Source organism: Pseudorasbora parva, chromosome 18, assembly GCF_024679245.1.
Source record: "Pseudorasbora parva isolate DD20220531a chromosome 18, ASM2467924v1, whole genome shotgun sequence".
NCBI lineage: Eukaryota > Metazoa > Chordata > Actinopteri > Cypriniformes > Gobionidae > Pseudorasbora > Pseudorasbora parva.
Window position 1 is genome coordinate 19892560 of NC_090189.1, and position 71679 is coordinate 19964238.

At 41.2% G+C, this 71679-nt stretch overlaps 6 protein-coding genes across 7 annotated transcripts in view; 2 read left to right on the plus strand and 4 right to left on the minus strand.

The window, feature by feature from the left end:
• Window positions 1-509, minus strand: part of LOC137046901 (odorant receptor 131-2-like) — a 948-nt gene extending 439 nt beyond the window's left edge. The window contains exon 1 of the mRNA XM_067424357.1: window positions 1-509. This exon is cut by the window's left edge and continues 439 nt beyond it. Within this exon, the coding sequence (XP_067280458.1) occupies window positions 1-509 (509 nt within the window).
• Window positions 510-15451: 14942 nt separating this feature from the next.
• Window positions 15452-16399, minus strand: LOC137046919 (odorant receptor 131-2-like). Its single transcript, XM_067424390.1, has one exon. It carries the CDS (start codon window positions 16397-16399, stop codon window positions 15452-15454), a length of 948 nt encoding a protein of 315 aa, XP_067280491.1.
• A 7221-nt stretch (window positions 16400-23620) lies between these two features.
• On the plus strand, window positions 23621-26350 carry b9d2 (B9 domain containing 2). The gene is made up of 4 exons (XM_067423890.1): window positions 23621-23762; window positions 24254-24348; window positions 24551-24676; window positions 25644-26350. The coding sequence occupies exons 2-4, from the start codon at window positions 24261-24263 to the stop codon at window positions 25955-25957; spliced, it is 528 nt and encodes a 175-aa protein (XP_067279991.1). The 5' UTR covers window positions 23621-23762; window positions 24254-24260; the 3' UTR covers window positions 25958-26350.
• Window positions 26351-28682: 2332 nt separating this feature from the next.
• On the plus strand, window positions 28683-33865 carry tgfb1b (transforming growth factor, beta 1b). 2 transcript variants are annotated; one of them, XM_067423889.1, is made up of 8 exons: window positions 28683-28916; window positions 28995-29505; window positions 30452-30715; window positions 32028-32090; window positions 32169-32313; window positions 32431-32581; window positions 32663-32773; window positions 32851-33865. In XM_067423889.1, the coding sequence occupies exons 2-8, from the start codon at window positions 29163-29165 to the stop codon at window positions 32896-32898; spliced, it is 1125 nt and encodes a 374-aa protein (XP_067279990.1). In that variant the 5' UTR covers window positions 28683-28916; window positions 28995-29162; the 3' UTR covers window positions 32899-33865. The 2 variants fall into 2 exon arrangements, with proteins under 2 accessions (XP_067279990.1, XP_067279989.1); XM_067423888.1 differs by having other exon boundaries at window positions 28683-29505.
• A 1398-nt stretch (window positions 33866-35263) lies between these two features.
• On the minus strand, window positions 35264-56763 carry cbr1l (carbonyl reductase 1-like). Its single transcript, XM_067424069.1, has 4 exons — window positions 56315-56763; window positions 38178-38358; window positions 37967-38090; window positions 35264-35879 (listed from the first exon to the last, which is right to left on the minus strand). The coding sequence occupies exons 1-4, from the start codon at window positions 56601-56603 to the stop codon at window positions 35640-35642; spliced, it is 834 nt and encodes a 277-aa protein (XP_067280170.1). The 5' UTR covers window positions 56604-56763; the 3' UTR covers window positions 35264-35639.
• Window positions 56764-58607: 1844 nt separating this feature from the next.
• LOC137046005 (olfactory receptor 52Z1P-like) lies at window positions 58608-59552 on the minus strand. The gene has a single exon (XM_067423063.1). It carries the CDS (start codon window positions 59550-59552, stop codon window positions 58608-58610), a length of 945 nt encoding a protein of 314 aa, XP_067279164.1.
• Window positions 59553-71679: the final 12127 nt, after the last annotated feature.

Genomic DNA, 71679 nt, shown 5'->3' on the forward strand with positions numbered 1-71679 from the left:
GAATGCATTGCTGTGTTTGTATCAACAGAATAAAAGATAATAATCTCAGACACAGACTGAATCCAGCTTAACGCCCAAACAACACCTATTGCCATGTTAGTTCTTCCGCAGGTGGTGATTTCTGCGTGTCTGAGAGGGATGCAGATGGCCACATATCTCTCCAGTGACATCAAAGCCAGATTTAATGTAGAGACCTGATAGAGAGCTGTTGCAGCAACAAGAAGGATAAGACAGGCGATTTTCATGACAAAAAGCCTACAAACAGCACACACAAACAACACTACACTCATAACAAGATTAAGCGTATCGACCCAAAGCATGTGACCAAACAAAATGTAGCGGGATGCCTCCTGAAAAACAGTCTTTTTCCTCAAAGTGAAGATCATGACCCCATTGACATAAAAGAAAATAACACATGAGGACACAGACAAAACTGTTTTCAAATCTCGATCCACCACATATGATATAGTCTGAGTGATGTTAGATATAGAATAATTTAAATTAGACATATTCAGAAGCATAAAAAATATTTTTTTTAAAGTTGATATAAAACAAATAATATCCTAATACTGTGATCTATAAAGTCTTGTGTAACCAGGCGTGTGCAACCTCTGCTGTTGAAGATACAGAGAATGATCAGGGAGCATCCCACTTTAAATATCAATGAGAGCATCTGTCATGAACTACGTATAGAATCCCAGTGGCTGGTTTGTGTGTCAAAATGAAAACAAACAAACAAACAACAATAGCAGCAACCCTTGGTGTGTATTTCACCAAGTCCCAGTGGTTTATGTTTCCTTGTACGTTCGTAAAGAAATATGTCTTTAATTCTTTAACCATAGACATTGAGGGGGACAAGTTCCCCAGAACAATTAGAAATAGCCAAACTGTCCGCCCAATATTTGATATTCTTGATGCTGGCCTGCTGTACTCCATTACGCACCACTCTGTTGCAGGAAGACAAAAGTAAAATGTTTTTTGGCTGGTCTGCCTCAGTGGACTGTACTCCTAAATTCCAGTTGGAGTAACCCATCGGGTGAGCGATTAGATGTCTTACCCATGGCACAAACTGAACACGCCAAAACAAATTCCCGAATGTCACGAGCCCTACCAGGTCACCAGAATCGTTGTTTGGCCAAAAATGTGGTTCTGTTAACTCCTGGGTGACAAGCTACATTGGAACTATGACCCCATCGAATCACGTCGGACCTTATCCCCTCAGGCACATATAATCGACTCGGTGGTCCGCCGGGCGGAGGCGTTACCCCTTCTAAGGCCGTTCTGACCTTCGATTCGACCTCCCATGTGAGTGTAGAGATGATAAGTCTCTCAGGAAAAATGCACTCAGGAGTAGACGGGCGTTCGGAGCGGTCAAAAACGTGAGACAAAGCATCAGGTTTGATGTTTTTAGAACCCGGACGATAAGAAAGCGAAAAATCAAAACGTCCGGAAAAAAGGGCCCACCGAGCCTGCCTAGAGTTGAGTCTTTTGGCCGATCTGATGTACTACAGATTCTTATGTTCGGTCCAAATGATAAAGGGAACCCCCGACCCCTCTAACCAATGGTGCCATTCTTCCAATGCGAGTTTGACTGCCAACAACTCTCAGTTACCAATGTCGTAGTTTCGCTCGGCTGTCGACAATCGATGGGAAAATAAACGCGCAAGGATGCATCTTGTCGTCCGAGGAAGAGCACTGGGAAAGCACCACGCCTACCCCCACCTCTGAAGCGTCCACCTCCACCATGAACTGACGTGATGGATCAGGGGCGACAAGAATGGGAGCCGAAACGAAGTCTTCAGTTTGGAAAATGTAGCCTCGGCTACACCGGACCACCTGAACGTCGTCTTGGAGGAGGTCAACGCTGTCAGAGGTGTGGCTAGTTGGCTGAAGTTACGAATAAAACGTCGGTAAAAATTGGCAAACCGCAGAAACCTCTGCAGGGCTTTATGGGAATCTGGACTTGGCCAATCTACCACAGCATTAACTTTATCGGGATCCATGCGCATTCCCTCGGACGAGATGATTTAAGCTAAGAACGGGACAGACTGTGCATGAAAAACTTATTTCTCCGCCTTGACAAAAAGCCCATTCTCTAGCAACCTCTGGAGCACTAGCCTGACGTGCTGAACATGCTCCTGGAGAGAGGAAGAAAAAATCAATATGTCATCCAGGTAAACATAAATGAACTGATCCACCATATCTCGCAGCACGTCATTGACCAGTGCTTGGAAGACTGCGGGGGAGTTGGACAACCCAAAGGGCATGACCAAATATTCAAAATGTCCCCTGGGGGTATTAAACGCAGTCTTCCACTCATTTACATTTACATTTAATCATTTAGCAGACGCTTTTATCCAAAGCGACTTACAAAAAAGGGTAGAGCAATAGAAGCAACGAAACAAACAAGCCAACAACCTGTAAGAGCTGTAAGAAAATCTCAATTAATTAGCACAGTACACAACATTTTTTTTAAATTTTTATTTGTATTTTTTTTATAGCCAGCTACAACAAATACTCACGTACGGAAAATACAGAACACTGGATTTTGATAGCTATGATAACAACCCATTACGACTAAGGCTGATGCCCCAACTGTTGTCGTTAATGCGGATTCAGTGGCCCAATGGGTTGGTTTTGTATGGCATTCTAGCTAAACGTGCAGCAATAGCCATCGACAGTAAAAAACTCATGTACGCAAAATACAGAACACTGGATTTTGGTAGCTATGATAACTATGTAACATACCCGCCTGAAGGCACAAATCCGGATGAGAGACGTAGATATGAACCAGGAGTGTGCGCTTTTTGGTCGTTGCTGTGGTGATCAGTAAGTGCTATTCTGTATTGGTCAAGTGCAATAGGAAAAGTGCAATTGGAAAAGATGTGTCTTAAGATGTTTTTTAAAAATGGCTACAGACTCGGCAGCACGAATTGAGATCGGCAGGTCATTCCACCAGGTGGGAACGGTCCAGGAAAATGTCTGTGAGAGCGATTTCATGCCTCTTTGGGATGGAACCACGAGGCGCCGCTCATTCGCAGAACGCAGGCGTCTGGAGGGTGTGTAAGTCTGAACAAGTGAGTTTAGGTATATTGGTGCAGAGCCAGTGGTTGTTTTGTAGGCGAGAACTAGTGCCTTGAATTTGATGCGCATTGATGGAGTTATGGTCGATGAACCAAGCTGAATGGAGAAATTTTGATGAAGTGCTGGGTTGGTTGAGAAAACAAGTAATTCTGTCTTTGCAAGATTGAGTTTAAGATGATGCTCTTTCATCCAGTCAGAAATGTCTGTCAGACAGGCAGCGATACGAACACTGACTGTAGGATCATCTGGTTGAAATGAGAAGTAGAGTTGAGTGTCATCAGCATAGCAGTGATAGGAAAAGCCATGTTTCTGAATGACGGAACCTAATGATGACATGTAGATGGAGAAAAGAAGTGGTCCAAGGACTGAGCCCTGGGTAACCCCAGTAGCTAGATGATGTGACTTAGACACTACACCTCTCCATGACACCCTGTAGGACCTACCAGAGAGGTAAGACCTGAACCACTGGAGGGCAGTTCCTGAGATCCCTGTCTTCTTAAGTGTTGACAGGAAGATCTGGTGGTTAACTGTGTCAAAAGCAGCAGACAGATCCAGCAGAATGAGCACCGAGGATTTGGAAGCTGCTTTTGCCAGTCTCAGTGCCTCAGTTACCGAGAGCAAGGCAGTCTCAGTCGAATGGCCGCTTTTGAAGCCGGATTGGTTGTTGTCTAGGAGGTTGTCCCTTTCAAGAAAACTCATCCCCCTCCCTGATACGCACCAAATGATAAGCATTAAGTAAATCCAACTTAGTGAATATGGATGCTCCCTGCAACCTCTCGAGGGCTGAAGACATCAACGGCAAAGGATAAGTATTCTTTACCGTGATGTTATTCAGTCCTCAGCAATCAATGCAAGGTTGCAGAGAGCCGTCCTTCTCACCCACAAAGAAGAACCCCGCCCCCGCACCCGCTGGAGAAGAGGAAAGGCGGATGAACCCGGAAGCAAGAGAATCGGAAGCGGAGAAATATATTTCTCCATGGCCTCCCTCTCAGGATTGGAAAGTGAGTATAACTTGCCTTTAGGCAGAGACGTACCTGGCATAAGATCTATAGCCCAGTCATAGGGACGATGCGGAGGAAGAGACTTACTGAACACTTCCTTCAGGTCGAGGTACTCCCTGGGCACGTTAGACAAATTCTGCTTGCACAAGGAAAAGTTTGCTCCCCTGGTTCTGGAGGGTTCCACCACAGCTATCATTCTAGGGCTTCCCTGGGTTGTTCAACATCATCCTGAGGTTTTGTGGCACAATGGAAACATCTCAAGATGGTGCCCGAACTGCTGTCATTCAGTCGTTTTCCTCGACTTCCTTGACCTGCACATAGACCTGGAACTGGGTGAGTTATTAACCTGCAGATATGTGTACCCACTTTTAATTCCCGGAACAGAAGGTCACGGAAGAGTACATAGAGGAGGCTCTCAAGCAAGGCTACATTCGTCTATCCACTTCTCCTGCTGCTTCCAGCTTCTTCTTTATGGCAAAAAAGGACGGAGGCTTGCGGCCTTGCATTGATTACCAGGCTCTAAACAAAATCACCACATTCTGTTATCCACTTTCCCTCATGCCAGCGGCTCTGGAACAACTGCGTGGAGCATCCATCTTCTTCAAATCAGACCTCATAAGTGTGTTCAATCTAATCCGAATCTGTGCCTGAGATGAATGGGAGATAGCCTTTATCACTCCATCAGTACTATTAGTATAGAGAGTATCTATAATGCTGTACAGCCTGATTAATGCCCACACCATTTTCCAAGATATTATGAATGAGGTTGTTGTCTATATAAATCATATCCTCATATTCTCTAGGAACCAGGTTCAGTTCTTGTGATATAATAATAATAACACAAGGAGTCACAATGGACAAGGGGAAGATAACTGCTATCACTTCATGGTCCACTCCCGCTACAGTTAAAGAGCTTCAAAGATTCCTGGGGTTTGCAAATTTCTACTGTCACTTTAATCAGAACTATAACATCTTGACCTCTTTACTTACCTCACTGTTGAAAGGCAAGCCCAAGTCTCTGTCCTGGAACAAAGAGGTCGACAAAGCAATGAAAGCCCTGAAAAATGCCTTCACTATTGCTCCACTCCTGTGCCATCCTGATCCTGACAAGGCCTTCCTGGTAGAAGTTGATGTGTCCATTACATGAGTAGGGGCTATATTATCTTAGCAACAGGAGAAATCAGCTAAACCTCTTCCATGTGCCTTCTTTTCCAAGAAATTGTCTCCATCAGAGCAACACTACGACATTGGTAAAAGAGAGTTACTCGCCATCAAACTTGCTTTCGATGAGTGGAGACACTGACTAGAGGGAGCTTGTCACTCTTTTGTAGTCTTTACTGACCATAAGAACTTGCAATATCTCAAAGAAGTAAAGAGATTGAATTCTCGACAAACCAGGTGGGCATTATTATTCACTTGTTTCCAGTTCAGGATCTCCTATCGTCTTGGTTCTAAGAATCTGTGTGCTGAAGTCCTATCAACGACTTCAAGCTCCCTCAGACCCCAATTAAACTCCCGAGCCAGTGCTTCCCTCCAATCTCTTTGTCAGCCCCATTCATTGGGATTTGGACAGCCAGCTACTCGAAGCATCTTGCCAAGAACTTGACTGTACTGACCTTATAAAAAACTGACTGTATTTTTGTTCCAAAGAATAACCGCATCCCTCTCATCAAGTCAGCTCATTCTTCTGTGAGTACTGGCCCCACACGGACCACTCCTTCTTGCTCCTACAACAGCGATACTGGTGGCCTGGCATGGCCAAAGACATCAGGCAGTTCTTCCAGGGATGACAACTTTACACCGTCTCCAAGGTTTCACACCACTTACCATCTGGCAAGCTTCTTCCGCTCCCAATGCCTTGATGGCCATGGTCACACCTAGGAGTTGAATGTATCCTGGTAGTTGCGGATAGATTCTCGAAAGCCTGCAAACCAATACCCTTAACAGGACCTTCATCCGATCGAGTTCTGAGGGCAGCCTAAATGTATCCTTCGCTGCCTTTGTTATCCCACATCCTGTGCATTCCATTCTGCGACAGTTGAGCTTGAAAAAAAAGATGGCATCCAAAATGCATTTTTGACCAACATTTTCCACTTCTGATGTAACCCCTTATTAAAAATTACTACTGTAGTATTTAGATATTTGTTTAGTTCTCACCAAAGCTTGTTCTATTTTGCTGAAGATCATTAAACTGCTATAGAAGTTTCGTGAGGTGCCTTCATGCACAAACAATACCTTACGAGTCATTAGCTGTGTCCCAATGTGAAGGCTGCACGCTTGGCCTATGAATGGGCCTTGGAAGTGCACAAAGGCAAACTGAGGGACATGTTTGCAATACCAAACCACTCCAATTGCTGATCAAAAGTAGTGGAATCACGGCCAAAATGCAGGTGGTAGAAATATTGCTAAAGTAAAGAAAACTTAAACCTGTGCAACTGACAGCGGACGTTTGTGAGGGGATTTTAAAAAGAAATGGCAGAAAAGGTTTTTTTTTTTTGCTTTTTATGTTTTTCTATTTTCAAGTCAGCTGCCTATTGCCGAGTTTAGACTGCACTGCATAATTTTCAAACTGGTCGGATAACTGCTCTTTTCACACTGCATGACTATATATAATCTATTAAAGCCACTGCATTGACAGATTAAACTACCGCCGTATCCGGTCGGCAAAACTCCAATCACATCTTCCCTTTTTAAGAATGACTTCAGTGCCGTTCTTTGTTCTTTTCTCAAAGAAAAGCTTAACTCCAAATCTTCCAGAGTCGCGGCAAAGCTGAATAGAAAGGCCGCCGTTCGCCAGCTTCTTTGTTTACTAGTAGCACTATGTTAAGCCCCGCCCACCAACTCTATACACGACGTGATTGGCCTGACCAGAGTTTGGTTTTTACAGCTGGTTTTTCAGAACTGTATTGAGAGTTGCTAGACGACACTCGCCGCAGATTAGATTTGCTGCCGCTAGGTTGCGTCTAGATTTCTAGTCTACGAGACTGGAATTGTTATTAAAAATATAGACTGCAGAAACCTGCGAAACCGATGTGCTTTTTTCTGTTCTATATAATTGTAAATATATCTATTAAAATGCTGTTCCCTTTCGAAAGGGAACTCGCGCTGCGTCAGCTGACGCTACGGGGAACGCCTTCAGCGTGACAGGTGTCTGAAATCGCTATCAAATCACAATCCTACTGACCGTCGGCAGCTGGTGATGTCATCACCGTGCGACCAGGAAGTATAAAAAGGCACCGTGCCAACATGACAACATCCTTTCGTCTTCAGGGACTGTTTTGTCTGGTTCGCTGGAAAGTCAGAATGAAGTGCACACGCAAAGTGAAGGGAGCGTACAGGAAGTGCGCTGATCCGTGTCCCAGGTTTCTTACGCCTGAGGACACACACACCCTTTGTGTGCTCTGCCTGGGGGAAGAGCACGGGCGGGAGGTTCTCGAGGGGGCCTCCTGCGCGAACTGCGAGCGTTTTCCGTTGAGGACGCTCCGCTCTCGCCTGGCCTTCTTCTCGAGGGAAGAAGAGCCAGCATCTGGGAGCGGTCCCGCTCAAGCTGAGGCTGAGCGGCACCGTCTGTCCTGGGGCTCCCAGATGGACCTGGCTCATCGTCTGGAAAGTACAGTTCTCGCGGATGATCAGCCAGGTCGCGAGAGCAGGCTGACGGAGGAGGAGTCGGATGGAGACTCCTCCTCGTCGTCAGCCCATGCTCTTCCGGTCGATCAGAGGATGGCTGTGGATGAGGGGGAAAATGAAGCTGAGGCTGAATCCTCCCAGCCATCCTGCCCCGTGTATGGGGAGCTGTACGATGTGATGGGGCGCGCAGCGCTGAGACTTCAGCTGCCGTGGCAGAGAGCCAGGGGAGAGGCCGCCCGCCCTGACAGATTGGGCGATCGGTTTCTCCCCACGACCATAGCCGCCCAGCTCCCGGGAGCCTTCCATTCCTCCCCGACCTTCACGAGCAGGTCGTGGGGGCATGGAAGAAACCCTACTCGGCGTGAATCCATCGGCATCAGCGGTTTAACTTCGCTGATGTCGAGGGATTGGCCGAGGCAGGGTATGTGTCGATGCCGCCCATCGATGAGACGTTCGCGAACTATCTCGCGTCCGGGCGGCCATCGACACTAAGAGCTCCAGCCCTGCCGTCTAAACCATTAAAGACGACCTCGCGTCTTAACCGCAGGGCATACACGTCGGCGGGTCAGGCGGCGGCGGCCTTGCACACAATGGCAGTGTTGCAGGCCTATCAGGCCGATCTGCTGAGGGACCTCGATCAGGGGGAGGGCCTACCCCCTGATGCGATGGCTGAGTTGCGCCGCACCACGGATCTCTCTCTCCGGGCGGCCAAACACACAGCAGTCGCCATCGGACGGTCGATGGCGGCTATGGTCGCCACGGAGAGGCATCTGTGGCTGAACCTGGCGGACATCGGGGGGAAAGAAAAGGCTTTTCTCCTTGATGCCCCGGTCTCGCCCTCTGAGCTTTTCGGCACCTCCGTCGAGGCGGTGGTGGGAAAGTTCAGAGAGGCGAGGGCGCGCTCAGCGACATATAGAACGTGTATTCCGCTGAGGTCCGGGGCGGCGCCCAGGCAGGGGGGTGTCCCTGGCCCGTCGAGGTCCGAGGATCATCGATTGGGCCAACGCAGCAGCGTAGCCTCTCGGGCGCCCCCTCCGTGGAGGAGTAGGACGCAGAAGAGGCGGGACACCCGCAACAGGAGGAGGGACATCGGGGAGAAGAGCCGCTTCCAGCGCCGGAAGCGGGGTGGTGAGTCTCCGCCCCCGAGGGCGCGGAAGTGATGTAAATGTGTCCCCTCCTTTGTTTTTCTGTTATGTTCTTTTCTCTCCCCGGGCGCGCTTCACACCAGGCCGCGCGGGCCGATGATGAGCGGATGTGAGACTCTGACGGCCTGCCAGGCCGGTGTGTGCTCTGCCCGCACACAGTGCATCGTCTCTGGGAATAGCGGGATTTCGCGGCCGCCTCCAAAATTGGCCTTGTTTGAGAATGAAGCGCCCCACCCTCAGGTTAGTGCGCCGAAGCATGCATGTTACATGAAGCGATGAGGCACTGAAGACAGCGGGTGAGTCCCCTTTTAGGGCAAACATTCTTCTTTTTAATGCCGTATGTTTGGACTCTATGCTTCCCTGAGGGATATTTTGTCTACAAAAGATGAAGAAAAGTGTAACAGTGGGCCTGTAGTTCCCCGGTAAAGGTGGCCAGAACGATGTTTTGTATAAACACAGTGTGTTTATGTAGGCTGTATGTTTGCTAGTGTAGCAACAGTAGTTTATAAGGCTGTTTCTCTTCTGGATATGTGTAATATGAGCAGTTGAGGCCACCGCACATGCCGCGGGCATGTAGCGGCGATATAAACTGACGTATGTTCTCCTGGCGAACGTTTTTAGCTGTAGCCACCTCTGGGTAGCGTTGGCACCTCTGCTAGTGAAATATCTAGATGAATTTGTGAGGTTAGGCTAGCGCATGAACTACAGTAAGGTCTGTCCCAGCCCTGTTTAGGGCCGTTGTGTGTGGGATTATCAGACCGATGCTAGTGCATCAAGTTGGCCTAGGCTGTTGATGGGATGACGGTGGCGTCTCGCGGTGGCATATCGCCCTGGCAGTTGCCCCGGGCTCCTGTCGGTAGTCCCGCAGGAGCTTTATATCCCTACCCGGCCTCCCCGCAGTAGGGTCGTCCGGCCAATGCCCACCCCCCCTTCTGCATTTGGGGGTTATTATTAATGCATAAAGATGTGTAGCAGAATGAATCGCGACTCAGCCAGTGGTCGTGGGGACGGGGTAGGCGTCTCTTCGCGGTGCGCAGTTAGACTGGTTTTGCTAGCCCCGCCCCCCAGAGCTAGTGCGGCCGCCACTTCTGGGCGGCCCCCCGGCTTGGTTCAGGAAATGGCCGGTTATGTGTGTGTGTGTTCAATATCTTTCACTTTTTGCTCTGTGTCTTCTGCTTCACCTTTTAGGCTCAGGTCGAGCTGTACTTCGCAACCATCTGAAAGCATCGGTTGGTAGGATGCTCCCCTGGAGTCGAAACACTGTCACGGCTGATGCCCTTGCGCGGACGGCGGACCGCTGGCCGACCAGACGGCCGCCCTGGAGTCAGGTGGCGTAAGTTGTACTCCCCTCGCTTTAGAGGGTTCAAGGCGCTTTATGCTGAGTGCACTGCTGTGGGCATTGTGTTTTAGGTCCACGCTGGTAGGCACTGCCTGAGAGACTGCGCCGTCGCAGAAGGCTGCTATGGGCCGCTGGGGCGGACCGACTATAGAAGGCTGGCTGGCGGGAGACGCCAGCCGAGGCAGTCCGGGCAGTTAACTCTGGGTCAGGTGGTAGGCCTCAGTAGGCCTCCCTGCGGGTGAGTTCCGACGTCGTGGCCCATGTGAGCGGGGAGGGTTCTCCCCAACGATGTCGGTTGCAGTAGAAACCTTGTCATAAGTAGGCCCCTAACGGCCTCCCTGGGGATGAGTCCCCAGGTAGTGACTGGATACCCAGTCCCCATCAGCCAGCAGACAGCCACTGTCAGCCCGACTCTAAGGGCTCGCTGAGTTTCAGCACGCCTCACATGGCGTCCCCTGAGGGGGTGACCTAGGGTTCCGACCATTGGTTGACAGGATCTAGGCCGCTTGAGGCCGCCTGTAGGGTGAGCCCCGGTTCCCAGGTCTTGCAACAGTGTGCGCGGGTGCTAGCCAGGCGGCTAGCATAGTCTGCTATCAGGGACGGGCCGCTTCAGGCCGTCCTATAGTCGTTTCCCGGCCCTGCGGGGTTTCCGGTGGGATTTGCCATCGGATAAGCACCGTATGTCACCAATCTAATAGGGAACTGCCATTCGGCAATAGGCCTCTCCGGGCCGCCCTAAAAAGACCGGACTGTACGTAGGCATCAAACAGGCCTCCCTGGAGGCGAGCCCCGGGAACACAACAGCTCCCAACAGTTTGCACGTTGGCTGACAGGAAGTAGGCCGCTCTAGGCCGCCTGGGGGTGAGCCCCCGAGCTGGGACGCTCGGTAGGCCAGTGTATTATGCTGTCAGGCCTCTTTTGGCCTTTTTGGGAGGGATTCCCGGACCAGGTCTCGGTGATAAGCTAGCTATTAGCATGGGTGGCTTCTGGCGCTATAGCCTCATGAGCCCCCTGAGGAACCAGTAAAGCCACCTGCCTGCAGGCCGCCTGAGGGTGAGCCCCGAGCTGGGACGCTCGTTAGGCCAGTGTATTATGCTGTCAGGCCTCTTTGGGCCTTCTTGGGAGAGGATTCCCGGACCAAGGTCTTGGTGACACGCTAGCCATTAGCGTGGGTGGCTTCTGGCGTTATAGCCTCATGAGCCCCCTGAGGAACCAGTGAAGCCACCTTCCTGCGGCTTTTAACAGCAAACAGCTAACACTAACGGTGCTGGGTGGAGGCGCCTCATGGCCTCCCTGGAGGGGAAACGGTTCCTTGGAACAGGAACGTATAACTGGCTTTGGGCTGACAGCTAGCGGCTGCCCGCCGGTGGGTCCCGGCCTGCGCCGGTATAACTCGAGGGCGGGCTTATGCCCTAGCACAACGAGACTCCGTTTCTGCTGCGCAGTCCCTTCAGGACAGGGACTGGCTAGCCTACAGCATGGGTTACCTACCAAGCTGGCTTAAGAGCTCCCCTCATTGAGGGTCGTCTGCGAGCTTACGGCCGCTTGAGTCTGATCAGACGGGCAGGCCCCCCTGGGGGCCTCCCGGGTAGATCAGTCCATAGGCCTTTTTTAGGCCTCCTGAGCACCCCTGTAATAAATGTGCTCAGTAGATCCTAGGATCGAGCAGAAGAGACTCCCCTCGATGGCAAGGGTAAGAAGCACTAAGCTGAGTACTGCTCTCCAGGATTCCCGTCTCCGAGTTCCGGTCTGAGGAGGACACTGCCACTTTGCAGTCCCTCAGTCTGGATGCTCATAAGTAGAGCGATGTCCGGAGGCTCTGTTTTGACAGACAGGATTGGCCAAGCTGGGGTGTCCCACAGAAGTGATGCCAGGTGAGGCCTCCCTGGTGGCATTCGGTGAAGGGTTTCCCGAAATTGGTGACGGCTGGTGGCGCCCTCGGGTCCCCTAGCCACATTCCCTTAAGGGACTCCTTCCTTCGAAAGTAGTAGGTCCCAGGCCCTCGAGCAAGCCGAGAGTAGGAAACCTCAGTTAAAACTTGTTTAGGTTCTCTCTTAGGCATATAGCTTGGGCTATGACCGTAGGGAATGATGTCACTGGCAGCCTGTGTGGCTAGAGGGGGAGTGGTTCAGACTTTCCGCGAACACTCGTCCAGGCAGTTCTCACTGCCAGTAAGGGGCGTGCACTCCCCTCAGCATGGCGGCGTGGGTATATCGTTCCCCGTAGCATCAGCTGACGCAGCGCGAGTTCCCTTTCGAAAGGGAACGTCCCTGGTTACGTATGTAACCTTAGTTCCCTGAGAACAGGGAACTGGACGCTGCGTCACATGGCCATGCTTCAAGGTGTGCCTGCCCACAGTCCCTTCAGACGAAGCGGATGTCATGTTGGCACGGTGCCTTTTTATACTTCCTGGTCGCACGGTGATGACATCACCAGCTGCCGACGGTCAGTAGGATTGTGATTTGATAGCGATTTCAGACACCTGTCACGCTGAAGGCGTTCCCCGTAGCGTCAGCTGATGCAGCGTCTCGTTCCCTGTTCTCAGGGAACTAAGGTTACATACGTAACCAGGGACGATATTCTGGTCCATAACCCTTCTTTCCGAATTTCCCACTGCCAGATATCTCACTCTCTCATTGGCTGTTGGTAATCACCAATGTCATTTTTAATCAGAACACACTTCATACAGCAGAATTTTGAATCACCAACAGGTCCTGATATTTAACATATCAAATATCTAACGGGTGTCGGCGACTCATCTACGATTCTCTATGATCGTGTCTTTGATCATTCACACTGTGTGAATATCATTCACGTGCATGAGTTGCCGATTTGCCTATGTTTTCGGGAATTTGTCAGCGATTTCACAAAACTTGTGGGTTAACTGTTTGAAAACCGCAAGAAATAATTAGTTTTGCCCTGGTTATTCTTTAAAATACAATAAACCACGTGTCACAACGAGTAAGGCAAGGTGAAAAGCAGTGGATTGATTTGCAGCAATACAATTTCATAACAAAAACAAAGAAGGTATCCATAGTGAAGGAACCGTGAAAGCTTTGAAACACAAAGATAGAACCATACTGAGAGTATTAATACACAAGATAATGAGGACTGAACAAGAAACAGGTGGCGAACATAATCAGTAACCAAGGGAACAAATGGAAATAATAGAAATAATTACAAGACATGACAACCAAGGAAACAGGAATAAAACAGGAAAAGGGAAAATGTAATTAAATAAACTTCAAACAAAGAGTCTCTAAACTAGTTCTCCAAGAAACAGCCTCCTTGGCTGTAACAAGACAGACAAAGAGTTACAAATAGACCACCAGACCTACTCCCATCAGACTCTGGAACACCGTACTTGGAAACACTGATACCACTGGACTTGGGGACGCTGACAACATTTTCACAGCCCCATGTTCTGACAATTTTGGAGGATCCATCACCTTTAACATTTTACAAGAAAACATATTTGTCAGCGATGCTTAGGATCTGTTAAGTAATTTCTCCGTACTATCTTCATGCGTTAAGTGAAATCTGATGTACTGTAATGTAACCGACTATACAGCAGCAAACCATGTCCCTTTAGGGGCTACGTTAAATGGATTTATCCATGTTCCATAATTTTCCAAATTCAGATCTAGGCCTCGGGCACATCCCTAGTGATGCATCTCAGTGAAATGGCTTCTGAAACACGTAAAATATGGGACAGGACTTGAAGTTGGCATTCAGGAATTGATTGGATTGTTGTAATTTGCAAATTGCTGCATGAGTAACTGGTTACTGAAAGGGAGGGATCATTGTCCCACCTTTACGCCAATACACAAATCCACAGAAAAGAGGCTTTAAGGAGCACAGTCAGCACTGTCAGAACTAATGCAATCTTTAGAACCGGCTGTGGCTGCTTTTGTGCTTTGGTTTGGGGAAGTAGTGACTCAGTAGTTGATGACCAACAGTGTTGAGGATAATGCATTACAAGTAACTTGAGCTACACAATCAGATAACTTTTTTCAGGTAACTAGTAAAGTAGCGCATTCCTTTTCAATTTACAACAACATATCTGAGTTTTTTTTTAATATAAGTAACAAAAATAAAAGGAAATCCTTCACACTATCAATGCTCCTTCATCAAGCATATACATATTACTCAGACTTTTATCACCTATAGGTATGAATGATGGGTATGATTTATTTATTTTTCCATATGTTATTTATTTATAATTGTTTATGTAACTTTGTGTTTGCATGTATATTTTATATTGTTTATATGTGGTGCTAATGATTTTACAAATGAAATATTCAGTCATTAAGCGTAAATACTAATGAATGGATCCCTGTAATAATAATTGGTCATGTTATCTTTTTTTAAAATGTGATGGAGTTTGAGTAATATGTATATTCCTGATGAAGGTCTTGAGACTGAAACATTGCTAATAAAAGGTTTTTGATATTTTCTGCAAGCAGTGATAGTGTGCGGGATTTCCTTTTATTTTTGAGATTTTTGGATTTGTTTATACTCTTTTCTACGCATCTATTACCAACAGGTGTGCGGCTGTAACTGTGTATTAATTTAATATAAGTAACACAGGTTACTTATTTATTGACTGACAGCTCTCCTGTCCCTTTGCTGAGAGAAAGCATAAGTGTTTGCTTGCCACATCACTTGCATGCATCACATGAATCAGTTTACATTACTGTTTATGATCAAATTATATACATATGTTATATATATAATTTACATAATCATGTTTAGCAACAAAGAAGTGCTTGATTAAGTAGTCAGTACTCATTGACACCAAATTTTATTTTGGTTTCATTTTCAAAAATGCAGTTACTCATTTCCAGCACATATTAATGTCACACATGTTCCATGAGACAGTATATGACTAAAGAAAAGGAACCTCAGTGGTAACTGTAATTATTTTTATGCTATATGACTGGAAAGAGAGCAAAACATGGGCAAATAAAACAAACCTTACAAAACACATTGTCATATCCGCGGTCCTTTCACTGTCAAACATTGTAATAAAGGGTAAATGTTTGTTAAATAAGTTACATGTTTTGCCAAAGACAAGCTTGTGTGGTTTATCGCCAATATCTCATTGTAGAAATACACAAGTTCATATTTTGCAGTTTAAGAGAAATTTCCTGTTGTATCTTAATAACGAAAGAACATAATCTATTAAAGCCTTTTCAATAATATTTTAATACTATGACTTTTATATTATCTAGTATTTTTCAGCCTCCTCCTGCTTAATGTATCTCTGTATTACAACTGTTTTTCCTTTTGAGACCAAATGTGAAGTAGTATTTAAATAAAGAGCTGAAGGCCTGATCTCTCATGCCATATATTAGAGGACTTAGACATCTTGGAAAAATCATAAACGTTACAAAGCAAAAATACATCACACTCAATGAAGTCATTAAGTCAGTATAAACATAAATGACTTCTTGGATAACTCCAACTAAAATGGATGCAGCACAGAGACCCAGCTGTATTAGATGCAACAGAACAGTCTTGTTGGCTTTTTTGGCAGACATTTTATCACCGGAGGCTGTTTTAGCCACAGCTGCTATAGAAGCATAAGTAAAGATAATAATAAAACAAACAGATATAAAAAATACACAAGTGAAAGCTATATCAAGTTGCTTATAGACCTGCAGCCTAAAGAGGGTAGTTTTTGAGCAGAAAAAATACATTGCTGTGTTTGTATCAACAGAATAAAAGATAATAATCTCAGACACAGACTGAATCCAGCTTAACGCCCAAACAACACCTATTGCCATGTTAGTTCTTCCGCAGGTGGTGATTTCTGCGTGTCTGAGAGGGATGCAGATGGCCACATATCTCTCCAGTGACATCAAAGCCAGATTTAATATTGAGGCCTGAAAGAGAGATGTTGCAGCAACAAGAAGGATGAGACAGGCGATTTTCATGACAAAAAGCCTACAAACAGCACACACAAACAACACTACACTCATAAAAAGATTAAGCGTATCGACCCAAAGCATGTGACCAAACAAAATGTAGCGGGATGTCTCCTGAAAAACAGTCTTTTTCCTCAAAGTGAAGATCATGACCCCATTGACATAAAGGAAAATAACACATGAGGACACAGACAAAACTATTTTCAAATCTCGATCCACCACATATGATATAGTTTGATTGATGTTAGATATAGAATAATTTAAATTAGACATATTCAGGAGTATAAAAAATATTTTTTAAAAAGCTGATATAAAACAAATAATATCCTAATACTGTGATCTATAAAGTCTTGTGTAACCAGGCGTGTGCAACCTCTGCTGTTGAAGATACAGAGAATGATCAGGGAGCATCACACTTTAAATATCAATGACAGTAACTGTCATGAACTACGTATAGAATCCCAGTGGCTGGTTTGTGTGTCAAAATGAAAACAAACAAACAAACAAACAACAACAGCAACCCTTGGTGTGTATTTCACCAATAAGTGCCTGACTACTAGAGCACCAAGTATAGAAAGTCCCAGTGGTTTATGTTTCCTTGTGCGTTCGTAAAGAAATATGTCTTTAATTCTTTAACCATAGACATTGAGGGGGACAAGTTCCCCAGAACAATTAGAAATAGCCAAATTGTCCCCCCAATATTTGATATTCTTGATGCTGGCCTGCTGTATTAAGAATTGATTCAAGGCCTGCTCCATTACGCACCACTCTGTTGCAGGAAGACAAAAGTAAAATGTTTTTTGGCTGGTCTGCCTCAGTGGTCTAAGAGCCAACAATGAGATGGACAATCAAATCAAAGAAGAGGACGAATTCCAATGTCACACACTTTAGTTACAGGAGTAAAAGAGTCCATGCGTCATAAGATGCAAGTAGCTAAATGTTTAATATTTGACAACTGTTTTACGATAAAAGCATTTAACGACCGTCAATAACAAGTGATGCAAACTTCTTGGCACTGAAAATAATTTATTTCTTTTAAATAAAGCAATAAAATATGCCCCCTGCCCATGCATAAAAAAAGGGGAAAAAAAGAAGAAAAAAAAAGAAAAAGCATTGGTCCACCTCAATGTCTACCCCGTTACAGCTCTAAGGCATGGTTACGGCCTTGTAGTCTGTGCATTTACCTCAGACTCTGTCTGTCAGTTAATAAACAAATATATTTAATTTATCCTTCAATTTGTGTATTAATAGAGTTTTAATGGAGTGTTTTAATAATAATTTGTTATTACATAGCTCTTTATTTGGTCTATCATGAAAGGCAGTGGTGTCAGAGTTTTTAAAGAGTGCACATGTGCGTATGTAAGAACGAGCCTATAACTGAATCTGGAAAAAATAATTCCAAGGCTAATTTATAGCAAAGTGGAACACGTTTACTGCTTTACTAGTTATAGCACAAAATAAACATGAATGAACATTAGAAGGTATGCTGTTTCAACTGCGGAAAGACATCAAGACACACCATTCTTTTTTCAAGTTCACGTCCACTAATGTTAATCTACTAACTCTGCTGTGTGGTTTGTTTGTCAGACAAAATATTGGTGGATAGCAACAAGGTTATCCACAATAATATTGGCCATATGACTGGTAAGGTCGCCTGTTAATCAAACTTCCGGCAAAGAGCTAATTTTGTCATCACAGTGTGTAATAATGATCCATGCAACGATGTAGACAGGTACGTTCACTCCATTTTGGAATTACGGTAAGTGCAAGATTTTGACGTATAAAAAGCGTCTATTTCTTTGTAAACTTTGAATTTTCTAAAAGAAAAGAGTTCCACATCCACATCACAGGTTCATTCTGTTAACTGAAACTGGCACTATATTTTCATGTTTCTTGCACTGAACTCGTTTGCTCGTTTCATACAAATTTAGCTGGCGCCATCTTGGATCTCATTTATCATCTTATCATCATAGTGAAAACAACTTCAAAGGGTTATTGTGCTGTATTAATATTAAGTAACATTGTCGCATTGCTAGTTTTGTTGCTTGGCCAATTTTTTATTTTTACATTTATAGTGTATAAGTAAAACACAATATATAGATAAAATCATTTTGGTTTACTTCTTTACTTTCATACGAAAGAATCTCTAATGACTATATCCTACTATTAGAATTAGTAGTAGTACGTAGCAGTAGAAGTAAACAAAGTGGATTCCCACCTGCTATGTGAAAGAAAAGAAAAAAATCCCTTATTTTTATTTTATTTATGTGCATTAAAATAAGTTTTGCACTTACTGTTTTTATCTGAACTCTCATAACCCCATAATGTCAATCTTGAAGGTTACATCAGAATCTACTTCCATACAGTCCCTTGTGTTTCCATTATTAATCACATTAAATATTTAGTATTTGTCTGTGTGTTTGTACAAAGTAGTCTACTGGGGTATGAAATGTGGTGATGATGTCTACCTGAGGTGATTACTTGGGGCCACAGGGAGAAGAAACCCTTATGTTTGGCACATGCTGTCCTCTAGATGTGTGCCCTTATTAATGAGTGTGCTATGAAAACATTAAAGTATAAAATAAACATGGCATCTTTAGGGGACATTCTAAGAAGTGACAGGCATGATGATGAAACCTACTTCACTTTTGATCTGTGTAAGAAAACACAAATGAGCGATAAAGGCTAATTACAAAGTTTCCAAAAACATCATAGTTGAAATATTAAAATCAAGACTCTTCTTATATATATATACTATAAAAATATACTATATTTTTATATTACTATAAAAAAAACAAGGGTTGTTATTGAAAAGAAGCTACAGCTCTGGAAAAAATGAAGAGACCAATGCTAAATTATTCGTTTCTCTGGTTTTACTAGTTAGAGGTATACTGTTTTTGGGTAAAATTATTTTTTTTGTTTTGTTCTATAAACTACTGACAACATTTTTCCCAATAAAAATATTGCAATTTAGAGCATTTATTTGCAGAAAGCAACAACTGGTCAAAATCACAAAAGATGTGGTGTTGTCAGACCTCAAATAATGGAAATAAAATAAGTTTAATTTTTAAACAACACAATACTAATGTTTTAAGTTAGGAAGAATTCAGAAATCAACATTTGGAATAACCCTGATTTTGAATCACAGCTTTCATGCGTCTTGGCATGCTCTCCACCAGTCTCCCATTGATGTTGGGTGACTTTATGCTACTCCTGGTGCAAAAATTCACACAGCTCGGATTTGTTTGATGGCTTGTGACCATCCATCTTCCTCTTGATCACATTCAAGAGGTTTCAATAGGGTTCAGGTCTGGAGATTGGGCTGGCCATGACAGGGCCTCTCCAGGCTTCCGTCTAACCATTAAGCTTGGAACACACTCTGCAAGAACAAAGAAATTTGTTTGTTTTCTCGAGGTGGCAAGAACAAGAACAAAGTTCATTCTTGCCAGTACATTTCATACTTCACGAGAAAAGCAGGTGCCGATCATCTGCGTTTCTCCACATTAACCATGCCTAATTTAAATGTATGACCAATCACACAATAGTTCTCGGAAACCCAAAAGAAAAAAGTTCTGCTCAGATGATGTGTCGAGAACAAGCTGTGAGAACTCTCAAACCAGGGCTGCGAGAACAAAATTACGTCATTTTGTTCTCGCAGCTCTGGGAGCGAGAACTTTTTTCTCTGTTCTTGAGGAGTATGTTGCAGCCTTTAGACAACCAGGTGTTGGACTAAGCTGAAAACTGATCTCATCAGAGAAGATGACCTTACTACAGTTCTCCACAATCCAATCCTTATGGTCTCTTGCACACCCTTAGCCTGGCTCTTCTTTTCTCCTCATTGATGAAGAGCTTTTTTCTAGCTTTGCACGACTTCAGCTCTGCCCGAACCGTTTCGAACCGTCCTCTCAGTGCACTTCACCTCAGCTGCCTTTTGCCATTCTTTTTGTAGGTCACTTGATGTCACCCTACAGTTGTTGAGTGACATTCAAATGAGTTGGCGCTCATTCTAATCAGTGGAGAATCTTTTTCTTGTTCTTATGAACCACCGTCTTTAAAATTTTAAGGATAGCAACCCAACGCTCACTGTATCCCTCTGCCAGTAAAGCCAGAATTGAACCCTTCTTTTCCTCACTCAAAACTTTCCTTTTCAACTTTTGTGGCATGGTCAATAGTTATTTTTTGATTCCAATTACTCTTGAGGTACTACTAGCACTGTTTTTGTCACCCAGCTGGTCCTACTGCAAGATGATAGTGATGACCACAGAAGTGTTTTTTTTATACTTTTCCTTGTTAAATAAGATTTGGTTCAGGTGATCACCTAATCAGCACATCATTCAGTAGAATGAGGTGTGCCTGTGTTGGAAATCAACAGATATTGGAATGGAATGGCTTCCATACTTGTAGAGATGCTGATTTAAGAAAAAAAAATGCAGTGTTCTGAGAGGTGGAGAAAATATAGAGAGGAAGGAAGGGGAAAAAAAATATTAGAATTAACTGAAAGAAAGAAGACAGCACAGAGAACAACTTACTTTAAAGGAACACGCCGACTTTTGGGGACTTTAGCTTATTCAGCGTATTCCCCCAGAGTTAGATAAGTCCATACAAACCATTCTCATCTCAGTGCGTGCCATAACTCTGTCTGACGCACCCACCGCTAGCTTAGCTTAGCACAAAGACTGGAGGTAAATGGCCCCAACTAGCCTACTGCTCAATAAGTGACAAAATAATGCCAACATTTCCCTATTTACTGTGATACTGTGATGTCATGTTTATCGTTACATCGTGTACTAAGACGTGTACAGAAAATGAAAAGTTGTGATTTTCTAGATATCTGGGAACTACTCTCATTGCTGCTTAAAGCTACACTGTGTAACTTTTTTAGTTTATTCTTAGCTAAAATCACTTAGTTCTTTCAAAAATATATGTGCTCATTAATGTATATTTACTTCTTTCAAGTAATAATGTATTCTCGTAAACGGGTGAGGGTTCGGATGGCGGTCGCCATGTTGCTCCTCCATCTTAAGTACATTTGCCAAAGAGGGACATACCCGTAAATTCAAGCTTCGCTTTTCGCGTTTTTACACTCGATGGCACTCGAATGTGAAGAGGAGGATTGCTTGAGGCTGCTATATGATGGAGGATCACTCTTAAGCCCCTTTCACACTGCACGTCGGACCCGTAATATTCCCGGAACATTGCCGGGTCGCCTTTTGTGTGAAAGCAACCACGTCCCGGAACTGATTACCGAATTCGACCCGGATCGGGGACCTAGTAACATTGCGGGATATGTATCAGAGTCGCCAAGGAAGCGGAAAAGAGAATTAAGACAGCAACGCAACAGGCAAATCAACAAGACAAAAGTGAATATTGGAGTGGCCTTTCGAAGATGGAAAGAGCTCATGAAGAGCAACGATTTTAAAAAGAACGCCGACGTTGCCTGCTTTCTTCTCGACAGGTAATATTAATTCAGCCTATTTGTGTATATTGGAAGTTTTATTGTTGCTTGGCTAATTATATCATGGTGTGCGGTGCTCAACACTAGAATGACATAGGATAGTTTTCCTCGCGTCAATGATGAAAAAGTATTGTTTACCTTATAACATAAATCTGTGTTCTATGACGGATAACATGAGATCAATATTTTAATTGCATTACAATTACTTAGATTAGCTTGCATTCGTCTGGGAACCTGATAGCTGATGTTAGCAAAATGAAATGGTAAAAAATAACGAAAACGTAAAGCTATTATTCATTTTACATAGATTAATTTGATCATAGATCATTTGGCAAATTAAATAACTGCAAATTATAATAGTTTTCAAAAGTAACCTCATCACTTGAAGCAACACTCACCGAAGAGGTCGAACTGGAAGCCATGACTAAATCGGCCACCGTAGGAGTTGAAACGAAATCGAAATTGAGAGGAACAGTAATTATTATTCACTGGATGGTCATATACCTTTTCACCACTAGATGGGGGAAAGCCATAGACTGTAAAAAAATATGGACGTAGTGTCCGTGACGTCACCCATAGGATTCCGATAGGCCGTTCTGAAGCTTAAAGTATGGGCGAGCTGGGCGTTGCCATCTTGTGAGCGAGTCATCGCGTGTCACTCCCAGATAACGAAAAATGGTCAAAAAGACGGGATGTGCGCGGAGCTGAGGTGACGCAATGACTATAGACGGCAGATAAATGACTACCACTTGTAACCACGCCCTTAATTATGCAGAACTTTAAGGCTTTTTATAACGTAAACGAATGAGCAATAAAAAAATTCACCCCCCTCACAGTTGTCATGAAGATCAAAGTTAGCTTTATAAGCCAAAACCACAATTGTACCAGGCTGTAAACATGTTTTTTTTTTCTGCTTTAAAGTTGAGAATTTTAACATGGGGCTCAATGAGATTCTGCTCCCTACTGGAGCCTGTCCCTAGTGGCCAGTTAAGGAATTGCAGTTTACATTACTTCCGTATTGGCTTCAAGAGAGATCGCGGGAGGTTGCCGCTTGGGGAAAATATCACAGTGTAGCTTTAATAATCTAGGAACTTTGCTGCCATACCATGGGTGCAGCGGCGCAATGATACTTGAGCAGCGCCTGAAAAAAGTTCCCTGCACGCTTTCTGTGGAACCAGGTTGTCATGACCATAGATATACATAAAAATGGATGGTTAACAACACCAAGAAGAAGATTGTTGTTGCAGAAAACAATAACTGAACACATTAGAAATGATTTTATTTTCTTTCATGACTCAGTTGTTCAGTTGTGTGATGTCCACACTAGTTATCCTGTTTACCCCATTTCCCCTCTGTCCACTCTGTTACCTGTTTTTTCATGTTAATAAAATAAGTTCAATAAATGTTATGCATGTCTTTGTGATTCATTTTACATTTCATTATAAGGGAAATTCGACTGAAATTAAGAGGAATGTGTTAAAATTATAAAACTTTTTTTCATGATAATCATGAACACTTTTATGGTAATGTTAAAATAATGTAAACATTACAATAACTCTGTGGGTGGACATTTATTTGACCTTTGCTTGTGTGAAGAATTTGGTCAAAATTATTAAAGAATATTCTGAGCTCGACCAAATTGTGGTAAGCCCTTCTTCAGGTTACCAAACTGAAATGGTATAATAGGTCCTATATGACCCTATCATATATTATTTTACTATTTGTTTAAACTGTTGTAACATTTGGAAAGTAAAACCAATTTAAAAAGTAGAAAAAGCAATTTTAAGAGTTATAAAGCAACAAAATAACAAACAAAACAAATTAAATAGAGATGAAATTAGCCTCTTATGAAATATTGTTTGTAAAAAGGGAAGAAAAGATGTTTAAGTTTGTGAAAGACAAGCGTATTGCATACGATGTATTAGGACATACACACTGTTGAATTTGTCATTGTCTCCTCTTGCTTGCAATGTAACGCAAGTTCATGTCGCCAGATGGCAGTAAGTAACCAACCTTGTCAAACCAAAACACAGAACATGAGGAAGTGGGTTGCTAAGGAAATCAAGCCTGGAGGCGCTGTAAACAGTGAACAAATGCTTACTGGATTAACATTATTGCTCGCTTCACAATCTTGCCAGCATTGCTGACCAATGAATGAGTGTGGTGATTGTGTAAATCGTGGTACGCGTGTTAATTGTAACTATTCTGCTTTGTTTATGGCGTTGTAAAACCTGAAAAGGAGTGTAGACGTAGATGGTCAGGTCGTGAATTACCGTTAGCTAGCGTTAGCTCTTCTGCTAGTTTTGATTTACCCTAGTTACAAGATCGAGTTTGATATCTGTAACTAAAAAGTAATCATTTTATATAAACTAGTTTTAGTACACCTGAACAACATGTCACAAGTATGGAAGTTTATAGCCGATATTATTAAAGATGTTTATGAAGCTAATTGTATCAATACAAACAACAATGTTGAAGAAAAAAATAAGCTGAAATATATAAGCTGAAATAGTGAATATATGTTGGAGCAAAAACTAACAATTGAATAGAAAATATTATTCTAAAAAAACAAATATAATAGTTGGATATGCTAATACAGTGCATGACATTGGTTTTATGGTAATTTAAACTGATGAATGTGATAACTAACAAACTACATAATGTGATTTAAGGACTTTTATGGCAGAATTGCATATAATTGGGCAGATCATCGGGGCCACCGGCTTCCCACAGAACAGCCTCTTCTGCAAATGGGGTGTACACACAGGTGCCTTGTTTGTTTTATTGTTTTCTATTTTATATTTTGTTAAAAACTGACAACAAAAGCTGTGCAAAATCCCTGATCTTATTGAGAATTATTGTGTTTTCCTTACATTTGAATGATGTGAGATTGATTTAATGCTAATTTGATGTCCCAAAGTTTGCATAAATATAAACTACAAAACCTTTTTTCACTTTGTGTCATTCAGGAGGAGCATGGAGGCATCTTTCTGGTCTGAAGGAAGGTCAAACTCAAGTGGACATGCCTCAAACAGGCGACATGGCATACTGGAGCCATCCCATTGATTTGCACTACACTACTAAGGGCCTACAAGGTATTTGTATTAGAGGTCGACTGATAGAGGTACCGATACCATTAACTAGGTTGGACTTGCCGATAACTATTAACCAATAGTTTTTATCCATATATTTATACCATAAATGTACCATACATTTTAAATGGAATAAAATTATACATATTATTATTAATTATACATATAATATGAGTATACAGTATGTATGTATGTATGTATGAATGCTTCTATTTTTGAACATTTGCTGATTATCTAATCAAAACAACAAAATATGGCGGTCGAAAACACGTGAGGAGTGTAGCGTTGTGTCACAGCTAGGACCACTCACATATGTGTTGTCACATAATTAACAAACATGGTAATTACCATACATGCAAAAAAAAAAATTCAAGAATACACAAAGTGGGCTAGAGTAGTTTAAAGTTACTGATTTGTAGTGTTTTTTTCTGATTTGTTTATATTTCTGTCAGCCTCATGAACATATCAATGTTACATATCATATCAATTTGCTACCAAACATATCAATTTTCTTTTTCCACATCACTAGCATTGAATATGTAACTTCGCTGGCTAAGGAATGTATAAAAGTGACCAGCTTTACACATAAACTAATGCAAATAGATGGTAACTATCATGACATCAAAAACATTTGGGTCTTTGTGTATTTTTTTAAATTGTTTTAACTGTTTGATTTGCTGCTAATGTTAGCATCCTCTGAAGCCTCGACGGCAAACATACTGCTGTTCTCAACTAATGTAGCATCTAGTCAACAAATTAATTACTTTATAATGAGTCACTCTAATCGCAGTCCCTCCAACAATGGACGCAACCCAGAAAAAAACATCATTATGGATTTTTGCCGGTAACGATTGTTCCAGCTATTGGCGCCAATTAATCTGCAAAATCTTGTATTATGTTTCAGGTCTTAGAAAGAGTTTACAACCACTTAAACATGATTTAATATATAGGATGTGTTTTCTATCTCTAGGATGGCCAAAGCTTCACCTCCAAGTGTGGCATCAGGACTCTTTTGGACGATGCCAGCTCTATGGTTATGGTTACATCCACGTACCATCAAGCCCAGGACAGCATCGCCTGCAATGCGTGACATGGCGGCCGCTGGGATCCTGGCAGGATCAGCTTGCCGAGATGTTTGTCGGAGGAGGCCCACAGCTGCGCTCGCCAGATCTCATTTACAGTGGCGCAGACCGATACAGACTCCATACGGTTGCCATGGGCACAGTTGAACTAGAACTGTGTGTTATTCTACGCCACTTTGACCGATATGGTGTGGAGAGCTGAGAACGGACTGCAGACTGTCACACATTTCAGATCAGAGATGTATGGAGTGAAAAGAAGGTAAAATATTTTGTTATATTGGACAGGAGGTTCTCATATAAGGTGTGTGTGAATGTAAAGATGAATAGTTAAGTATGTAATACAATGAGTTGAGTGAAATAGTGATGGATTTACGTCTATGGACTGATAATGTGTTTTTTGATCTCAAACAAAACTTAATTTCATTTTTCTACATTTTTTGTACACTTTGTATGTTTTATAGAAATTTATTTTGTTTTGATGCAATTACATTTGGCAGTTTTTAAAGGTGAATCATTTCTGAATCAAACATTTTAAATCACTCATCATCAAAGCTTGATGGGAAGGACCTTTCAATAAAAAAAGGCATTTCTTTCAGTTGTATGAGTGTAAATTTCTTAGTTCATAGTTCTTTATATAACAGGCCTTTTGTAGTAGGCTCTGTGCTTTGTAGATAGTGAGATACAGCTGTCACATTTTGCTCATTTCCTGTGTGGAGTTTCTAACTGTTTTAGTGAGACTTAAAAAGACAAAAGAGCTAGTACGATCACAGCTTTTTTTGTGTAAAGTATGTTTCATGTAACATCGAGTAACTCAATGCAACTCAATGTCTTAAAAGACTCTACTTAGTCCTCTGAATGGGTGAGGAAGAAATTATTAAAAAAATTGTTGACACCATCCTGTTTCAGAAATGGAAACTTTGGCTGTAAGAAGTATTTTAATGCGCTGTTTCACGTCCTGCTTGTACTGAAGTTCATCAGTTCCTCTCTAAAATCCGTTTCTTTATTTAGACAGAGCTGGGGGGGTTTTTAACGTTCAGTTGTCATCATTTGGTGGCTCTGCTAATTCGCTGTTAAAATGTGTCTGCTTTCTACTAAGAGTTCTCAAGTTTGAAAGTAGGATACCCTCTGTGGGAATTGCGTCTGCATTCTGTAAACACAAGCTGTGGAAGATTTTTCAACAGATAAACTGCTGTTCTAGCATACTTTCTGTGGTGTGTCATTTAACTGTTTCCCTTAACATACCCAGCTAACTTATTTAAAAGTTTAAATAATTATTATTTAAATAATTATTATTTATTGTTTAATTATCAAAAAAGATTTACATGTAAATAAAGGAATAATACTTTTGAAAATTTTATTTAAAATCATGATTACACACAAGATATCGGTACCCTAAAGGCCACGATAACTCGTATCAAAGTTCAGTACAACACCACACCATTTTTCCACGTGAAAGATGGTGGAGCCCCAGAGTACACCCAACTTTTATGCAATTATCATGGACCAATTGCAGTTCAATGTAAAGTTTTCCAGAAAGTTTGCGCTGGTGAGCACCTTTGTTTTGGCCAAATTGTGTTCATAGTGTTAAAAAAAAGAGATTTAAAAAAAAAAAAAGTATTTCAGGATTATTATTTTTTTTACATGAAGAGGGTCGCCATGTGTTTTGAGATCACCTGATCAGGTAAACTCTACTCACTTTATCCTGGTTACCTCCATTAGCATTCAACACTTTTGCTCACCTAATTAATGGCTGACTGAGTTGCTTTTTTGTGTGATGCTACCTAAGTGCAGCCAGACTATTGAAGCCTGTTCTCACAAATGTGAATAAAATTAAAAATCATTGTAATTCTATGAAAATAGGAAAGTCAGCACCACATCTATAACGATAATGACAGAGAAATAATATTATTTGAATGGACTCACTTTCAGAATAATTTTTTTCCAGTTGTTGAGTGATAAAAACAGGGACCACCAATCAGAATCCACATGATTTTTAGGAACTTCAGTGTTTAGACATTTACATTTATGCATTTAGCAGACACTTTTATCCAAAGGGACTTACAAGTCAGGAGTACAGGAAGCGATCCGTCAAGAAGAGGCAAAGAAACGCAAAAAGTGCCCTAAATACCAAGATTTGTGTACTACTCAGAGTAGCAAAAAACAGAAAAAGGGAAGAAGAAAAGAGAAATAGAGGAGGTAGAGTTTTATTTTTATTTTAATTTTTAATGATAAGATTAAGTGCTCATGGAAGAGATGAGTTTTTACCTGTCTTTTGAATGAAGCGAGTGATTCTATAGACGTCCGATAAATGTGATAACTGCAGCATGCACTTCTGATAAACAAAGTTATCATATGTTGGAGGAGTGGATGCTAATATAGTTAGTTTTATAGTTGGGCCTCAAAGTTTAAATCTATAGGAATAGGAAAGTCTACACCAGCTAAAGATAATGGCACAGAGTAATGATATCATTGGAATCACTTTCAGTATTTTTTTTTTAGTTGATGAATAATGAAAACATTAACACCCAATCAGGATCCACCTGACTTTTAAGAGCTTGAGCATGTAAAGTGGTAGTTGTCAAAACTGCATAATATAAAGTTATTGTGTGTTGGTGCGGATACTTACATAGTTATTGTTATAGATATTTTTGTTATCTTTCTTGGTGTGAACAAGTGGGTTGTTGAGGATTCTTTCCTGAATTCTTTGTTAATTAGTTACAGAATTCATAACATCTTGTTTCATTCTAAATGTTTAATTCTTTGTTGAGTGGATAGGAATAACCAGCTGACTCCAGGCATGTGAATGCCATCATGATTTGAAACACTTTGCCTCACATATTGTCTACAGTGTGGGTTAAATCTTCAGGGGGAAACTACTGTGCTGCAAAGGAAGTGTTGTGTCATTTGCTTAAACTGTGCTGCTTCCTTTTCCTCTTTTGTCATTCCTTGAGTTGAGAGCAAACGGTTCAGAGCAAGAGGATGGCACGCGAAAATAACTGATATTACTTTGAACCTCAACACGTGTATTTGTTTTTTTCTGTTGAGCGGGACGCAAGAAGCCGTTAAGGTTATCGAGTGGAAACTATGTGCTGTAAATGAAGCTTGGTTGCTTGTAAGGACATCTATTGCGGCGTACGTTCATTGGACCTCTGACTTCATTGGTGAGTTTTTTGCCCCCAGATCCATTGAGGCTGTTGTGCCAGCATCCATATCTCAGTGATGTTTGGTTTCTGATTCAGGCCATTGGGTTTGAAGTGAAGAAGACAACACCAGCTTATGCTTTAGCCTGTAGCAATGCTAAAGAGAGGCCAGCATTATATCTAGAAGTTTCTCAAGACCGTCTAACCAGCCGGTAACCATCCATTGCCACACTCAAAGGCTGAAGATAGATTCCAGCAACGCTGACCATGAGAGCGGAGAGCTTATTACTGGTATTGCAATGCCTGTTGGGATTTGTGCATTATAGCAAAGCATTGTCAACGTGCAATCCTTTAGACCTGGAACTGATAAAGAGAAAGCGCGTTGAAGCCATTCGTGGACAGATTCTCAGCAAGCTACGACTGCCTAAGGAGCCAGAAGTAGATGAGGAAAAGGAGTTAGAAAACATCCCACTAGAACTGATCTCAGTGTACAACAGCACTGTCGAGCTAAATCAGGAGCAGGCGGCAGATCCTGTACATCAGGCTATAGAAGATCCTAATGAGGAGGAATACTATGCTAAAGAGGTTCACAAGTTCATAATGAAACAAAGTGAGTGCATCTATCCTTTATCTATTGTCTAGCCTGTTGATTATTGAATGATTACAGTGCCTTTCTTAGTGTTAGAGCCTAGGATGCCATGTGCCTGCCGATTTCCTCAGAGAACTGAGGGTGTGTGCAAATTATCTGACCACAAACAGGAAGGAAGGCTGTTAAGAGAATGCTAATGAAGTGACTCAGATCCTGGATTCTGTGTTCCTTGGTAAATTAGTTACGCTATCACTCATCTCCAAACATCCCTTGATCTATTATTGCCTCTTAAACCCATATTTGGACTAATATAAGACAACACTGGTTTGGAGATGTTTTAGTGTTGGTTGTAAAGACGATGATGACAGTCACTCACTTTAACGTTTCCCATGACTTTCAAAAACATGAACATTAAAATATATATGCACAGTACCATTCAACATTTTTTAACCCTGTTCTTTTCTTTTCATTAAAGAATCCTGAATTTTTTTTTTATCACTTGTATTCCACAAGCGACAAACACTTTTCAACACTGATAATAATTTTGTAAAGAATTAATTAGTTAGGATTATGTAATCTATTATTTACTCTTAATGATTAATGATATATTATTGTCTATTAAAACTAGCCTATGTATGAGTTTGTTTATATGATTCTGATAAATTTGAGTCATCATTGAAGTGTTACCTTTAGATTGCTTTTTTAAAAATGATTACTTTAATAAAGCACCAATATATTGTTGCAGGATGACTATTTTATTCTCATAGGCCTATAAAGCACATCTTTTGTTCTCCACTTCTTCATTCTTTTGGTGCTCCGTTCATACAAATTTATATATATATATATATATATATATATATATATATATATATATATATATATATATATATATATATATATATAAAATTATAGAATATATAATATAAAAACATACATGCTTATTTTCCATTTTGTCTCTTATCACCAGTGACAGAACAAACAAAACACCACATATTGTTCAACATGACAGATATAAAGCACATATTGGGTTCAAGCCTGATCTCCCAGGCGGAGCTACGTTTGCGCATAAAGGAAACTAACATGCCTAATGCAGAGCAGAGACTGGAGCTGTACCAGAACACTGGGAACAAGATGCGCTACCTGTATTCACGTTTCATTTCCAATCAATTGGTGGGCAAGTGGGTGACGTTTGATGTGACGTCGACCTTAAAGGACTGGCTGCAGAAGACGGGTGAGAATCAGTGCCGCTTGCCAAAGGCTACACATTACACATTATTGTATTTTAGAGCTATAAATCCTATCAAAACTATTATCTAACACCATACCATCATAAAATGAACCTAGCACATATATATATATATATATATATATATATATATATATATATATATATATATATATATATATATATATATATATATACATACACACACACTCACCTTAAGGATTATTAGAAACACCTGTTCAATTTCCCATGAATGCGATTATCTAAAAAACCAATCAGATGGCAGTTGCTTCGATGCATTTAGGGGTGTGGTCCTGGTCAAGACAATCTCCTGAACTCCAAACTGAATGTCAGAATGGGAAAGAATGGTGATTTAATACATTTTGAGCGGGGCATGGTTGTTGGTGCCAGACGGGCCGGCCTGAGTATTTCACAATCTGCTCAGTTACTGGGATTTTCACGCACAACCATTTCTAGGGTTTACAAAGAATGGTGTGAAAAGGGGAAAACATTCAGTATGCGGCAGTCCTGTGGGCGAAAATGATGCTTGATGCTAGAGGTCAGAGGAGAGTGGGACAACTGATTCAAGCTGATAGAAGAGCAACTTTGACTGAAATAACCACTCGTTACAATCGAGGTATGCAGCAAAGCATTTGTGAATCCACAACACGCACAACCTTGAGGCGGATGGGCTACAACAACAGAAGACCCCATGGAATGTGGTGGAACGGGAGCTTTATGCCCTGGATGTGCATCCCTCAAATCTTCATCAACTGCAAGATGCTATCCTATCAATATGGACCAAAATTTCTAAAGAATGCTGTCTGCACCTTGTTGAATCAATGCCACGTAGAATTAAGGCAATTCTGAAGGAGAAAGGGGGTCAAACACAGTATTAGTATGGTGTTCCTAATAATCCTTTAGGTGTGTATGTATGTATGTATGTATGTATGTATGTATGTATGTATATATATATATATATATATATAGCTACTAAAATGACAGAAGAACAACATTACTGAAATTAAAATTAAATTGTGAACTGAATATAAAAATAAAAGCTAATTTAAATATTTCATAAGTACATAAATTATCAGAAAAGAACACTTCTTCAAACCAAATTTTGCAAACCTGTCACATTGTAAATCTGTTGTGTAGTTCTTTTTGCATTTACATTTTTATTTGTTGTTGACAATGTTTATTTCTTATTACTAAAAACACTGACACTGTGTTTAATCAGTTTTTAAAGCAGTGTTAATTACATTACAATTAAATTTATGTATAATAAATTCAACTTTCTCTAAAATGTGATTCCTAGAGCCGGAGCAAGGATTTCAGTTGAAGGTGCCCTGTAATGAGACCTTTGAATTCAAAATAACAGGTTTGTGAAGTAAGATTCCAATCCTCCATGTCTTGAGGTTGATGAAATAAGCTAATATTGCTATATTTGTGGATGCAGGTTTAACTACATCAAAAAGAGGTGATAAAGCCCCTTTAGCAGATAAAGAGCCAAGGCCCCACCTTTTGGTAATGTCACTTTCTGCGGACGGCCAGAGCCCATTAAAATCTCGCCGGAAACGGCAAATTGATGCAGTTTGTACCGAGTAAGCCTTTTATGATTCAACATAAAGGAAAACATGACATTCCTTTTATATACAGTATATGATGTTTATGTACGGTATCAAAAGCCTCACAGTTTGCCACCTTCATGCCTAATGCAGAAAGTCTGAGGGCTGCTGCGTGAGGAGCCTGTACATTGACTTCCGCAAAGACCTGGGCTGGAAGTGGATACATGAACCTTCTGGTTACAATGCCAACTATTGCACTGGCTCTTGCTCTTATTTCTGGGGTTCAGAAAACAAGTACTCACAGGTAGGCTAGCGATCAAGATTAACAGAAGTTTCATAACGGGACTGTTTAGAAATGATGTTGTCCGATGTTGTTTACCGACAGGTTCTTGCACTGTATAGACATCACAATCCTGGTGCATCTGCTCAACCCTGCTGCGTACCTCAGGTTCTAGAGCCACTGACCATCCTTTACTATGTGGGGCGACAACATAAGGTCAGAATTGCTTTTTTCCCCCACTTAGTGCGCTACAGAAAGTGAATCTAATCAATGCTCCTTGTATCTTTTCTCAGGTAGAACAGCTGTCAAATATGATTGTGAAGACCTGCAAGTGTTGCTGAAAGTGGCGTTTCCGTTTGGTCAAATCAAGAGAGGAACATCTCGAGGCTCTGCATTTTCTGAGGGGAACTATTTTATTCCTTTGTTTGTTTTGTTTTTTGTCAACTTGACCTTTTTGGTTTACTTGACTCCACTCCCATGTATCACATTTAGATATTGTATATTAGATATTGCATGTTTTGTACTGTACATTTATGTTGTCAAATGTCAATAAAACTCTACATATGCTGTACATGTTTTCATAGAAGTGGAACATATTCATTGTTTGAAATAAAGGTGCCCAAAGTGTTTAATATTATTTAGCAGGTACAACATTTTCAACACAGTTGAGGTGTAGATTTTTTTTTAAATTTTAAATTAGCACATCTGTATAAAATGATCCAAATGAAAATTGTTGGACTTGTGTTTACCGTAGATATGAACAAAGTAAAAAATAATGTATCTCTGTTTTCAGAAGATTCTGTACTTGCAGGTCAAGAATAAAAGCATTGCTTTAACATTGCTTTTAATAATTGTTCTGATGCCGAGACTCAATTTATGCGTAATTATGCTGTTGGCAGCGGGGAAAAAAGTTTTTATTTTATTTTATTTGTGCTTGCTAAATGTTTATTTTTTGTTTTAATTAATTATTCTTAAAACGAAGAATACACTGCTTTAATATCATAATGTATCAGCTCCAAAACTAAGCAATGTTGCTACAATTTATATAAAACATTTTTTTTTTTTTAAGTCAGAGCCGTTGGTGTTATTGCTGTGTAATTGTGATCACCCTTAAATGTTTTTATGTTGAGTTGTTTTTCCCGTCTCCACATTTGTTACAGGTGTTCAGGAAAGACAATTTCCTGCCAGCTATGTTGTTGTGGCTTCAGAGCTGGCAAGGCTTTTGTTGTTTGATTTTATAAAGGAAGTGATTTAAAACTGGTATTTGTATGGTTTATATATATATACACGCTGGTATGTTTGCACACTGCATTTTATTTAATGATCTTACTGAAAATATAATATAATAATAGTTACAATGAAAGATCTTGATGTACCTGTTTGTTAGGTGAGAAAACTATAATATATATATATATATATATATATGTGTGTGTGTGTGTATACACACACACACACACACACACACACACACACACACACACACACACACACACACACACACACACACACACACACACACACACACACACACGCTGTACGGTACCCAAAGCAATGTGTGGAGGGGATTTTTGTTTTTAATGACCATACATTTTGAATAAATCATTAAAATATGAGAAAATATTATATATGTTTTAATTATAAGGGAAGAACAAAACACTAAACTTGGTTAAGGTATTTTTCTGACAATATTATTTGGCAAAAAAATGTGGATAAATGCATATATATATATATATATATATATATATATAAAATAATTCTTTAAAACGTTAAATAGACGTCAAACATGGTAACATCATACTTTAATTAAACTTTAAAATTTACTTTAATTATAAAACCATGTGCATCCTATGCTGCCCCCTAGTGAACGAACTGGGCTGAAGATAAATTAGGATTACTTGGACTTTTCACAAATGAATAAAAACTTAATACTTATATATTTTTTGGGACAAGTAATCTAAAGTGATTAGATTTTTGTTGATGAAAGGTGTTTTGACATTCTGAGTTTTCAGTATGAAATTTAAGTTCCAATTATAAGGCTGGCAAGCGATTCTGTTGCAGGCTTTTCCAGCCCTCGTAAATAAAGAGAATGTAAATCTATGGCGCTCTCTGCTGGTTACACATCTACCATACTTTCTCAACGATTCAGGATTGTTGACAGGGTGTGACAAAGTTAATACTTAAAGAAACATTTATCTGTTTATTTAAAACCAAAGTAGTGAATGAAATAATGTATTGTTGCTTTTGCTTAGCTTCTGTGGTGTAATATTATGACCATGATCCAAACAATATGGTTTCCTGTTTAATGACACTGAGGTGTTTTATCACTTGACAGCCAAATAATTATTTGCTTTCTGTTGGCCAATAAGGTTAAGATACCTCCAAATATTATCAGTTTATAAGTTGGATTGTTTTACAGATTGTTTTATGATGGCTTTGATTTCTTAAGAGTGGAGTCTTGGGCAACAAAAGCTTGCATAACATCAGTGCTGTTTTACTTCATAAACGTACCCTGGGTGGTGAGGCCGGTATGATTGTGTGTAAATTGCAGGGAACAAAAGCCATCTTGTATACAGTAAATATTTCTCTAAATAATGCTTCAAGTTAACCTAAAACAAGTATGATGTAAGCAGAAATAACCTTTGAGCATGAAGAATGAGAATGCAGTCAACGAATCGTTTTAACGGTTACGTTACAATTTAAGATTACAAGTTCACAAATATTTGGCAAACTATTTATTTAGATTCATAAAACAGGAATGTATACAGAGATTTCAGTTGGTTCAGATAGTAAAATTTGTTCTGTGGACAAGGAATTTGAGGCCAAAATCTGTTTATCTTCTTTTTATCTTAGTGAGATAAACAAAATGACCCAAGAAACTGAGAAGATACTGAACATCTGATATGGAGAACTCATAAACCATACAATTACTTTCAAGAAAATGTGCCAAGTCAAGTTAAATTTTACAGTATGCCTCTCATAATGTCAACATGTCAGTATATTTTGGAAAAGTCAGTTCGTTCTAGATGTAATCATGACATTATTGTTTAGATGGAATGGACTGATGATGCCTGTTTTCTCCACTCTACCATTCCTGTACAGTCTTGTCCCACACTAGCTGCCCATGCGGCTCTTTGGCACCTTCAGGCAGCATGGCCAGATAAACAGGAGTTTCTGCTCCTTCCTCTGGACTCTTGGTAGCATTTGGTCCAGCCATATCAGTCCGCACCCATCCTGGACAGCAAGCATTCAGAAGGATACCATCACCTGGCCTGGCCTCGCTGAGAACTCGAGCCTGGATCTTTGATAGCACAGTCACACCAATCTAAAAAATGACAGAAAACAAATACGGTTCAGTGACAACCAATTCCTTTCCTGACAGATTTTGTCTGGGCCTGCTTATTGCTAAGATACACGGCCTAGCAAATCATTTGAATGTTAGGGGATGCATTCGAAAACTTAGGCAGCTGACTTGTTAGGAAGCTGCATTAACTTGATCAGCAGGAATCAGGAACACGTGCCCTGGTGTATTGGTTACATCCTAAAAAGAATAGCATCTACGCTAATATTAATCTCTCTGTTTATCCCAAGGTTTACAGTAGTCTGGCGTAACCAGGCCATATCCAGATCACTATGACGACCACAATGCCGCCCTAAAGTGTCAGCAGAGACTATGTCAACTAGAAGGCCTCCTTCACTCCACTTTCCTTCTGTACAGATGAAAATGTTATCAAAATGATTGGAAACGACTAAAAACGCTGTATTATGCACACTACTGTATTAAAGGTGCACTATGTTGTTTTTTTGCAGTAAAATATCCAAAAACCACTAGGCCAGTGTTATACATTTTGTTCAGTTGAGTACTTACAATATCCCAAATGTTTTCAACTATTTGTAAATTGTGAGGAAATTGATATTTTAACTAAGGACCGGGATGTTTCAGCATAGTCTGAGGAAGTCGCCTGTCAATTACGTCATATCTGCGCTACCCTCAGTTTGGGGTTTTATTTGGCAGAAGCGCTTTACTCTTAGCAGTGTGAACAAGTGAACGCAACGTCATAACATCATTTTCAACACACTTAAATGTATCTAATATGATCAACAGAGCTGCATTACCTCATAATCAAAACCAGAAGAGCGGAAATACTGCAGGCACCCGGTGAATGTGTCCTGTCCCATCATAATAAAAGCCCCAGTGTTCGCGAGGCAGGTATTTTTGTAACAAACGCTCCAGCGGCCGTGCTCAGCTCCACAACACTCGGTCCTGCTCTGCTTCACACTACAGTAATGTTAATAACCGCATGCATGAACATGATTTCTGCCCGAGTCCTATTTTCCACCAGCTGTGAGTTGAAGACCACATGTCCCAAGATACTGCACTCAAACTTTGTGTCATCAAACTACGCATTTGTTTTGAATAGGCGACCTCTAGTGGACGGAAAATTGCATAGTGCACCTTTAAGTATTTTAGCGGTCATTTTGTACAGAAAAACTACGAACCTGCGCACATACGTATTCAAACGCGTTTGCTTATGGACTTATATGCTTAAGTGCATGTCATCACAGTTCTCGTGGATTCACGGTTTTTTGAAGTCTACACGAAGATGAAAACTGTATCGTTTTGAAACTGTTTCAAAACCTCTTTCAAGGTTTGCGTTCTCTAGTCGTCGGCACTGTTGCCATCCGGATTATTCGGCAGGAACAAATTGTGAGTTTTCTATTTTGGTTGAAAATGCTGTCGTGTAATTGCCCCCAAAGTAAATAACTAGTGATTTTTTACAGTGGAAATTAATTAATCAAAACTTACTTTAGCTGGACAATACATTTTTCTAGAGCTAATGTACAGCCTTAACATTAAGCCATTAATTTCCTTTTATCACTGTAAAGCTGCATCAGATGGTAAAAATAACGCTATATAAATGAAGTTGGCTTGACTTGACTTGACTTGTCTTACTGCCCTATGAGGCAATGACATTGCAGGCTACGTTTGCGCATGAAGGGACCACACAAAACTGATTTTGGACAGAATTCTGAGGCATCACAACGGTTTAATGATCTACAACAAAATAAAGGGAGTTTTGGTGATAACTTAATGAATTTTTAATTACTACATTACTTATTTCTGGTTGGTAAAGGTTGGTAAAAACATTTATACACAAACTGACCAGCAACTGCTTACAGGTACCAGTTATCGTATCTATATCGTGGACAATTTAATGTCCAGGATTGTGGGATATCATAGACAGCGAATGATACATTTATGCTACCTTCAAAAATCAATCAGATGAAGGTACCTCAGTAGACATGATGTAATATGATCATTAGATTCAGACGTGCCTTATATGCTGCCTGCTGAGGCAGTGTTTTCTCTGATTTTGGATGCAGCCAGGGAAAAATAAGGAAGTGTGTTACCTTGCTGGTACCATAGGCAGTGTTCGGCCAGCCCTGAGCTGTATGATCTCCTGTCTGTGCAGCATGAACAAACTCTCCCATCAGCAAACACAAGTCCTCCTCTGCCAAATCTTTATTTCTGAATCTGTCCAGAGGTAAACATAAAACAAAAAAATACTAGCTATACTGTTTACTTTACCTTATGAATTATTATACAAATTGATTCACACACTTTGCCTGTAGTTCGGGACTGCACTGGTCAAGCGATTTCTTGCTAACAAAGCTGGACACATTGACCACTCGAGCATTGGGTCGAAGTATCGGAAGAAGAGCATGACACACCCACAGTGTTCCCCAGAAGTTTGTGCGCATGGTCACCTCAGCCTGTTCTCCAAACGGCTCTGTCGCGGAATCTAGAAGAAGAAGAAGAGAATTTTGAATGGATGTATTTGCAGAATGTGTTTTTTTTTTATATAAATCTTTTTAATGAGGTATTAAAAAAAAGTAAGGTTTAGAGAAATTATATTGAAAAGTGTCATACTAATATAATATAATATGATCAGTGTTTGGTGTAATGCATTATTAGTTACTGTAATTTAATTTATTTCCCTTGAAATAGTAAAGTAAGGGATTACTCTTAAATTTTCTGTAATTTAACTAGTTACTTCTGATGTAATTTTATTAAATAGTATACTGTTTCTATGAATACAATAGTACATTCAATAGCAAACTTTAATGTTTAAATGTATGTTTTGAATGCAACCTCCCTTTAATTATTTAATTTCAAGAGCAGTTTTAAGTCAATTTTTGAATTTTTCAACGGGTCAGCATGGGATTATGCAGATATGAGATTTAGAAAGTAGTTAGTAGGCTAATAAGTAATGCAATACTTTTTAGAAATAGTGGCTACTTGCAGTAATCTAATTCATTGCTGAGGAAGTAATTAGTAGCTAGTTAATTACTTTTTATAGTAACTTGTCCGACATTGGCCTAATAATATAATATTTATAAAAAATAATATTTGTAAAAAAAAGGCCTATATATATATATATATATATATATATATATATATATATATATATATATATATATATATATATATACAGTCCCTGACAAAAGTCTTGTCGCTTGTGTACAAATTGACCTAAAGTGCCGCTGAAATATATTTCTAATCAAGATTTTTTTTACAAGAAATGGCTCATTTTAATCCCACCAGCTTTTGTGATCATGTTTCAGTGAAAAACTAAACTTTCAAAAAGAATTCTAATATTCACAGCTTGGTAAAGCCCATTGAGTCAATTTTTGCAAAGACATAAGTGTTGTCGCCTTGTCATATGAGCTTCACCTTTGACTAATAATGGATCAATTTGGTCTCAAGTGTGTATAAAAAGAACCCAGTACACTAGACCTTCACATCAACTGCAACTAGACCTCTGCAAACATGCCTAAGATTCACCCAGAGACTAAAGTTTTGATTATCAAGAGGCTGAAGACCAGATCCACTGCTGATGTGGCAGACACCTACAATGTGTCTCAGCGTCAAGTACAGAGGATAAAAAAAAGATTTGAAGAGACTGGAGACGTTTTTGACAAGCCCAGGTCAGGCAGACCCGGCAAGACAACTGCTCGAGAGGACCGTTTGTTGGCTCGAAAATCCAAGGCCAGCCCATTTTCCACTGCAGCAGAGCTCCACGAGACCTGGTCACCTGAAGTCCCTGTGTCAACCAGAACAGTTTGTCGGATTCTGTCTCGAAATGGCCTCCATGGTCGAATCAGTGCCCAGAAGCCAGCACTAAACAAAAGACAATTGAAAAACCGTGTGGCGTTTGCCAAGGCCCACAGCCTGCTAAAAGGATGGACGCTGGAAAAGTGGCTGAAGGTGGATTTTTCAGATGAATCTTTTGTTGAATTACACCACAGTCGCCGCAAATATTGCAGGAGACCTACTGGAGCCAGAATGGATCCGAGATTCACCCAGAAAACAGTGAAGTTTGGTGGCGGAAAAATCATGGTCTGGGGTTACATCCAGAATGGGGGTGTGCGAGAGATCTGCAGGATGGAAGGCAACATCAATAGTCTAAAATAACAAGAAATCTTAGCTACCTCTTATATTCCCAACCATAAAAGAGGCCAAATTCTGCAGTAGGACGGTGCTCCATCGCATACTTCCATCTCCACATCAAAGTTCCTCAAGGCGAAGAAGATCACGATGCTCCAGGATTGGCCAGCCCAGTCACCAGACATGAACATCATTGAGCATATGTGGGGTAGGATGAAAGAGGACGCATGGAAGACGAAACCAAAGAATATTGATGAACTCTGGGAGGCATGCAAGACTGCTTTCTTAGCTATTCCTGATGACTTCATCAATAAATTGTATGAATCCTTGCCAAACCGCATGGATGCAGTCCTTCAAGCTCATGGAAGTCATACTACAAGATATTAAATTTGGATCTCACAGCACCACAACTTAATTTGCAGACATATTTTTGTATTTGCTGTAAATTTGTTCAATTTCTGTATAGGCGACAAAACTTTTGTCTTGCCAAAATTTGACCTTTCCGTCTTGATTAAATGATAAATATTTTTTCTGTGAACATTATTTATTTCAGTGCATTAAACATCATTTGGGAGGGTTTTAGCTTTTCATATGAGCTATTTCTAACACCAATTGATTAACAAGCAGCCATTATCGGGGCCAAGCGCAAAGAAGAAGACAAGACATGCCAGCATGGCTGGAAGTCTCAAGCCAACTGCAACAATGAGCCATTAAGGACCTATTAAGTTGATTTTAGGCAAAATAGCAGTCAAATTTTAAATACAGTCAATAATAATGGTTTAATGGTTTATCACTTTCGACCAATAGGTGTCACTGTTACGAAACTGATGTGGTTTAGTCAGATTGAGATGACAATGACACATGCAAAGTTTGGTGTCAATATGTCAAAGCATTGCAGAGATACAGCCTCAAGAGTAATTTTTGCATCATGGCTCAACTCTGTTGCAGTGGTATATGAAAACTGTTTTGTCTATCAATCCGAAATCCATAACTATTTGTCAGCATGGTCTGAAGACGATACGGATCAATTTTGGTGAAAATCGGACAAACGGTCTAGGATGAGTTTGAAAAAGTAGGTTTTTAACAAATAACAAGACGGAGGACAGATAGGTTTGCAAAATATGGCACAATTGGTATCCATGTTCTCGGCATGAGCCATTGACTGTATTATGACCAGTTTCATTACAATGGGTTAATTTAATCAAAAGTTATTCGCATTTCTGTACATTTTATTACAACTTTTGACCACAAGGTGGCGCTACCCCGAAACTTTTTGAGTATCTTCAGGACATGGAGCGGAAGACACATACCGAGTTTTGTAACGATACGCTAATGCATTCTTAAATTATAGCATTAGCATTTTAAACCATAATACTGCATTGAAGTCAATGGGAATTTCATGTTTTGTTTTATTATAGCGCCACCAAGAGGCACAATCCCACCAATTTTTTTATGTGTCCTCATAGTGAGCCCATACATATGTGTGTCAAGTTTGGTGAAAATATCTCATTTTGTTTTGGAGTTATAGACATTTATATGAAAAAACACGTAAAAAAGGACTGACACCTGACTTTGATTGGATTTTACTACCCCTTACTATCAATATTTTGAGATTTGGGCATTAGCGTATAGCTATCGACCTATGTTTCCGAACTTCTGAGGCTGGTTTCGTCTCGATCGGACTAGCGGTTTCGAAGATATCAGCAAATGTTTTTTAAGCACTAAATTACAACTCTGCGCAAACCATATGCCGAAACCTGGCAAGTCTGGTATCGTTGGAGTCGGCAAGGATTCAGGAGACCAAAAAACACACTCCCATCAAAATATGTCAACCACACCCAAAGTTATAAGCGTTTGAAAAAAAAAATTCTCCACTAGGTGGCGCTGTTTCGAAACTTCTCAGGCTACTTCAGGGCATCGTGGTGATGACCCATACCAAGTTTCATAACAATCTGTTCATGCGTTCATAAAATACAGCATTTTTGCACATAATTCAAAATGGCCGACATCCAAAATGGCCGACATGGTAAAATTGGATATCAGTCGACTCGGCATGACGCCCTGAATCTAATGAGACCAATTTTATGATTTTTGGATAAACGGTTCAGAAGTTATAAGCCAAAATAGGCATTTTTCGTATCTCCGGACAGGTAGGTGGCGCTGCGCCGAAACGCTGCATGTTGCTTCAAGTCATGCTTGTGATGACATGTACCAAGGTTGGTTTGAATACGATAAAGCGTTGCGGAGATATAGCCTTTAGTGTGTTTTTGCAACCTCCACGTAAAATTTGTTTGTGCGTTTATTGAAAACGATTGGACGAATCAACTTGAATTCCATAACTTTTTGTCAACATGCTCTGAAGATGATCTGTTTCAATTTTCGTGAAAATCGGAGCAACAGCCTAGGAGGAGTTCGAAAAAGTAGGTTTTTCAGAAAATTCAAAATGGCGGGAAAATTTGCATACCGGAAAATGACATCATAGGGTGAAATCGAATCGGCTTGAGCCAAGGAATCCGATGAAAAAAGAATTTTGTTTCTAGCCCTTAGGGGTCAAAAGTTATAAGCATAAATATGAGTGAAACTTTGGACAGGTGGTGGCGCTAGAGGGATTGAGTTAGAGGCACCAAATTTGCTATATTGACAGCTCAGACTGGCCTCTATGAGTGTGCCAAATTTCACAACTTTTTACCATACGGTTCTATGGGCTGCCAGAGACTCCTATGGCGGAAAAAGAAGAAGAATAATAAATATAGCTGCAAGCAGCCATTATCGGGGCCAAGCGCAAAGAAGAAGACAAGACATGCCAGCATGGCTGGAAGTCTCAAGCCAACTGCAACAATGAGCCATTAAGGACCTATTAAGTTGATTTTAGGCAAAATAGCAGTCAAATTTTAAATACAGTCAATAATAATGGTTTAATGGTTTATCACTTTCGACCAATAGGTGTCACTGTTACGAAACTGATGTGGTTTAGTCAGATTGAGATGACAATGACACATGCAAAGTTTGGTGTCAATATGTCAAAGCATTGCAGAGATACAGCCTCAAGAGTAATTTTTGCATCATGGCTCAACTCTGTTGCAGTGGTATATGAAAACTGTTTTGTCTATCAATCCGAAATCCATAAGTATTTGTCAGCATGGTCTGAAGACGATACGGATCAATTTTGGTGAAAATCGGACAAACGGTCTAGGATGAGTTTGAAAAAGTAGATTTTTAACAAATAACAAGATGGAGCACAGATATGTTTGCAAAATATGGCAAAATTGGTATCTATCTTCTCGGCATGAGCCAATGAATGTATTATGACCAGTCTCATTACAATAGGCTAATTTAATCAAAAGTTATTAGCATTTTTGTACATTTTATTACAACTTTTGACCACAAGGTGGCGCTGCCCCGAAACTTTTTGAATATCTTCGGGACATAGAGCGGAAGACACATACCGAGTTTTGTAATGATACACTAGTGCATTCTTAAATTATAGCATTAGCATTTTAAACCGTAATACTGCATTGAAGTCAATGGGAATTTCATGTTTTGTTTTATTATAGCGCCACCAAGAGGCACAATCCCACCAATTTTTTTATGTGTCCTCGTAGTGAGCCCATACATATGTGTGTCAAGTTTGGTGAAAATATTTCATTTTGTTTTGGAGTTATAGACATTTATATGAAAAAACACGTAAAAAATGACTGACACCTGACTTTGATTGGATTTTACTACCCCTTACTATCAATATTTTGAGATTTGGGCATTAGCGTATAGCTATCGACCTATGTTTCCGAACTTCTGAGGCTGGTTTCGTCTCGATCGGACTAGCGGTTTCGAAGATATCAGCAAATGTTTTTTAAGCACTAAATTACAACTCTGCGCAAACCATATGCCGAAACCTGGCAAGTCTGGTATCGTTGGAGTCGGCAAGGATTCAGGAGACCAAAAAACACACTCCCATCAAAATATGTCAACCACACCCAAAGTTATAAGCGTTTGAAAAAAAAAATTCTCCACTAGGTGGCGCTGTTTCGAAACTTCTCAGGCTACTTCAGGGCATCGTGGTGATGACCCATACCAAGTTTCGTAACAATCCGTTCATGCGTTCATAAAATACAGCATTTTTGCACATAATTCAAAATGGCCGACATCCAAAATGGCCGACATGGTAAAATTGGATATCAGTCGACTCGGCATGACGCCCTGAATCTAATGAGACCAATTTTATGATTTTTGGATAAACGGTTCAGAAGTTATAAGCCAAAATATGCATTTTTCGTATCTCCGGACCAGTAGGTGGCGCTGCGCCGAAACGCTGCATGTTGCTTCAGGTCATGCTTGTGATGACATGTACCAAGTTTGGTTTGAATACGATAAAGCGTTGTGGAGATATAGCCTTTAGTGTGTTTTTGCAACCTCCACGTAAAATTTGTTTGTGCGTTTATTGAAAACGATTGGACGAATCAACTTGAATTCCATAACTTTTTGTCAACCTGCTCTGAAGATGATCTGTTTCAATTTTCGTGAAAATCGGAGCAACGGCCTAGGAGGAGTTCGAAAAAGTAGGTTTTTCAGAAAATTCAAAATGGCGGGAAAATTTGCATACCGGAAAATGACATCATAGGGTGAAATCGAATCGGCTTGAGCCAAGGAATCCGATGAAAAAAGAATTTTGTTTCTAGCCCTTAGGGGTCAAAAGTTATAAGCATAAATATGAGTGAAACTTTGGACAGGTGGTGGCGCTAGAGGGATTGAGTTAGAGGCACCAAATTTGCTATAGTGACAGCTCAGACTGGCCTCTATGAGTGTGCCAAATTTCACAACTTTTTACCATACGGTTCTATGGGCTGCCAGAGACTCCTATGGCGGAAGAAGAAAAAGAAGAAGAAGAAGAAGAAGAAGAAGAAGAAGAAGCAGAATAATAATAATAGGAACACTAACGATTTCAATAGGTGCCTCCGCACCTTCGGTGCTTGGCCCCTAAATATAGCTGCAAGCAGCCATTATCGGGGCCAAGCGCAAAGAAGAAGACAAGACATGCCAGCATGGCTGGAAGTCTCAAGCCAACTGCAACAATGAGCCATTAAGGACCTATTAAGTTGATTTTAGGCAAAATAGCAGTCAAATTTTAAATACAGTCAATAATAATGGTTTAATGGTTTATCACTTTCGACCAATAGGTGTCACTGTTACGAAACTGATGTGGTTTAGTCAGATTGAGATGACAATGACACATGCAAAGTTTGGTGTCAATATGTCAAAGCATTGCAGAGATACAGCCTCAAGAGTCATTTTTGCATCATGGCTCAACTCTGTTGCAGTGGTATATGAAAACTGTTTTGTCTATCAATCCGAAATCCATAACTATTTGTCAGCATGGTCTGAAGACGATACGGATCAATTTTGGTGAAAATCGGACAAACGGTCTAGGATGAGTTTGAAAAAGTAGATTTTTAACAAATAACAAGATGGAGCACAGATATGTTTGCAAAATATGGCAAAATTGGTATCTATCTTCTCGGCATGAGCCAATGAATGTATTATGACCAGTCTCATTACAATAGGCTAATTTAATCAAAAGTTATTAGCATTTTTGTACATTTTATTACAACTTTTGACCACAAGGTGGCGCTGCCCCGAAACTTTTTGAATATCTTCGGGACATAGAGCGGAAGACACATACCGAGTTTTGTAATGATACACTAGTGCATTCTTAAATTATAGCATTAGCATTTTAAACCGTAATACTGCATTGAAGTCAATGGGAATTTCATGTTTTGTTTTATTATAGCGCCACCAAGAGGCACAATCCCACCAATTTTTTTATGTGTCCTCGTAGTGAGCCCATACATATGTGTGTCAAGTTTGGTGAAAATATTTCATTTTGTTTTGGAGTTATAGACATTTATATGAAAAAACACGTAAAAAATGACTGACACCTGACTTTGATTGGATTTTACTACCCCTTACTATCAATATTTTGAGATTTGGGCATTAGCGTATAGCTATCGACCTATGTTTCCGAACTTCTGAGGCTGGTTTCGTCTCGATCGGACTAGCGGTTTCGAAGATATCAGCAAATGTTTTTTAAGCACTAAATTACAACTCTGCGCAAACCATATGCCGAAACCTGGCAAGTCTGGTATCGTTGGAGTCGGCAAGGATTCAGGAGACCAAAAAACACACTCCCATCAAAATATGTCAACCACACCCAAAGTTATAAGCGTTTGAAAAAAAAAATTCTCCACTAGGTGGCGCTGTTTCGAAACTTCTCAGGCTACTTCAGGGCATCGTGGTGATGACCCATACCAAGTTTCGTAACAATCCGTTCATGCGTTCATAAAATACAGCATTTTTGCACATAATTCAAAATGGCCGACATCCAAAATGGCCGACATGGTAAAATTGGATATCAGTCGACTCGGCATGACGCCCTGAATCTAATGAGACCAATTTTATGATTTTTGGATAAACGGTTCAGAAGTTATAAGCCAAAATATGCATTTTTCGTATCTCCGGACCAGTAGGTGGCGCTGCGCCGAAACGCTGCATGTTGCTTCAGGTCATGCTTGTGATGACATGTACCAAGTTTGGTTTGAATACGATAAAGCGTTGTGGAGATATAGCCTTTAGTGTGTTTTTGCAACCTCCACGTAAAATTTGTTTGTGCGTTTATTGAAAACGATTGGACGAATCAACTTGAATTCCATAACTTTTTGTCAACCTGCTCTGAAGATGATCTGTTTCAATTTTCGTGAAAATCGGAGCAACGGCCTAGGAGGAGTTCGAAAAAGTAGGTTTTTCAGAAAATTCAAAATGGCGGGAAAATTTGCATACCGGAAAATGACATCATAGGGTGAAATCGAATCGGCTTGAGCCAAGGAATCCGATGAAAAAAGAATTTTGTTTCTAGCCCTTAGGGGTCAAAAGTTATAAGCATAAATATGAGTGAAACTTTGGACAGGTGGTGGCGCTAGAGGGATTGAGTTAGAGGCACCAAATTTGCTATAGTGACAGCTCAGACTGGCCTCTATGAGTGTGCCAAATTTCACAACTTTTTACCATACGGTTCTATGGGCTGCCAGAGACTCCTATGGCGGAAGAAGAAAAAGAAGAAGAAGAAGAAGAAGAAGAAGAAGAAGAAGCAGAATAATAATAATAGGAACACTAACGATTTCAATAGGTGCCTCCGCACCTTCGGTGCTTGGCCCCTAAATATAGCTGCAAGCAGCCATTATCGGGGCCAAGCGCAAAGAAGAAGACAAGACATGCCAGCATGGCTGGAAGTCTCAAGCCAACTGCAACAATGAGCCATTAAGGACCTATTAAGTTGATTTTAGGCAAAATAGCAGTCAAATTTTAAATACAGTCAATAATAATGGTTTAATGGTTTATCACTTTCGACCAATAGGTGTCACTGTTACGAAACTGATGTGGTTTAGTCAGATTGAGATGACAATGACACATGCAAAGTTTGGTGTCAATATGTCAAAGCATTGCAGAGATACAGCCTCAAGAGTCATTTTTGCATCATGGCTCAACTCTGTTGCAGTGGTATATGAAAACTGTTTTGTCTATCAATCCGAAATCCATAACTATTTGTCAGCATGGTCTGAAGACGATACGGATCAATTTTGGTGAAAATCGGACAAACGGTCTAGGATGAGTTTGAAAAAGTAGATTTTTAACAAATAACAAGATGGAGCACAGATATGTTTGCAAAATATGGCAAAATTGGTATCTATCTTCTCGGCATGAGCCAATGAATGTATTATGACCAGTCTCATTACAATAGGCTAATTTAATCAAAAGTTATTAGCATTTTTGTACATTTTATTACAACTTTTGACCACAAGGTGGCGCTGCCCCGAAACTTTTTGAATATCTTCGGGACATAGAGCGGAAGACACATACCGAGTTTTGTAATGATACACTAGTGCATTCTTAAATTATAGCATTAGCATTTTAAACCGTAATACTGCATTGAAGTCAATGGGAATTTCATGTTTTGTTTTATTATAGCGCCACCAAGAGGCACAATCCCACCAATTTTTTTATGTGTCCTCGTAGTGAGCCCATACATATGTGTGTCAAGTTTGGTGAAAATATTTCATTTTGTTTTGGAGTTATAGACATTTATATGAAAAAACACGTAAAAAATGACTGACACCTGACTTTGATTGGATTTTACTACCCCTTACTATCAATATTTTGAGATTTGGGCATTAGCGTGTAGCTATCGACCTATGTTTCCGAACTTCTGAGGCTGGTTTCGTCTCGATCGGACTAGCGGTTTCGAAGATATCAGCAAATGTTTTTTAAGCACTAAATTACAACTCTGCGCAAACCATATGCCGAAACCTGGCAAGTCTGGTATCGTTGGAGTCGGCAAGGATTCAGGAGACCAAAAAACACACTCCCATCAAAATATGTCAACCACACCCAAAGTTATAAGCGTTTGAAAAAAAAAATTCTCCACTAGGTGGCGCTGTTTCGAAACTTCTCAGGCTACTTCAGGGCATCGTGGTGATGACCCATACCAAGTTTCATAACAATCTGTTCATGCGTTCATAAAATACAGCATTTTTGCACATAATTCAAAATGGCCGACATCCAAAATGGCCGACATGGTAAAATTGGATATCAGTCGACTCGGCATGACGCCCTGAATCTAATGAGACCAATTTTATGATTTTTGGATAAACGGTTCAGAAGTTATAAGCCAAAATAGGCATTTTTCGTATCTCCGGACAGGTAGGTGGCGCTGCGCCGAAACGCTGCATGTTGCTTCAAGTCATGCTTGTGATGACATGTACCAAGGTTGGTTTGAATACGATAAAGCGTTGCGGAGATATAGCCTTTAGTGTGTTTTTGCAACCTCCACGTAAAATTTGTTTGTGCGTTTATTGAAAACGATTGGACGAATCAACTTGAATTCCATAACTTTTTGTCAACATGCTCTGAAGATGATCTGTTTCAATTTTCGTGAAAATCGGAGCAACGGCCTAGGAGGAGTTCGAAAAAGTAGGTTTTTCAGAAAATTCAAAATGGCGGGAAAATTTGCATACCGGAAAATGACATCATAGGGTGAAATCGAATCGGCTTGAGCCAAGGAATCCGATGAAAAAAGAATTTTGTTTCTAGCCCTTAGGGGTCAAAAGTTATAAGCATAAATATGAGTGAAACTTTGGACAGGTGGTGGCGCTAGAGGGATTGAGTTAGAGGCACCAAATTTGCTATAGTGACAGCTCAGACTGGCCTCTATGAGTGTGCCAAATTTCACAACTTTTTACCATACGGTTCTATGGGCTGCCAGAGACTCCTATGGCGGAAGAAGAAGAAGAAGAAGAAGCAGAATAATAACAAGCGCAAAGAAGAAGACAAGACATGCCAGCATGGCTGGAAGTCTCAAGCCAACTGCAACAATGAGCCATTAAGGACCTATTAAGTTGATTTTAGGCAAAATAGCAGTCAAATTTTAAATCCAGTCAATAATAATGGTTTAATGGTTTATCACTTTCGACCAATAGGTGTCACTGTTACGAAACTGATGTGGTTTAGTCAGATTGAGATGACAATGACACATGCAAAGTTTGGTGTCAATATGTCAAAGCATTGCAGAGATACAGCCTCAAGAGTCATTTTTGCATCATGGCTCAACTCTGTTGCAGTGGTATATGAAAACTGTTTTGTCTATCAATCCGAAATCCATAACTATTTGTCAGCATGGTCTGAAGACGATACGGATCAATTTTGGTGAAAATCGGACAAACGGTCTAGGATGAGTTTGAAAAAGTAGATTTTTAACAAATAACAAGATGGAGCACAGATATGTTTGCAAAATATGGCAAAATTGGTATCTATCTTCTCGGCATGAGCCAATGAATGTATTATGACCAGTCTCATTACAATAGGCTAATTTAATCAAAAGTTATTAGCATTTTTGTACATTTTATTACAACTTTTGACCACAAGGTGGCGCTGCCCCGAAACTTTTTGAATATCTTCGGGACATAGAGCGGAAGACACATACCGAGTTTTGTAATGATACACTAGTGCATTCTTAAATTATAGCATTAGCATTTTAAACCGTAATACTGCATTGAAGTCAATGGGAATTTCATGTTTTGTTTTATTATAGCGCCACCAAGAGGCACAATCCCACCAATTTTTTTATGTGTCCTCGTAGTGAGCCCATACATATGTGTGTCAAGTTTGGTGAAAATATTTCATTTTGTTTTGGAGTTATAGACATTTATATGAAAAAACACGTAAAAAATGACTGACACCTGACTTTGATTGGATTTTACTACCCCTTACTATCAATATTTTGAGATTTGGGCATTAGCGTATAGCTATCGACCTATGTTTCCGAACTTCTGAGGCTGGTTTCGTCTCGATCGGACTAGCGGTTTCGAAGATATCAGCAAATGTTTTTTAAGCACTAAATTACAACTCTGCGCAAACCATATGCCGAAACCTGGCAAGTCTGGTATCGTTGGAGTCGGCAAGGATTCAGGAGACCAAAAAACACACTCCCATCAAAATATGTCAACCACACCCAAAGTTATAAGCGTTTGAAAAAAAAAATTCTCCACTAGGTGGCGCTGTTTCGAAACTTCTCAGGCTACTTCAGGGCATCGTGGTGATGACCCATACCAAGTTTCATAACAATCTGTTCATGCGTTCATAAAATACAGCATTTTTGCACATAATTCAAAATGGCCGACATCCAAAATGGCCGACATGGTAAAATTGGATATCAGTCGACTCGGCATGACGCCCTGAATCTAATGAGACCAATTTTATGATTTTTGGATAAACGGTTCAGAAGTTATAAGCCAAAATAGGCATTTTTCGTATCTCCGGACAGGTAGGTGGCGCTGCGCCGAAACGCTGCATGTTGCTTCAAGTCATGCTTGTGATGACATGTACCAAGGTTGGTTTGAATACGATAAAGCGTTGCGGAGATATAGCCTTTAGTGTGTTTTTGCAACCTCCACGTAAAATTTGTTTGTGCGTTTATTGAAAACGATTGGACGAATCAACTTGAATTCCATAACTTTTTGTCAACATGCTCTGAAGATGATCTGTTTCAATTTTCGTGAAAATCGGAGCAACGGCCTAGGAGGAGTTCGAAAAAGTAGGTTTTTCAGAAAATTCAAAATGGCGGGAAAATTTGCATACCGGAAAATGACATCATAGGGTGAAATCGAATCGGCTTGAGCCAAGGAATCCGATGAAAAAAGAATTTTGTTTCTAGCCCTTAGGGGTCAAAAGTTATAAGCATAAATATGAGTGAAACTTTGGACAGGTGGTGGCGCTAGAGGGATTGAGTTAGAGGCACCAAATTTGCTATAGTGACAGCTCAGACTGGCCTCTATGAGTGTGCCAAATTTCACAACTTTTTACCATACGGTTCTATGGGCTGCCAGAGACTCCTATGGCGGAAGAAGAAGAAGAAGAAGCAGAATAATAATAGGAACACTAACGATTTCAATAGGTGCCTCCGCACCTTCGGTGCTTGGCCCCTAAATATAGCTGCAAGCAGCCATTATCGGGGCCAAGCGCAAAGAAGAAGACAAGACATGCCAGCATGGCTGGAAGTCTCAAGCCAACTGCAACAATGAGCCATTAAGGACCTATTAAGTTGATTTTAGGCAAAATAGCAGTCAAATTTTAAATACAGTCAATAATAATGGTTTAATGGTTTATCACTTTCGACCAATAGGTGTCACTGTTACGAAACTGATGTGGTTTAGTCAGATTGAGATGACAATGACACATGCAAAGTTTGGTGTCAATATGTCAAAGCATTGCAGAGATACAGCCTCAAGAGTAATTTTTGCATCATGGCTCAACTCTGTTGCAGTGGTATATGAAAACTGTTTTGTCTATCAATCCGAAATCCATAAGTATTTGTCAGCATGGTCTGAAGACGATACGGATCAATTTTGGTGAAAATCGGACAAACGGTCTAGGATGAGTTTGAAAAAGTAGATTTTTAACAAATAACAAGATGGAGCACAGATATGTTTGCAAAATATGGCAAAATTGGTATCTATCTTCTCGGCATGAGCCAATGAATGTATTATGACCAGTCTCATTACAATAGGCTAATTTAATCAAAAGTTATTAGCATTTTTGTACATTTTATTACAACTTTTGACCACAAGGTGGCGCTGCCCCGAAACTTTTTGAATATCTTCGGGACATAGAGCGGAAGACACATACCGAGTTTTGTAACGATACACTAGTGCATTCTTAAATTATAGCATTAGCATTTTAAACCGTAATACTGCATTGAAGTCAATGGGAATTTCATGTTTTGTTTTATTATAGCGCCACCAAGAGGCACAATCCCACCAATTTTTTTATGTGTCCTCGTAGTGAGCCCATACATATGTGTGTCAAGTTTGGTGAAAATATTTCATTTTGTTTTGGAGTTATAGACATTTATATGAAAAAACACGTAAAAAATGACTGACACCTGACTTTGATTGGATTTTACTACCCCTTACTATCAATATTTTGAGATTTGGGCATTAGCGTATAGCTATCGACCTATGTTTCCGAACTTCTGAGGCTGGTTTCGTCTCGATCGGACTAGCGGTTTCGAAGATATCAGCAAATGTTTTTTAAGCACTAAATTACAACTCTGCGCAAACCATATGCCGAAACCTGGCAAGTCTGGTATCGTTGGAGTCGGCAAGGATTCAGGAGACCAAAAAACACACTCCCATCAAAATATGTCAACCACACCCAAAGTTATAAGCGTTTGAAAAAAAAAATTCTCCACTAGGTGGCGCTGTTTCGAAACTTCTCAGGCTACTTCAGGGCATCGTGGTGATGACCCATACCAAGTTTCATAACAATCTGTTCATGCGTTCATAAAATACAGCATTTTTGCACATAATTCAAAATGGCCGACATCCAAAATGGCCGACATGGTAAAATTGGATATCAGTCGACTCGGCATGACGCCCTGAATCTAATGAGACCAATTTTATGATTTTTGGATAAACGGTTCAGAAGTTATAAGCCAAAATAGGCATTTTTCGTATCTCCGGACAGGTAGGTGGCGCTGCGCCGAAACGCTGCATGTTGCTTCAAGTCATGCTTGTGATGACATGTACCAAGGTTGGTTTGAATACGATAAAGCGTTGCGGAGATATAGCCTTTAGTGTGTTTTTGCAACCTCCACGTAAAATTTGTTTGTGCGTTTATTGAAAACGATTGGACGAATCAACTTGAATTCCATAACTTTTTGTCAACATGCTCTGAAGATGATCTGTTTCAATTTTCGTGAAAATCGGAGCAACGGCCTAGGAGGAGTTCGAAAAAGTAGGTTTTTCAGAAAATTCAAAATGGCGGGAAAATTTGCATACCGGAAAATGACATCATAGGGTGAAATCGAATCGGCTTGAGCCAAGGAATCCGATGAAAAAAGAATTTTGTTTCTAGCCCTTAGGGGTCAAAAGTTATAAGCATAAATATGAGTGAAACTTTGGACAGGTGGTGGCGCTAGAGGGATTGAGTTAGAGGCACCAAATTTGCTATAGTGACAGCTCAGACTGGCCTCTATGAGTGTGCCAAATTTCACAACTTTTTACCATACGGTTCTATGGGCTGCCAGAGACTCCTATGGCGGAAGAAAAAGAAAAAGAAGAAGAAGAAGAAGAAGAAGAAGAAGCAGAATAATAATAATAGGAACACTAACAATTTCAATAGGTGCCTCCGCACCTTCGGTGCTTGGCCCCTAATAATAGGAACACTAACGATTTCAATAGGTGCCTCCGCACCTTCGGTGCTTGGCCCCTAAATATAGCTGCAAGCAGCCATTATCGGGGCCAAGCGCAAAGAAGAAGACAAGACATGCCAGCATGGCTGGAAGTCTCAAGCCAACTGCAACAATGAGCCATTAAGGACCTATTAAGTTGATTTTAGGCAAAATAGCAGTCAAATTTTAAATACAGTCAATAATAATGGTTTAATGGTTTATCACTTTCGACCAATAGGTGTCACTGTTACGAAACTGATGTGGTTTAGTCAGATTGAGATGACAATGACACATGCAAAGTTTGGTGTCAATATGTCAAAGCATTGCAGAGATACAGCCTCAAGAGTAATTTTTGCATCATGGCTCAACTCTGTTGCAGTGGTATATGAAAACTGTTTTGTCTATCAATCCGAAATCCATAACTATTTGTCAGCATGGTCTGAAGACGATACGGATCAATTTTGGTGAAAATCGGACAAACGGTCTAGGATGAGTTTGAAAAAGTAGATTTTTAACAAATAACAAGATGTAGCACAGATATGTTTGCAAAATATGGCAAAATTGGTATCTATCTTCTCGGCATGAGCCAATGAATGTATTATGACCAGTCTCATTACAATAGGCTAATTTAATCAAAAGTTATTAGCATTTTTGTACATTTTATTACAACTTTTGACCACAAGGTGGCGCTGCCCCGAAACTTTTTGAATATCTTCGGGACATAGAGCGGAAGACACATACCGAGTTTTGTAATGATACACTAGTGCATTCTTAAATTATAGCATTAGCATTTTAAACCGTAATACTGCATTGAAGTCAATGGGAATTTCATGTTTTGTTTTATTATAGCGCCACCAAGAGGCACAATCCCACCAATTTTTTTATGTGTCCTCGTAGTGAGCCCATACATATGTGTGTCAAGTTTGGTGAAAATATTTCATTTTGTTTTGGAGTTATAGACATTTATATGAAAAAACACGTAAAAAATGACTGACACCTGACTTTGATTGGATTTTACTACCCCTTACTATCAATATTTTGAGATTTGGGCATTAGCGTATAGCTATCGACCTATGTTTCCGAACTTCTGAGGCTGGTTTCGTCTCGATCGGACTAGCGGTTTCGAAGATATCAGCAAATGTTTTTTAAGCACTAAATTACAACTCTGTGCAAACCATATGCCGAAACCTGGCAAGTCTGGTATCGTTGGAGTCGGCAAGGATTCAGGAGACCAAAAAACACACTCCCATCAAAATATGTCAACCACACCCAAAGTTATAAGCGTTTGAAAAAAAAAATTCTCCACTAGGTGGCGCTGTTTCGAAACTTCTCAGGCTACTTCAGGGCATCGTGGTGATGACCCATACCAAGTTTCATAACAATCTGTTCATGCGTTCATAAAATACAGCATTTTTGCACATAATTCAAAATGGCCGACATCCAAAATGGCCGACATGGTAAAATTGGATATCAGTCGACTCGGCATGACGCCCTGAATCTAATGAGACCAATTTTATGATTTTTGGATAAACGGTTCAGAAGTTATAAGCCAAAATAGGCATTTTTCGTATCTCCGGACAGGTAGGTGGCGCTGCGCCGAAACGCTGCATGTTGCTTCAAGTCATGCTTGTGATGACATGTACCAAGGTTGGTTTGAATACGATAAAGCGTTGCGGAGATATAGCCTTTAGTGTGTTTTTGCAACCTCCACGTAAAATTTGTTTGTGCGTTTATTGAAAACGATTGGACGAATCAACTTGAATTCCATAACTTTTTGTCAACATGCTCTGAAGATGATCTGTTTCAATTTTCGTGAAAATCGGAGCAACGGCCTAGGAGGAGTTCGAAAAAGTAGGTTTTTCAGAAAATTGAAAATGGCGGGAAAATTTGCATACCGGAAAATGACATCATAGGGTGAAATCGAATCGGCTTGAGCCAAGGAATCCGATGAAAAAAGAATTTTGTTTCTAGCCCTTAGGGGTCAAAAGTTATAAGCATAAATATGAGTGAAACTTTGGACAGGTGGTGGCGCTAGAGGGATTGAGTTAGAGGCACCAAATTTGCTATAGTGACAGCTCAGACTGGCCTCTATGAGTGTGCCAAATTTCACAACTTTTTACCATACGGTTCTATGGGCTGCCAGAGACTCCTATGGCGGAAGAAGAAGAAGAAGAAGCAGAATAATAATAGGAACACTAACGATTTCAATAGGTGCCTCCGCACCTTCGGTGCTTGGCCCCTAATAATAGGAACACTAACGATTTCAATAGGTGCCTCCGCACCTTCGGTGCTTGGCCCCTAATTAAAAGTCATGTTAATATCAGGTAACGTTACTTCTAGAAAATAGATACGCGACAAGACTTTTGTCAGGGACTGTATATATATATATATATATATATATATATATATATATATATATATATATATATATATATATATATATATATATATATATATATAAAACCCACACACACATTTTGACACTTTTTGACTCATTTAAGTCGAAAAAAGAAAAAAAACAGGACATTCAACTAACTTTTGAAGGCAATTCCCGCATTGTTGATAAGAACATCCAGGCCGCCGTACTTCTCCTCCAGAAATGTCTTGAGTTTTAGGGCGCTTCCTTGGTCACAAATATCAAGTTGGTGGAATTTTACGTTTTTGCACCCCTCAGCTTGCAGTCCAGCAACAGCTTCTTGACCCAGTTTCTCATTTCGTGCCGTGAGGAGGATATCTCCTTTGAAACCTGCCTTGCACAGCCCTTTAATAATCGCCAGTCCGATGCCCTTATTTGCCCCTGTAACTACAGCCACTCTTGTGGACATTATGGGGTTATATTGTCTGCCGTTAAGCGAAGAAATGAAGTCACGAATATTTCGAATCTGCACTCTGGTGTTTAATGCTGTAATGCTAGTTTCTGAACTGTTCCGCGTGCAGCTCCTCCTCTAAAACTGACACGAACAAAAGAAAGTGTAAAGTCATGCTTACTTTTGCTCTCATGCTGATAACATTGATTGATAGGTGTTTTATTGCCCACAGGTAACTTAAATGCATATGTTATAGCCTATAAAATATTGCATGTTTAAAAAAAATGCATTAAATGTTTGGTTTTATAGACTGATAGACACTAGCCCATGGGTACATTTTTTGTTTGAAATTTACATGAGCGTGTTACACCATGAATCCATCTTCCAAATCGTTTTTTTGTCTTATCTTGAATTAATCACTATATACGCCTTATTATTCAGACTATTTTAGAACGAGCTGGACCGCAGCGGACTCTGCACCCCAGCCAGTACCTGCGTGACTTGTTGTTACATAAAAAGAAAGAAGTAGCTCCGGCTACAATGTTCTTCCACAAAACACATGCAGTTCTTGCAATAACAAAGAGCAGGCCTAGCCTATATACCTAGCAAAATTAACACTAAACAAAGAACCACGCATTCAAATAAATATGTTGCAATGAAGGAGCAATAATTGAAACTTTGAAACTTTAATCTATAGGCCTAACAAATCTAGGTGCAAAGAAAAGAATTATAATTTCACAAAACATTTACAACTCGACAGGTTTTGCTTTTTAATATCTTCTTGATAGCAAGCTATCATCAGTGAATGGAGTGCGGATCAAGTTGTGTTGTGATTTGTGTTAATTTGCTGCCATCTGCTGTTTAAATAAAGCAAATAATTGTGCATGGCATGAGATGCCACACTGTAAAAAGAAATCCGTAAAAGGGCACAATGTACAATGTAGTGTATACAGAATAAGGAATTTTAAATAGGCCTAAGGAGTATTTTGTTGTTGTTGTTGTTGTTGTTTTACAGGTATTTTACCTATATTTTGAATTACGCATTACATTAGGTTATGTTAAAATCAAATAACATGCAAATAAGCAATGAAGACAGACAATAAAAATACAACTAAATGCAAATATATGACCATCAGTTTTAATGCTTTACTACAGTACTTTAATTTAATTAATTGCGAATTAAATGCTTTAACAGCACCTGCACTGTAAAACAATTTTACTATTATTGTTCTGCATGTTATTTGAATTAATAGCACGAGGACATTAAACAAATAAACAAACAAACCAGATCTAGCCAGATATTTAATATTGATTTTATAATTCTTTAAGTTTTGATGTGTGGTTGACAGACTACAGGAACATATAAGATTCTATCAGCTTTTAGCCTGTCAAGAAATGCTATAAAACCAGGCTGTAAACAAGTAATAAGTAACCGGATGATGCGATGAAACACAATTTGAGAAGTCATCAGTTGTCATTTTAATCATATAAAGCCTGACATATTAAATATTAGTCAAAAGTCATATACAAAAATAATAATACAAAAGTTTGCTTATGGGTTTTTGGTTATTGTATATGGCTCATATACAAGATTAAGCTTAACTCGAGGAAAAGAAACCCCAGTTTTATTCAAAGGCCCAAACTGTGTACAATGACCTTAAGGTGCACATTTTTAGAATTATACTGAAATGCCCTATAACCCATAATATTGTGTATTGCAACATATTAATATCCATGCATTGGACTTAATATGTTGAAAATCTATCAAACCATCACCCCCCCCCCCCCATTTTTCTTAGTAAAGAGAGTAACAGAACAGAAGTAAAACTAGATATTGCCAGTTTTCTTGAATGATGACAATCAGTGTGTTTATTACATTTGCTTTGTCACATACACTAGTAACTGAGTACTGTATTTTCTTATGACAAACATAATTCAGATATTGCTCACAAATGTTGGACTTTTGAAAGCATTTTTGATATCTTTTATAACTTTTTTAATATCTATAAAATAACAAAAATTCTATTTCAAAGGCAATAACTTATTCTTAGAGCTAAAAAGTCTAAAAATATTGTCTCTCAGAGCCTGAACACTCAGTCCATAAATGGCTGGATTCAGAATAGGAGGAAATATCAAGAAATAAAGTGACATAACGGTTTGTGTTTCAAATGGAAGATAACTTGTGTCAAAGCGACTTTGTACAATTTCAAAAAAACAGCCCACGCTATAGTTCAATATTGCAAATAAGTGTGGCATGCAGGTCTTCAGTGCTTTTATTTTAGACTTTTTAGTGGCAGTGAAGCATATTTTTAGAATATGTCCATATGAGTAAAGGGTCATTGCAAGCTGAGGAAAAGTATATACAACAACAGAAAACAATCCAATTGCACTCACAACATTTGTGTCTTCACAGGACAATTTGACAAGAGAATAGTTGGAACAGTACACTCGCCCAATTATGTTCCTACAGATTGTCAAGCGCAGAGTCAGAATAAAAAACAAAGCGAATGCCACTAAAGGATAACCCCACGAGAAAGCAATTAGTTTATACACCCTTGTGATTGTCATAATACTGTGATACTGTAGCGGGTAGCAGATGGCCACATAGCGATCATAGCACATCACTGAAAGAATGGTGAATTCTATAATAACATATGTGTGCAAGAAATAGGTTTGAGCCTTACAACACTCCAAAGATACCTCATGAGAAGGAGACATCAAAGTACCCATCAAGGACGGAAGCAAAGCCGTGCCACCATAGATGCCGTTGACAGCCAAGTTACATAGAAAGACATACATAGGTTTGTGAAGTGCTTTGTCAGAAATTACAATAAAAATCAAAGTGGTGTTAGCAAAGAGTACAAACATGTACAACATAAAAAAGATCATGAAGTAAAGGTATTTAAGATCCTCCATTCTGTAAAGGACCTCCAGTATGACAGATGACACAACTGATGAGTTTTTCATCTTTAAATTGTTCAGCACACTGCAGTTAAAGAAAAAAACGGTACATTACATTCTTGCCAAGTAGATTAAATCAGTTGTATGGGCTAATGGAAACAAGTTATAAGCAGATGAACAGGCTTCCCTTGTATAGGGCCACTGCAAATATCAGAGACAAATACAATATTTATAAATCATTTCAAAAGAAACATCCCAAATCCTTTCAGGTCAGCTGGATAACAGGTGAATAATAAGCCTTGACACAAAATATAAAAAACGGACTCTCCTCCTCTCCTTCTCTATTTATATTTATGCTACTATAGGCTATGTGTAACAGTGAAATTGGCCAGTGTATTCAGGTCCCATGGTATTTTAATTATGATTATGTAAATAGCCTAATCTCTTAGGGATGCTTGAATTAATACTAAACGTATAAATCAAGGTGTCCATACAGATTAGAGATAGTTGGTATAACTGTTAAACCATGGCATTCAAATAAAAATATAGGCTACTTGATCTAATCATACATCAAATCAGGGAGAGTGCTGTATACAAAACAACTGAAATGTTGAAAAGAAAATATTTTCAGTCCTGGATGCCGTTAATAGGCGTTTATAGAGACTTGTTACATGCGACCTGTTAGGCATATCAATGAATATACAAGGGCAGGCAGCTTCTCTCGCTCTAGTCACCCGGGCACCCTACCGGGAGAAGAGCCCGTACGGGCCATAAAAGGAACTTCACTCTTATTAACGTCAAGCCGACGCATACTCGAAAAAAACTCTCCGAAACTTGTGAGAAACCGGAAGGAGTATTTTTGACACAGAAATACTCCATCAAACGTCCAACATTAGTTTTTGAAACTTTGTCTATGTTTAGGATAGGAATCCAAGTCTTTAACAGTGTAAAAAGCTCAGTATGCATGAAACAGCATTTCACCCCCCCTTTAAAATAGTCAATGAGGCTCCAGTGTTTCAACCTCAATGTTATGAAGCGATGAGAATACCATTTGAAAACAAAAATAATAACTTTATCCAACAATCTCTACTCTTTCATGTAACTCTCCTTCATGATTCATAAAAGGAACACAACGCACACACATGGTGCTGAATAAAGTCGTTATTTTTGTGTAGTATCTCTTTACTACCTTTCTGGGCCTTTAAAGTGGTCGTTGTGTTGCTGTCTATGTGGGTTCAGAAAGCTCTCAAGTTTCATCATAAATATCTTATTTGTGTTCCAAAGCTCTTTCGGGTTTGGAACGACACAAGGGCAAGTAATTAATGACAGAAATTTAATTTTTTAAAGGGCAATTTAAAATGTAATATTAAATATTAACAAATGTTTCTAAAAATGATAGTAAGGATGGTTTGAGATTGTGGCCTGACAGTCATCACTATACAGAGGATATAGTAAACGGCTCTGTCGCGGAATCTAGAAGAAGATCATTTTGAATGGATGTTTTTGGAGAATGTGAGTTTTTTTTTTTTTTTTTAAGAACACATTTTTTTAATGTGGTATTAAAAAAAGCAAGGTCCAGAGAAAATATATTGAAAAGTGTCATACTAATATAATATGATCAGTGTTTGGTGTAATGCATTACTAGTTACTGTAATTTAATTTATTTTCCCTTTAAATAGTAAAATAGTAAAGTAAGGGATTACTCTTACATTTTCTGTAATTTAACTAGTTATTTCTGATGTAATTTCATTAAATAGTATACTGTTTCTATATGAATTCAATAGTGGATTCAATAGCAAACTTTAATGTTTAAATGTTAGCCTAGAAATCTAGACGCACCCTAGCGGCAGCAAATCTAATCTGCCCGTGAGTGTCGTCTAGCAACTCTCAATACTCTTCTGAGCTGTAATCGCCAAACTCTTGCCGGGCCAATCACATCGTGTATAGAGTCGGTGGGCGGGGCCATAATGACGACAGCCGAGTTGCATTTGCGTGCTTCTAGTAAACACAGAAACTGCCGAACGGCGGTCTTTCGAATCAGCTTTGACCGCGACTCTGGAAGACTTGGAGTTAAGCTTTTCTCTGAGAAAAGAACAAAGAACGGCACTGAAGTCATTCTTAAAAAGTGAAGATGTGTTCAGAGTTTTGCCGACCGGATATGGCGAATGTTTAATCTATCAACAAGCTCTGTTTCACCTTCGTTGCTCTGGTTGGTGTAGCGCTATCCTATCGTGTGCAGAGGGAGTTTGAAAGACAACCGTTTATCCCGCCCCTCGGATTGAGCCCTGTCAATGGTGAGTTTCCAGACGAAACATCTTGATGTGGGTCTGGCTTGTCAGGCTATTTAAATGTATGTTTTGAATGTAACCTCCCTTTAAATATTTTGGTCACTTCAAGAATAATTGATATTACTTTTTATAATTTTTTGAAATAATTAAAAGAGCAGTTTTAAGTCTATTCTTGAATTTTTCATCGGGTCAGCATGGGATTATGCTGATATGAGATTTAGAAAGTAGTTAATAGGCTAATAAGTAATGCAATACTTTTTAGAAAGAGTGGTTACTTGCAGTAATCTAATTATAGGCCTAATTATAATAATTATATATATTAATATATATTATACACACTTTTTTGACACTTTTTTAATCATTTAAGTCGAAAAAAACAGGACATTCAACTAATGTTTGAAGCCAATCCCGCGTTGTTGATAAGAACATCCAGGCCGCCTTACTTCTCCTCCAGAAATGTCTTGAGTTTTAGGGCGCTTCCTTGGTCACAAATATCAAGTTGGTGGAAGATTACGTTTTTGCACCCCTCAGCTTGCAGTCCAGCAACAGCTTCTTGTCCCAGTTTCTCATTTCGTGCCGTGAGGAGGATATCTCCTTTGAAACCTGCCTTGCACAGCCCTTTAATAATCGCCAGTCCGATGCCCTTATTTGCCCCTGTAACTACAGCCACTCTTGTGGACATTATGGGGTTCTATTGTCTGCCGTTAAGCGAAGAAATGAAGTCACAAATATTTAGAATCTGCACTCTGGTGTTTAATGCTGTAATGCTAGTTCCGCGTGCAGCTCCTCCTCTAAAACTGACACAAACAAAAGAAAGTGTAAAGTGCTAGAAACTGACGCTTGGGGACTCCCTTCCTTCCTACATTACTGAAATCTTATTGCACAACGCCAGTTAAGTTGTAACTCTCACTGGCCAATGCCAGTCAAGACGGTGAAGGGGGCGGAGCCCAACCGCTATATAATGTACCGTTTTGGCGGCATTTGCTCAGAATCTTCCTCTTTCATACTACTGAAGACAGCTGTGGAGAAGACGCGAGAAGACGGATTTCCCTCTTGGGAGATAGTTTCTTTTGGCGCAGCGGAGGGTGATGATATTGATGAAACTATGTCCCTAACTGCATCCGAGAGGGACTGGGCCCACTCTCCCAAGGAACACTCCGAAGCTGAGGGCCAAGCCGCTTTCTATGAGGAGCTCGTCAGGATTCTCTTCAAGGCTGTAAGCGACCTCGGGCTGGAATGGGATTCCCCCGACGAGCCTACTAAGAGCAAGTTGGATTCCTGGTTCCTTCACTCGGGCCGACGAGCTGCCGCTCTGAGGAAACGAGCCCCCTTCTTCCCCGACTTGCATGACGAGGCCGCGAAAGCCTGGGCGGCGCCCCAATCGGTTCGCACCCACGCTGGCGGCCTGGAAATTTTCTCTAAAGTCGACGGCGTGGAAGCCTGTGAATACACCCGCATTCCGGCCGTCGAAGAATCCATCGCAGCACATCTCTGCCCTTCCTCAGCCTCACTGAAGGCAGGCGCTTCCCTGCAATCGAAGCCCTGCCACCTGACAGAGCACATCGCGGATAAGGCTTACGTCGCCTCGGGCGAAGCGATCTCTGCACTCCACACTATGGCGGTGCTCCAAGTGTTTTAAGCTCAGCTCCTGAAATCACTGGATGAGGGGCAGGCAAAGTCTGACGCGTTCAAGGGTCTAGGCGCGGCGACGGATTTCACGCTGAAAGCCACTAAGAAGACAGCCCAGGCTATCGGCCGGAGTATGGGCTACATGGTGGTACTCCACCGTCATCTGTGGCTCACTCTCTTTGGGGATGCAGTAGAGGCGATAGCGGATCGCTTCTCCGAGGCGCAGAAGCATTCCAAAGTGATGAGCCACTTTCTCCCGTGTCGAGCGGCAGGGCAGCTCCCAGCCCGCAGTAAATTGTCATCCGCATCCAATCGGCCACCTAAGCGGGCCCCCTCTACTTCCGCTTCATCGGCGCCGGACCCAGAACCTTCTGCTCGTACCAAGACCCCCTGGCAGAGGCCTCCGAAGTCAAGGCACAACTTCAGGAGGGGTGGCCATTCCGGAGGTGCTCCGCCATCGGAGCAGAAGCCTCGTTCCTGACGGGACGGCCTAGAGGAGGAGAATGCTGGACGGCGAGCCCACCGCAAAATGTCTGAAATGTTCCCACGAGGTCCCCTTGGTGGTTGCAGGCGACCACAAGAATGTTTCTGTTGTTTCTGTTTACAATGCAATAAAAACTGTTACAACCTCAAAAAAGAGCCTTTTTCTCCTTCTCTACCAACAGCTGCGTCTCGCACTGTAAGCTCAGACGAGAGGCGGCCGATAGAATTTGGCCCGCAGCCCCCCCCCCACCGTGTAACGGGTGGTGCTCCCGCCCTAGTTTTGAGCGCGATACCTCCACGGCAGCGGTTCGCTCGCGACGCCCTTTGCTTACACGCATCTGCGTCTATGAAAACAAGGGGTTCACCGGAAGGCTCGCACTTGCTGGTAAGCGGCAATGCACGACCCTCGCGGCCAGGCATCGCGACCATTCGTCCCGGGAAATTTTCAGAACGCGGCCTCGATATGCAGCCACGTCGCTCGGAATGCAGAGGGCGAGGTTATTCGCCCCCTGCACCATTTCGCGAACGCATGGCGGTCCATCCTGGGCATTTCATCTCCGACATGGCGTAAGCCGCCAAGCTCACAGTTCAGATACACACTTTCACACAATTTCGGCGCAGACCACCCCGGTTCAATGGCGTGGTTACGTCGATAGTGTCAGCGCACAACAAACCAGTCCTGAGACAAGAGGTTCTCAATCTCCTCGCGAAGCGCGCAATAGAAGTGGTTCTGCCTGGGGAGAGAGAGAGCGGATTTTACAGCCGTTACTTTGACGTTCCAAAGAAAGGTGGTGGCCTCCGCCCGATTTTGGACCTGAGGCCCATCAACAGGGCGCTATACAAACATGCTTTCAAAATGACAACACTGAAGCAGATCCTCGCCCAGATCCGGCCCGGGGACTGGTTTATTTCAGCGGACCTGAAGGACGCCTATTTCCACATTCAGATAGCCCCGACACAGGCGCTTTCTGAGATTTGCGTTCAAAGGCACAGCCTATCAATTCACGGTACTGCAATTCGGGTTAGTCCTGGCCCCCCGCACGTTTTCAAAATGTGTGGGCACAGCGCTTTCCCTCCTGAGAGCAAGCGGGATGCGTATACTCAATTATTTAGACGATTGGCTAGTTTTGGCCTGTTCGATGGATGTGCTCAACAGCCACAAAAATGTTCTGCTTCGTCCCTTGGAGAGCTTGGGCCTCTGCGTGAACATGAAAAAAAGCGTGTTATTCCCCAGTCAATCGATCACGTATCTCGGGGTGGAACTGAACTCGGTCACAATGAAAGCACGCCTCGGTCAAGAGCGCGTCCAGGGTCTAATGTCTGCTCTGAACGCATTCAGTCTGGGCCGTTCCGTGGCACTAAAGGAGTATCAGAGGCTTTTGGGACGGATGGCAGCGGCCGCAACGGTCTGTCACCACAGTCTGCTTTTCATGCGGCCCCTTCAATTGTGGCTAAAAAAGCGAGTACCGAGAAGAGCGTGGAAAATGGGTCGTGCCCGCGTTGTGGTCACGCGCAAATACTCGACCACACTGAAACCGTGCCGGAATTCAGACCTGTACCTACGCGGCGTCCAGCTAGGAGCGGTGACGCGGCGGAAAGTGGTTACGATGGACGCTTCGACGACAGGCTGGGGAGCCCATTGCGACGGCGTGCCAGCGTCGGGCTTCTGGACGGAGACGGAGAAAACTTGGCACATAAATCGCCTGGAATTGAGAGCGGTCCTATTGGCTCTCCAAAGTTTTCTCACGGTAGTCCAAGGGCACCACGTGCTGATTCATACAGACAACACATCGGTAGTGTTGTACATAAACCGCCAAGACGGGGTACACTCGAAAGCCGAAGAGCAGGCGGTTCACCTCTTGCTGTGGGCCGATCGCCATCTGCTCTCCATCAGAACGGCGCACGTTCCGGGCTACCTGAACAGCGGCGCGGATATTTTGTCAAAGGGACGGGATCCCTCAAGGGGAATGGAGACTGCACCCCGGGACAGTGAGGCTGATCTGGGAATGGTTCGGGATGACAGATGTGGACTTATTCGCGACGGAAGAGAATGCGCATTGCCCTCTGTTTTTCTCTTTGTCTCGCTCTCCCCTGGGCAGGGATGCACTCACGAGGCAGGCGGCTCGATATGGTACTCCAACCCCGAATGGTGGAAACTCCATGTGTGGGGGTGTGCAGGAGCCAGTAATAGGGAATTTGTTGTCTCGCCGTATTATGAACACAATTACAGAGGCGCGAGCCCCCTCTACAAGATGCCTATACCCTTCTAAATGAGCTGTGTTTGTGAAGTGGTGTGAGTTGAGTAGTTGTGACCCAGAGAACTGTTCCGTGTCGGACATTCTGAATTTTCTACAGCAGCGGATGGACGGTGGCAGTATGCCTTCCCCTCTTAAAGTTCATGTTGCTGCTATCTCAGCCTTTCACATTACTATCGATGGACACTCGCTGGGTAAGAACGGCCTAGTTGCAAAAATTTTGAGAGGCGCGAGACGGTTGAGAGCTTCTCGCCCCCCCGTCGTGGGACTTGGCCTTAACCCTTGGGGCTCTAGCGCACCCCCCCCCCTTCTAGCCACTGATGTCTGTAGGCTTAAGGGAGCTTTCGCTTAAAACCGCACTTCTGATCGCCCTCGCCTCGGTTAAGCACGTAGGGGATTTACAAGCGCTCTCTGTGAATGCTGACTGTATGCAATTTGGACCAGGTGATTGCAACGTCACTCTAAAGCCCAGACTGGGCTACGTGCCTAAATCGCTTTCTACATCGTTCAGAGCACAAGTGATAACACTCCCGGCGTTCGCCCCGGAGTCAACAGTTGACACTTCCCAACATGTGTTATGCCCTGTGTGAGCCTTACGAGTTTATGTCAACCGCACAGCTCGGTTCCGGCAGTCGGATCAATTGTTTGTGTGCTTTGGGGGCAACGCTAAGGGACAGCCTGTCTCTAAGCAATGATTGTCGCATTGGCTAGTTGAGGCGATTGCTTTGGCTTATTCCAGCAAAGGAATGGAGTGCCCTATTGGTATTAGAGCACATTCAACGAGGGCAATTGCCTCTTCATGGGCATGGTCTAAAAACGTCCCAATCAACAACATTTGTATGGCGGCTGGGTGGTCTTCACAGAATACTTTCGCCAGATTCTACAATTTGGACGTGTGCTCAGTAGCCACTCAAGTCCTGGCGGTAGGTCTGAGCCCTACTTTGCCTTCAGCTTCTAACCGCTAGACATGCAGGTGGTTTCGACCAGGTCGTATAGTTGGAATTCGGGGGGGCGGAGCCTACGCCGCATTCATACTACCACGCGCTGTGGTGATAACGTTAGATCGACAAGGTACGAGCCGGTTGCCCGCCTCTGTTCTTGTTATATACCCGAGTTTTAAGGACTCATTACATATGCCATGATAGTGCTCGTGGCGGCCAGTCGCCAAGTGCAGAGCCGCTCACATAAGTCATTCCCCATTATATTACTCTCACATAAGGAAACATGTAACATGTCACAACCACATATATCAGTCACATGCTCGGTTGGGGTTAGTTCTATACTGTCCCCAAGTGTCAGCTTCTGACACCATGTCGAGAGACCGTTCTCGAAAGGGAACGTCTCCGGTTACTGTCGTAACCTTGGTTCCCTGAGAGACGGGAACGAGACATGGCGTAAGCCGCCAAGCTCACAGTTCAGATCTGCTGTACTCTTGTCAGTCGGAAGATTCTGAGCAAATGCCGCCAAGACGGTACATTATATAGCGGTTGGGCTCCGCCCCCTTTCGGCATCTTGACTGGCATTGGCCAGTGAGAGTTGCAACTTCACTGGCGTTGTGCAATAAGATTTCAGTAATATAGGAAGGAAGGGAGTCCCCAAGCGTCAGCTTCTGACTCTGCACCCCAGCCTGTACCTGCGTGACTTGTTACATAAAAAGAAAGAAGTAGCTCCGGCTACAATGTTCTTCCACAAAACGCATGCAGTTCTTGCAATAACAAAGAGCAGGCCTAGACTATATACCTAGCAAAATTAACACTAAACAAAGAACCAAGCAATCAAATAAATATGTTGCAATGAAGGAGCAATAATTGAAACTTTGAAAATGTAATCTATAGGCCTAACAAATGTAGGTGCAAATGAAAGCAAAGAAATTTAATTTCACAAAACATTTAAAACTCGACAGGTTTTGCTTTTTAATATCTTCTTGATAGCAAGCTATCATCAGTGAATGGAGTGCGGGTCAAGTTGTGTTGTGATTTGTGTTAATTTGCTGCCATCTGCTGTTTAAATAAAGCAAATAATTGTGCATGGCATGAGCTGCCACACCGTAAAAAGAAATCCGTAAAAGGGCACAATGTACCCGTATAAAGAATAAGGAATTTTAAATAGGCCTAAGGAGTATTTTGTTGTTGTTGTTGTTTTTTACAGGTATTTTACCTATATTTTGAATTACGCATTACATTAGGTTATGTTAAAATCAAAGGTTTTTTTTTTTTTTTTTTTTTTTTTTTTTACAGGTATTTTACCTATACAGGTCCTTGTCAAAAAATTAGTATACGCGATAAAAGTTCATTATTTTCCATAATGTAATGAAATTAAACTTTCATATATTTTAGATTCATTGCAAACCAACTGAAATATTTCAGGTCTTTTATTGTTTTAATACTGATGATTTTGGCATACAGCTCATGAAAATCTAAAAAAATTAGCATATTTCATCCGACCAATAAAAGATAACGTCTCGGTTACGTATGTAACCCTAATTCCCTGAGGGGAACGAGACGCTGCGTCGAAACACTGTGAGAATGCCTCTGCGTGATTGCGGCGTGAAGCGCGTGTAGAACCAGTCCAATCAGGAGATTGAACGTCATAGGCGGGTGACGTCATCGACCGGAAACTATAAAGCATCCACGAACACAAACAGAAACTAGCTTCTGAAACAGCCTGAAGTAAGTGATCACGGGCATGCCGGGAGTATGGCCGGGCGACGCAGCGTCTCGTTCCCCTCAGGGAACTAGGGTTACATACGTAACCGAGACATTCCCTATCTGGGAACTCGAGCTGCGTCGAAATGCTGTGAGAACGCTTATACCCACATCGCCATAGGACCGATGTGGGTATAAGCGGGTATAAGTGGGTATAGGTGCTCGTATGTGTGAAACCGTAGCGCACACGACTACGACAACACCTGTGCCCCAACTGTAGATGCTACATCCAGTTCGTAGAAGGTCAGCGGCGAGGACCACCCTGCCGCATTACATATATCTTGGAGGGAAGCCCCCGACAAAAGTGCTTTAGAAGCAGCCATACCCCTAGTAGAATGCGCCCGGACAGCCAAGGGAGACGGCTGTCCGGCCGCCTCATAAGCAAGCGAGATGGCCTCGACCAGCCACTTGCTCATTCTCTGCTTAGATACTGGAGCCCCCCCTTTTTGGGGCTCCGAAACAGACAAACAACTGATCAGTTTTTCTCCACAGGGCAGCTCTGTGGACAAAAGTATCAAGCGCCCTACCTGGGCAGAGCAGATTTAATCTTTCCTGGTCTGACGTTACGAAAGGAGGAGGACAGAAGGCTTGTAGAGTAATAGATCCCCTAGGGCTCGTAGAAACCTTGGGAATATAACCTGGTCTGGAGTGAAGAAAAGCCTTCACCATGCCAGGCGCAAACTCTAGACATGAGGGCTCACCGACAGGGACTGAATGTCCCCAATTCTTTTAAGGGACGAAATGGCCAGCAAAAAGAGAGTCTTAAGTGTCAGGAACTTCTCTGACACTTCTTTGATGGGTTCAAAAGGGGCCCCAGATAGGCCCTGGAGAACAATGGCCAAATCCCAGGTCGGGAATCCCAGGTCGGTACCACGGGCCTCAACCTTAAAGTGCCACGGAGGAAACGAGTAATTAGCGGGTGTCTTTCCAAAGACACTCCACCCAAAGGAGTGTGGAAAGCAGCTAAGGCCACCACATAATCCTTTATTGTGGAGGGGGTCAACCCTGCTGAGAACCTTGCCTGCAGGAACTCCAGCACTGTACCAACCGGGCAGTTAACTGGGTCCAACTGGCGTTCTCTGCACCATACTGAGAACAATCTCCATTTTAGTGCATACAGCTTCCTCGTGGATGGAGCTCTGGAGTGAAGGATGTTCTCCACGACCTCAGTCGAGAGACCCTCTTCTAAGAGCCTAGCCAGGGGTTATGGCCGCGACGGAGTAAGACGCGGAAAGCATCGCTCCCACAGAAAATCCTGCTTATTGTGTATTAACTAAAGTAAAGCGCGGCTGTGCTTGTATTATATTTGATCAAAACTGGGTAGACTTCGTTGAGCAACATCTGAGGATGCCTCCCAAGAAACTCGCCGAGAACAAGACGGAAACAGTCACCGAAGATAGCTCTACGTTACCCGTAGCAGCTAGCTTGACGTCGCCCCTGAATGGTTTCAGACAGAGCTGGAGAAATTTTTTGCGAAAATCCAAGTTATGATAGACGGACGTCTGTGTGAAATACGGGACTCGGTAGACAAAGTACACAACGACCTTCAGGAAACAAGACAAAAAGTGAGCGAACTTGAATCACGTCAAGATGGGTTTGAAGAAGCCATTGTGAATCTGCGCGAAGACATTGCGGAGGCCAAGAAACACTCGGAGTACGAAATATTTACTCTGAAAGACAAGATCGACGATCTTGAAAATCGCTCAAGACGCAACAATTTACGCCTTGTTGGTTTTCCTGAAGGGGTGGAGGGGAGAGACGCGGTGTCGTTTGTGGAGGAATGGCTTCCTAAAATCATCGGCGTTGATCAGGAGCGTCCTTTTGAAGTTGAACGGGCTCATCGTACACTTCAGCGTCGGCCGGCAGAACACGAAAGACCGCGAGCCATCGTGATTAGACTGCTTCGCTTCAAAGATACAGTCTCAATACTGAATGCTGCACGAGAGAAAAAAGAGCTTGCATACGGCAATTCAAAGATTATGATCTTCCGGGACATGTCTACGACCCTTTACAAGAAGAAACAGGCATTTACTCCTCTCAGAAGACTGCTCCGGGACCACAATATTTCCTACAGCATGCAGCACCCAGAAAACTTGAGGGTGGATCTCCCTGAGGGCGCGCGTTCCTTTAGTTCGAAAGACGCTGCTGAGGCCTATTTGAAAGCCCGTCATCCGACACTCTTGTCGTCAGAGTGAGACTGTTGGTACCGTTATTGATCTGTTGACAGTTTGTCTCTGATTAGTTATCAACATGGACAATACTGAATAACAACTTTCTACATTCTTAATATTCTGTCTATAAGCCACAACTGACTGAGGAAGCTCTGTTGAGCTGTTAGTGTTTGTACACAGGTTGCTTAGCGTTCTCTGCCCAGTATATGGCATAGTCTGCGTTAAGTATTCCACTGTTAATGTGGGAAGCCCTAGCTTGAAGTTGTTTTGTATGCAACGTTCCGCTAATGTGTTAGGTAGTGGAAAGTGGAAGGTGGAAAGTGTTGCGGGGGTGGGGGGTGTTCTGTGCCACTTTTTTTTTTTTTTTTTTTTTTTGATCTATGACCGATAGAGACAAGTATAAATATCTGTCCTGGAATGTGAATGGGATTAATAACAACCTAAAGAGAAAGAAAATATTGTTGTTCTTAAAGAAAAATAAGATAGACTTTGCTCTCTTACAAGAGACCCATTTAACTGAGGAAGATCACTGCAAGCTATCACGTCAATGGCCCGGTCAAGTATTTTTTGCCTCGTATAGTTCTCATTCAAGAGGGGTTGCTATTCTGATAAACCGCAGAGTGTCTTTTGTTTTGGAACACATAGTTAAAGATAACTATGGA

Coding starts and splice junctions, on each gene's coding strand:
- LOC137046919 (XM_067424390.1), bottom strand. CDS start 16,399: ATGTCTAATTTAAATTATTCTATATCTAACATCAATCAAACTATATCA.
- b9d2 (XM_067423890.1), top strand. CDS start 24,261: ATGGCAGAATTGCATATAATTGGGCAGATCATCGGGGCCACCGGCTTC. Junction 24,349..24,550: donor CAAATGGGGTGTACACACAG/GTGCCTTGTTTG, acceptor TGTGTCATTCAG/GAGGAGCATGGAGGCATCTT. Junction 24,677..25,643: donor CACTACTAAGGGCCTACAAG/GTATTTGTATTA, acceptor TTCTATCTCTAG/GATGGCCAAAGCTTCACCTC.
- tgfb1b (XM_067423888.1), top strand. CDS start 29,163: ATGAGAGCGGAGAGCTTATTACTGGTATTGCAATGCCTGTTGGGATTT. Junction 30,716..32,027: donor GGACTGGCTGCAGAAGACGG/GTGAGAATCAGT, acceptor TGTGATTCCTAG/AGCCGGAGCAAGGATTTCAG. Junction 32,582..32,662: donor CAGAAAACAAGTACTCACAG/GTAGGCTAGCGA, acceptor GTTTACCGACAG/GTTCTTGCACTGTATAGACA.
- cbr1l (XM_067424069.1), bottom strand. CDS start 56,603: ATGTCCACAAGAGTGGCTGTAGTTACAGGGGCAAATAAGGGCATCGGA. Junction 38,091..38,177: donor AGTCCCGAACTACAGGCAAA/GTGTGTGAATCA, acceptor ACCTCTGGACAG/ATTCAGAAATAAAGATTTGG. Junction 35,880..37,966: donor CTGCCTATGGTACCAGCAAG/GTAACACACTTC, acceptor GTCATTTTTTAG/ATTGGTGTGACTGTGCTATC.
- LOC137046005 (XM_067423063.1), bottom strand. CDS start 59,552: ATGAAAAACTCATCAGTTGTGTCATCTGTCATACTGGAGGTCCTTTAC.